At 40.2% G+C, this 72,089-nt stretch overlaps 1 protein-coding gene, 1 non-coding gene and 1 pseudogene across 2 annotated transcripts; all 3 read left to right on the forward strand.

Annotated features, from left to right (window-relative positions):
- The first annotated feature begins 13,144 nt into the window (after window positions 1-13,144).
- LOC140176089 (uncharacterized) lies at window positions 13,145-14,246 on the forward strand. Its single transcript, XM_072205955.1, has 3 exons — window positions 13,145-13,381; window positions 13,466-13,691; window positions 13,783-14,246. The coding sequence occupies exons 1-3, from the start codon at window positions 13,145-13,147 to the stop codon at window positions 14,244-14,246; spliced, it is 927 nt and encodes a 308-aa protein (XP_072062056.1).
- An 11,919-nt stretch (window positions 14,247-26,165) lies between these two features.
- Window positions 26,166-26,269, forward strand: LOC112725215 (small nucleolar RNA R71). The gene has a single exon (XR_003164337.1). It is a non-coding gene; the product is annotated as a small nucleolar RNA R71 (small nucleolar RNA).
- Window positions 26,270-39,942: 13,673 nt separating this feature from the next.
- LOC112720663 (uncharacterized) lies at window positions 39,943-41,759 on the forward strand (annotated as a pseudogene).
- The last annotated feature ends 30,330 nt before the right edge of the window (window positions 41,760-72,089 follow it).

Below are 72,089 nucleotides of genomic sequence, written 5' to 3' on the forward strand. Positions count from 1 at the left end.
TAACTTTTTTTTAAATGCACATGGTAATTTAATCACTTTGATTTCTCATGAGCATGCTTCCCAAAATTTCTTATTTTGAGTTATTTTTATCCTTTTCAATTTTTCTACCTCTTGTTTTTATCATCCATGTTCCCAATAGGTTTCCCGTATTTAAACTATTCATATTTTTCTATCTTAAGCTAACCAAGGATTCAACTTGGGATTTTATTTTGTTTTCCTGCTTAAGGTTAGTAGTGTGGCTAATAGAATAAAAAAGGGATTTAAAGGCTCAAGGGGCTAACAAGGGTGATGTGAAAAGGTAGGTTATTTTGGGATAAGTGAGCTAAAATCAAATAATGGCCTCAATCATTCTTTTGGTATGTATCTATATTCTATATTCTATATTCTATAATTGGACATATAGATTAAAACAAAGTAAAGAATACCAGAATATAAAAGAAGGGCGGAACACACAGGAATAAAAATTATGGTTTGAATGTAACCATACAATTAAGCTCAAAACTCACAGGCTATGTATTCTCTAGCTCAAAAATCATTTATCACTTATGTATGTCATGCAGGTTTAGTTAAAAATTCTCATTATTCTCAATGCAAAAATTATATTGAATGGCTTTAAAGTTCTAGTGTTTCTCTTTGATGAAGTGTTGTTAATTTAACTACATGATGTAATGCTATATATACAAGGTTTATGGATTTAAATCTGTTATGTTCAAGTTCCTAGCTTACTTCCTTTTTATATTTTCAATTTAAACTAAGCTATCTTATGATAAAAAGGGTAAACTATACTGAATAATCCACTAATAAGTTAGAATTGCAAACTAAACTAAATAACTAAGATATGAACTAAAGTGCAAGATGCAGAAATAGAGTAAAAATACATAAAAGTAGCAATGTATAAGTACTCAGAAAATAAAAATAAAAATAGAGAAAAATATAGAAAAATATCCAAAATAAAAGAAAAAGAGTCTGTAGTGGTTCACCAAAATAATACGCCAGAGATGGCGACCTCCCCACACTTAAAATGAAGCATCGTCCCTGATGCTCACTCAAGCAGGGTGTGAAGGGGTGTCATCAGTGGAAGGGATGGTAGCTGGTGTCTCTGTGGTGGCTGGCTGAATGTCCGGCTGCTGGAGAGGAGGGACTGTCTGAATGGGGATCTCAGGATCTACAGCCTGGATCTGCTGGGGTGCTGCCTGTTGGGTGTCTGCCTGCTCCGCCTCTCCCTGGGGATGGGTCTCTGCCTCGGGCGCATCCGCCTCCTCCTCAGATGCCTCAGAAGGTGTGTCAGGCTCGGAGGGGATGTCGCCGGATCGTATCATCAGCTTCAGGTGCTCGTAGCGTCGCTTGTTGCGACGCTCCATCTGGTCAAGTCGTCGAAACAAGCGGTGCACCAGATGATAGACAGGCTCTGTAGCAGGTGGAGGTGCAGTGGTGGTGGCGGGGTTAGATGGTGCAGCAGTGGAGGAAGAGGGACCGGAAGATGGTGTAGCCGTATCATCAGCAGTAGCAGTCAGGAATGGGGGTCTGTAGCCCAAGGCCAGGAAGTTCCTGCTGTGCGGGATAAGCTTCTTGCACTCTGCAGCAGGTGGCCTCTCATCAGCATCCTCCCATGGCACGTTAGCTCGACGGCCCAGCTGTGTGACCAGATAGGGAAAGGGGAGAGTGCCTCGGACGTAGACCCTGGCCATGTAGTGCCGGATAAAGCGTGGCAGGTATAGGTCCTTGCCCTCCATCACACACCAAAGGAGGGTGATCATAGCGGCTGGTATCTCAGTCTCGTGAGTACTCGACATAATGTAGTTGCTGAAGATCTGATGTCATAGCTGAGCCTCATCGTTCAGGTAAATCCGCTTGATCCCTTTGGGCATGGTGGTGTTCTGACCCATGATCCAAGGAACGGACGGGTCAAGGGAAATCCGGGCCTTGACTGCATCCCAGTCAAACTTCATGAAGCGCATATCCTCCTCAGCTTTCTAATAGCCATCTGTCTGATCAGTCTTAGGCAGAAGTTTCAGAACCTCTTCTATTGCCTCCTCAGTAACCAATATCTGCTTCCCTCTGAGGTTTACTGCATCTAGGGAAGTTTTGAAGTAGTTGCAGTAGAATTCCCTAACCCAAGATGCATTAACCTCAGTCAGAGGTCTCTCCAAAAAAAAACCAGTCTCGTTGTTTGATCTGATCAGAGGTGTATTGCTGGAGTTTTTCTGGGATCTTCAAAGTCCGCTCCAGGTATAGGTTTCTGGAGTTTGCAAACACCGGATACTTCAGCTCACAGTATCGGTTTGCAAACTTTACTGGGTCAGTGGCGGGAAGTAGCTGGTCGGCCTTCTCCTACGGGGTAAAGGCTTTCTCCCGTAAGGAGGCGTCGTGCATGAGGTCGATGATAGACACAGAGGCTTCGCCTCGTTTCCTTTTGCCAGTAGTGGCCTTGCCTTTGCCCCGTCTCTGGGAATCTGACATTCTGAAAAACAGAAAACCAGGATATAGTAAAAATAGGAAAGCAAATAGGCAAATAGTCAAAGAAAACATAAAGTGGCAAAGGAGCAATAGGATAATGAATATGAGTTAAGTAAAATGTGCATTTAGGATTGTATGTGAGTGAAAAGTCTGAAAAGAGAAATCACAATCCAAAATGTAATTGAATGCAAGTTAAATGGAAAAATTAACATCATGCCTGGGTTAGAATGTTAAAAGAAAGTGAAAGAAAAGCAAGAAAAGAAGTTTTGAAAAGGTTAGGTTGGTTAGAGTTAAAATCAGTGAGTTAGTGAAAATTGGGTTAAAGTAAGAGGCATAAGGAAAATAGTCCAAGTAACAAGTAATCACAGGTAGAAGCTATATGTAACTCATATTTAAACAAGTAAAACAGTTTGATGATGATTCAAATAGAGATAAAGAAGGCAAAAATAGGAATCAAACATCAAAATTGCAGTTTATGAACCAGGAGATCAAAGAAAATAAGAATGCATGCCTAAGCATTCATGAATTGGTTTGGTGAAATTATAGGAAAGCACAGTTGAAAATGCCAAAACCAAGACATAAATAGAAATATTTCACAGAAATTTGGGCAGCATTCCAGCTAAAATAGGACTTTCCCGGAAAATAAACAGCAAACAAGCAGTTCATATGAATCCAAATTAAAGCTTGAAATTACATATACGGAATATAAACATGAAAGTTCAATGTAAAGAGCAGCAAATGTAGGAAAGTACAGCATATGAACAAGATCACAGCAGCAATAGATTTGCAAATTTAATACAACAAAAACAAGAACAGTGCAAATAAACAGACCTAAATCCACTAACCACAACCTAGGCTACCTAACAACCTAAAATCCACTACAACATGCATATCTAACTATCCTAACATGAACAAAAACGGAAAAATAAGAATAAACTATGAACGGATAAAAGGGATTGCGTGTTGCGGAACCTGGAAGGCAAAAGAAGGAGGTTGGGGTACAGAGGTGGCTGGGGTGGTGGCGGTGACGTCCGGCGTGGCAGCTGGCGGCGGTGGGCACGGCGGTTGCTACTGTTAGGGGGGGTAGGGGCTTTGGGAAGGGTAATGAGGAAAGTAGGGGAGAGGGTTCGGGGTTGCGGGTGGTGGTGGGAGTGGCGGGTACGGATGGCGGCGGTGGGTGGTGGTTCGCGGAGGGCAGTGGCGAAGAGGGGGGAAAGGGAGGAAGAAAGAAGAAGAAAGAAGGGGAGGGAGGAAGTGGGGTAGGTGGCGGCGGCGTCTGGGTGGTGGCGCGGTGGTGGCTGGGTGGTGGTGGTTGAGGGTTGGGGAAGAAGAGAGGGAGAAGAGGAATTGGGGAGGGGGGCTGCGCGAATGTAGGGTTTCGCGTGACTGGGGGGTTATATTTTTGAATCCACGCGGCCGCGTGGGGCACGCGGTCGCGTGGTTGGGGTGAAAATGGGAGTGACGCGATCGCGTGGGGCGCGCGATCGCATGGAAGGGGTAAAAGAAGGAATGACGCGATCGCATGGGGCATGCGATCGCGTCGCTGGAAATTGTGCTAAACGCACAAATCCAGCGTCGTTCCAGCGCAACTCTCTGTCTCCTATTGGGAATTGTGCAATCCATCCGACGCGATTGCGTCGCTCACGCGGTCGCGTGGGATTGGTTGTGTGCATGTGATGCAATCGCATGGGGCATGCGATCGCGTGGGAAATTTTGTGCTAGACGCACAATGGCCGCACGATTCCAACCTAACTTTCTGGACGTTGGATGTTTACGCCGATCTCCAGGTCACGCGGCCGCGTGGATGACGCGGTCGCGTGGGAAGTGTAGTTCGCCATTCGACGCGATCGCATGGGGCATGCGGTCGCGTCGAGCACCCTTTTTTTTTTCATATGCAGAATGCGGAATGCAATATGCAGAATGTAGTGCTTAATGTGAATGCTGTGCATGATTCCAGGTTCAATAAAATAAAATAAAATTCAAAAACAAACAAAACTAAATAAAATTAAAATTGTAAAAGGAACGATCATACCACGGTGGGTTGTCTCCCACCTAGCACTTTTAGTTAAAGTCCTTAAGTTGGACATTTGAAGAGCTTCCTGTTATGGTGGCTTGTGTTTAAATTCATCTAGAAATCTCCACCAGTGCTTGGAATGCCAATAGCCTCCGGGGTCCCAAACTAGGCATGTAAAGCTTCTGAGCAGCTTCAAACAGATTTTCAGGCTTCCGGGGTGACGAATGTCAGAATAGATTCCAGGATCCCAAGCCTTGGATCTAAATTCGCCTCCGTCTTGATCTATATTTTTCCATTCGGGCGATTTAGAAAGTAGATTCTCACCATAGTGACCAAACGCTTTTCGAGATCCATTCAATTGAGCTTGATACCAATCCGTGCACTTCAAGTTGAAGCGTGGAACCTTATTGAACCTTGTACACCAGCTCTGAGCACGAGCCATTTCCCTCTTACTCTTAAAGCCGCATAGAGCTCTAAGTTGGCCATCTGTTTCAAGTAAACCATATTCAAGTGAATAAGTAAAGTTAAAGGTTAAGGATTGTACCCACTTGAAGCTTGTATTAGGCGGTAATGGCCTTGGGGTAGGTGATTCCAATGGTTCTGTGAGTTCTACTCCCTTGTGTTATTCTGTGAATTCCTCCATTTCCTTGTAAGGTTCTTCAAATGCATCTGAGTCCTGGTCAAAGTCTTCTATGTCTTCCTCATCACTCGAGTCATAGATGGGAGGCTGAGAGAAATCTACCTCTGCATCATCTTCGTATTCAATTGGGGAAGATTCTTCGATCTCAGAGAATTCACTTGCGGATGCAAGTTCATTACTAAGAGAGCTAGACTTGTGACTATCATCATCAAGGGAATTTGTGTCCTGGGTTATTCCGTCTAGTTCTTCATAAACGACTTGCCTTGGGAATTGTGCAATATCCTCCTTAGCATTAACTGTAACATCCTTGACGGAGTTCTCTTCAGTTCTGGATTCCCATGGAGGTTCTGCGTCTCCTAGATCTTCAACCAACTCTTCTTCTTGTACAATGACAGCTTCTTCTACTTGTTCGAGTACGAATTCATGCTCTGTCTTGTCCACTGGAGTTTCTAATATCTTCTTCATACTACGCTCTTCATTAGATTGTCCACATGGTGCTGTGGTTGGTCCTTGAATGTTCGCGCGTCTAGAAACTAATTGAATTACTGCTTGCTCTAGTTGTCGAATAGTTGCTTGAAGTTTATTTACTATTGCCTTAAAGCAAACCTCTGATTCTCGGGGTGATGGATTTGGATATGAAACATAGGGAAGTGGTGGTGCTTGGGAGTGATTGGATTGGAACTGGGGTGAAAAAGGATCATACAGTGGTGAATGGTAAAAAGAAGCTTGTGAGTGTGGTGGTTCGAGGTTATGTTGAGAGGTTGGTCTATGGGCACGGGGTGGGGCTTGTTGGTAGTTACAAGATTGTCCACCATATCTATCGGCCGGGTATGCATTGTAGAATGGTCGTTGTCCATGATATCTTGGAGGGTGTTGTTGTCTAAAGGGTTGATTAGATCCTCTTGGCTCCATCCATCCTTGATTGGTCTGACCTTGATGCATATTCTTGCTGTAACTTCTATTTCCTTCAACAAAGTTAGAATCAAACTCAAAGCGAGAGGGGTGAGAGTTCATAGTAGCAAATAAAATTCAAAAAGAAAAACAAAAATAAATAAAAAAGTAAAAGAAAAATATGTACAATAACCAATAATAAGGCACATGATAGACAGAATTGTTGTGGGTCTAGAATTTCTCTTGTAGAAATAAGAATTCCGTTGCAAGTATAGCCCAAACCAACAAACAACTCTCAAATCAAATTAAATTTTAGGTTGTCACATGTAACAAACCCCAATGAAAATTAACCGGAGTATTAAGACTCCGGGTCGTCTCACAAGGAATTGTAATGAAATGTTCATTTATTGGCTAAGAAAATGCAAGGGGGGGTTGATTTGGAATTTGACAAGAAAATATAAATGACAAGAAAGTAAAATAACAAGAACTTATAAAAGAAATGAAAGAACTCTTGGCTAGACATAGGTAATTGAGATCACCATCCTTGTCTACATACCAAATATTGATAATTATGAGAGGCCAAGCTCATTAAGTCTACTTCCAAAAGTCTTAAGTACGTAATATCTACTCCTAAACTTGAAGTACGTCAAATGGCTTTGATCACATCAACTCATAAGTCCCAACCTACCTACTAATTAGATTAGTAGTGGGTTGGCGTCAATGAGTATCAAATTGATCACCAAGGGTTCTCAAATCACCAATTCAATGAGACCCAATGACTCAAGGTCACTCAATTCCCTTAGCCTAGGCCAAGAGTCAAGAAAACTACTCAAAAACTAAAGGAAACATTTTATCAAACACTTAGTATGCAAGAAAAGTAAACATAACAAAATGCAAGAATTAAAGGAAACCCATAACTATCATCAACAAGAAATCAACAATAACAACTAAGATAAACATAAAAGAGCATGGAAACATAAAATTGCATTGAAAGAAAATGGAAGTCCAACAATTGTTCATTGACAAACTCCAATTTGACGGTTTGTTTTGTATTGATTTTTGGGGATTTTATCACCTTTTACCCATATTTATTCAAGAAATAGCATGGTTTTGTATATTCTCCTTTAATTGTGCTTGAATGTGAAAACATGCTTTTTAGGACTCAAAATAGCTAAATTTAATTCACCTTGATTCTATTAGATGCCTTGATATGTTTGTTAAGTGATTTAAAGTTTAGGAGGCAAAGATTGGATCAAGGGAATGAAGAAAGAAAGCATGAAAAGTTGGAGAACTCATGAAGAAATGGAAGAACCGGAAAGCTGTCAAGCCGACCTCTTCGCACTTAATCGGCCATAACTTGAGCTACAGAGGTCCAAATGATGCGGTTCCAGTTGGGTTGGAAAGCTAACATCCGGGGCTTCGAAACGATATAAGATTTGCCATAGTTGCTACACGTATGGTGGCGCGCACGCGCAAAGTACGCGCATGCGCCATTGCTGCCACCTAGTTCACTTAAAGCAAAACGTGGCCAACGAATTCTAAAGCCTTATGGGCCCAATCCAACTCATTTTTGATGCTATTTAACCCAAGGAGTGAAGAGGGAAACATGTGATAGTTACCATTAGTTTAGTTTGAGCTTAGTTTAGTAGTGAGAGTTAGTTTCTAGAGAGAGAAGCTCTCTCTTCTCTCTAGAATTAGGATTAGAATTAGGTTTAGTTCTTAGATCTAGGTTTTAATCTTTGCTTTCTTCTACTTCTACCTTTCAATTCCTTGTTGTTACATTCATTCTTCTTCTATTCTTTTGTTGTAATTTCCTTTATGTTGTTCTTATGTTTTGTTGTAGATCTACTTTCGCTCCTTCTATTTTCTTTCAATTCAATTAGAGGTAATTCATAATAATTGTGTTCCTTTTGATTGTTGTTGTTAATTCATTGCCATAATTGTTGTTAGATTCTATTTTTGTTATCAATTTACTTTGCTTTTCTTTTATGCCTTCCAAGTGTTTGATGAAATGCTTGGTTGGATTTTAGTATAGATTTTGTTCCTCTTGGCTATGGTAGAGTAATTAGTGACGCTTGAGTTATCTAATGTCTTTGTTGACTGATAATTAGAAGTTGCTAATTGATTTAGATACCACTAAAGCTAGTCTTTCCCTTGGGAGTTGGCTAGGACTTGTGGAATCAAGTTGATTCATCCACTTGACTTTCCTCCATTATTAGAGGTTAACTAAGTGGTAGCAATGGACAATTGTGGTCACAATCGAGGAGGATAACTAGGATAGGACTTCTAATTCTCACAACCTTGCCAAGTGCTTTTTAGTTGTTAGTTTATTTTCATTGTCATTTACATTTCATGTCTCTTATCCCAAAACCCCAAAATACAATCCATAACCAATAACAAGACACTTCATTGTAATTCCTAGGGAGAACGACCCGAGGTTTAAATACTTCGGTTTATAGAATTTAGGGGTTTGTTACTTGTGACAAATAAATTTTTGTATGAAAGGATTATTGTTGGTTTAGAAGCTATACTTTACAACGAGATTTCAATTGTGAATTCTAAACCGTCAAAAATCCAATCATCATTCATCAACATAAAAGAGAGCAAAATAAGAAACTAGCAAGAGAAACTACAAGATCAAAGACAATAGAACATTGAAACATAAAGAGAATTGAATTCAAAACAAGAATTAAAAGAGAAATTTGAGAGTGATTAACCTAACTCTACCCTAATTTCTATCCTAAATCTAGAGAGAGGAGAGAGCCTCTCTCTCTAGAATTCTAGCCTAAAACATGATAAAAACTATACTATGACTAAGTGTGTTAACTCCCCTTCAATCTTTGGCTTGAATAGCATCAGAAATGAGTTGGGTTGGGCCCAAAGTGCTTCAGAAATCGCTGGGGGCGATTTCATTAAAGTGGGCCACGGACAGCATCGGCGCACGTGCGCAAAGTGCGCGTGCGCGCCCCTGAAAGTGAAGCAACATATGGCAAAATTTATATCATTTCGAAGCCCCGGATGTTAGCTTTCCAACGCAACTGGAACCGCCTCATTTGGACCTCTGTAGCTCAAGTTATGGTCGATTGAGTGCGAAGAGGTCAGACTTGACAGCTTTACGGTTCCTTCATTTCTTCATGAGTTCTCCCACTTTGGATGCTTTTCTCCTCATTTCTTCCATCCGATACTTGCCTTATGGACCTGGAATCACTCATCAAACACATCAAGGCATCGAATGGAATTAAAGTGAATTAAAATCACCAATTTTTGGGCCTAAAAAGCATGTTTTTACATTTAAGCACAATTCAAGGGAGAATTACAAAACCATGCTATTTCATTGAATAAATGTGAGAGAAGGTGATAAAATCCCCCAAAATAAGCACAAAATAAACCACGCAATCGGGGTTTATCAGCACACGTTAGCAGTTCCCCGGCAACGGCGCCATTTTGAAAGAGCTGAAGATTGATGGTTTAGAGGTTATAGTAAACTCTCGTTGTAAGTATAGTTACTAAACCAAGCAATCAACCTTTCTTACAAACATTTTGGTTGTCACAAGTAACAAACCCCTTAAAATTGATAACCGAGTATTTAACCTCGGGTCGTCTTCTCAAGGAACTGCAAGGAAGTATGTTCTTATTTATTGGCTATGGAGATTGCAAATTGGGGTTTCAAGAATGAGGAACAAGTAATTTAATGGTGAGTAAATTAAATGACAATTAAAATGAATAAATAACTGTAAAGAAACTTTTGGCACGGTATGAGAAATTAGAAGTCCAAATTAGTTATCCTTATCAATAGTAATGAAAGCTGAATCTTAATTCCTCTTAGTTAACCTTTGCTAAAGCAAGGGAAGGTCAAGGGACAAATTGGTTTGATCTTCGAATCCTATTTATTTTCTAAGAAAAGATTGGGATTATTTAAGTTCAATTCAATTGGCAAGATAACAATTATCAATTATGCTGTTGAATTGGATAACTCCTGAGTTACTGATTTCTTAACCAAAACCAAAAGGGGAAAAGTAAATCTACTGGAATAAAGATGTCTTCAGAGTAAAAGCAATAATAGCATAAATGAGAGAAAGCAATATTAAACTGGAATACCTCAAATAACATTAATTCAAATAATTTGGAACATAGAAGAATTCATAAATCAAATTGCAAAAGTAAATAATCAACTAAAGTAAAGAAACATTAAACCTGGATCGAGAGTTACTCCTAAAATTAAGAGAAGTCCTAAATCCTAATCCTAAGAGAGAGAGAAAAGAACCTCTCTCCCAGCTAATCTAAATCATGGAAAGTGGAAATTGGCGAGCTCTTCTTTGAATGGATGTATTCCCTCACTTCATAACCCCTGGTCTATGCTTTCCGGGCTTGGATTTGGGCCAAAAAGGGCCTCAGAATTTGCTGGGAGCGTCTTCTACAATTTCTGGTGCGTAGCCTCTATCACGCGTCCGCGTGGGTCACGCGTTCGTGTCATTCGGAGCTTTTCCTTGCCACGCGGTTGCGTCAGTCATGCGGCCGCGTCGCTGCTGATTCGCGCTTGACATGCGATCGCGTTGTCCATGCGATCGCGTGGATACCAGTTTCTTCAAGGACTCTATTTTGCACTTCCCTTCCATTTTTGTATGTTTCCTTTCCATCCTTTAAGTCATTCCTGCCTTAGAAGATCTGAAACTACTCAACACACTAATCACGGCATCGAATGGAATTAAAGGTGATTAAAATAATTAATTTAAAGGCATAGGAAACATGTTTTTCACATACATCACATAATAAGGAAGAAAAAGTAAAACCATGCAATTAACATGAATAAGTGGGTAAAGAGTTGAATAAATCACTCAAACTAAGCACAAAATACATTATAAAATATGGGTTTATCAAATACCCCTGTTGTAATTAACTAATGCCAACTTTACCCTTTCTTGAAATCAGATTAGGGCTTCAGTGTGAGCAGCCCCTCACTCCATCTTCTCATTCGTGCTTCAAAGTGTGGGTTCCAGCCTCTGCGTCGCCATTGTTAGCACAGCTCTGTCATCGCCGCCGTCGTAACCACCGCAAGGTAAGTGAGTCGGAGTTGAAGTTCCTCTTCCTAGGCCTCGAGATCTCATGTCTTCATTTGCTCCTTCACATGATAACGTACGAGGAACCCAGTTGAGAGAGTCTCCACTGTTGCTGTTGAGTTCATCAGACTTCGTTGTTGTCATCACAGTTTATGTAACCTAGGTTAGTTGGGGTCAAATTTCATTACTGGTTTGGGTCGATTTTTTATGTCACGAGTTATGCTCCGTGGATTTCGTTCGTTGTTCAACTAGATGCATAGAAAGAATCTGAATTTTTCTCTCTTCATTTCAATTTGGTTCTTTGTTCTGATGTATAGATGCGTATATGTTTTCATGCCTTGTTTCTTTAATTTCGTTTGTGATGTGCTTCTTATGATTTGATTTTGGTCATGCTTGGTTATTTTGGTTTTCATTCTTATACATCTTTTGATTCTGAAATCTGGGATGCTCTGTTTGCCTAATTTATGTCTGTTTGATGTGAGAATATGTAAATTATTTTATGAAATCTATGATTGTTGTGGCTATAACTAGCGCACTCACTGCGTTCTCTGAAATCGTATTTAAGAGGTATTTGTTAGGTTAGTTGAAGTTTAAAGAGTAGTGGCACTCTGGCTTTTGGTAGACTTTGATTTGCATGAAACTAACTTAAAATTGAGAAGTAAACTTTAGTAGAAACAAGGAGTAGCTCCCTTCCAATGGCGTTACCACAAATGCCCTTATTGTGGTTCCTACAACACCAAAATTCTATGAGACTTCCACTGTGAGAATAATAAGTATCTGCGTCTCCTTAGCTTCTGTGTATTAAAACATTATATTGTACTTTATGTTTTGAAGTTTGCCTTCTATGGCATAGGCCAAAATAATAGTATACTGATGCAAAATAATAATGAGATGTACTGATTTAAAATCCAATCTTGCTCCGCAATTATCAAGAATCATCAATGCATGATTAGTTTGCAAATCAAGAAATGCTAGCCATAACTTTCCATTCATAGAGATTTGCCTTCTAGTGCTGGTGTTGCTTAAGTTCTATCTTGGTTCATAAGGTGTGAGGATTTTGCATTTAGGACCTGCAAGATGTCTTGGGTGGATATTGAGATTTGTTTAAAAGTGTGTGGGGTATAGTCAGGTTGGGTCAAAAGTCACCTTATTCTACCTATTGCCATCTTTAGTGGCTACCAAGAAAGCTAAGATGATATCAAATATACTGGCAAATTAAAGGAGTGAGGGATAAGCCTAAACTTCATAAACTATAATTTTGACATATTTGATAATTTCATACAGCACTACAGTAGCAGTTTTTTTCAGTACAGGATCAACTCGGTTTATTAATTATTATATCATACTCTCTTTATATACATACTCTATTATGACATAAATTTATGGTCACGTGTGACAAAAATTTGAATCCCTGTATGTATAATGTTTCTATTAGACACTCCAATTTTAATAATTTATATGTGAGTGGTGCCCTTACTTTAATTTGTCTCTTTTAATAATCAGCCAACCTTGTAGCAGGAACCGCATCTGATATGGTAATTGTGGATGCTCAATTAATTAATTCATTTTAAGTTTCCAATTAAATCCACTAGATTTTTTGAATTAAGGTTCCAAAGAAGAGCATCAGATTCTTAAGTATGATAAAGTTCAATATATATGATTAGACCTAGATAGTGTTAACTATCTTTTGGTTCCAGTTTCTTGATCTTGTTTTTGGTTCTAAGAAGATATAGCAGATTTTGCATCAAGTATTGTTAGATTTCTTTGAATGTTTATGTATTTTTTGATGTAATGATTTTGCTAGGAAGAAATAGAGCGGTCAGAAATTATTAAGCGATGTGTGTCTTTTTATGAAGAGATGCGATCTAACCATGAAGATTTGATGTTGTTCTTTGTACTTACGCTATTTGTTTATTTTAGGGATAGAACTAGTGGTCAACTATCGTTAGGCGGAAGAATGAATAGTAGAATTAGACGTGAGACTTTAGAGCATATTGTTGATGAGGGTGATAGAAATTGTATCTGGGAGTTGAGAATGAACACAAACACCTTTGCTAATTTGTGTGAGTTGCTCAAAGTTCAAGGATGACTTACAGAGAATGGTCATGTAAGCCTGCCGGAGCAGGTTGCGACTTTCTTAATTATCTTAGCGCATCACCAAAAAATTGTAGTCTGCAGGTTAGATTTTGTAGGTCCGGCGAGATAGTTAGTAAGTATTTTAATAAAGTTTTGAAGGCTGTAATACGGATTCAAAGCATTTTGTTAGCCAAGGCTACACCAGTTAAAGAGGATTGTCTTGACCCTACATGGAGAAGGTTTAAGGTAGAGCTTATTCGATGTTGTGTATGATTCATGTTTTTCTGAAGGATTCTATATTTGAGTATCATAACTTTCTATGGATGATAGGGTTGCTTGGGAGCATTAGATGGCACTTATATAGAGGTGACAGTCCCCGAGTCTGAGAAGACAATATACCGAACAAGAAAGGATAAAATCTGCACCAATGTCTTAAGAGTGTGTAACCGGGAGATGGGTTTTGTCTATGTACTCAGTGGATGGGAGGGATCGGCATCTGATTCACGGGTACTTCGAGATGCAATAACTCGTCGTAATAGTCTTAAGATACCCCACGGTAATGATGCCATCTTTGGAGTTAAGCCTATACAATTAGCTTGAGTTCATGATAGCCAACGTCTTACCTTGTTTGCATTACTTGTCTATAGGTAATTACTATTTAGTTGATGCTGCTTACACAAATAGTTCAGGGTTTCTCGCACCGTATAGAGGCACTCGATATCATGTAAGAGAGTGGGCCCAAGGAGTATGTGCACCGCGCAATTATCAAGAATATTTTAATAGGGTTCATTCTTCTGCAAGGAATATCATTAAGCGATGCTTTGGTTTGCTGAAGAAGAGGTGGTCCATCTTAAGAAGCCCTAGCTTTTACCCTCTAAAGACACAATCTCAGATAATTATTGCATGTGGTTTGCTACAAAATTTCATTCGAAAGAGTATGGAGATGGATCCAGAGGAGGAAGGTAGCATATTGGATGAATTTATACCTGACGGAGACGAAGAACAGGATGGAATGATTGATGTGGTTGTAAACACAAACAAGTGGACTCACTGGCGTGACAACATAGCAACTGAGATGTCTGAAGAGAGGCGTACAAGTCGTATGGAGTAGTGTTGCAAGAGTAGTGTAAAAAACACCGTAATCAATAGAGTATTTTTGTAATGGGTGCTGATGAGGCGAAAATTAGCCGATTAAGAAATTAATATAGAAATACGTTGCAAGTACAGTTCTTAACTAGCAAAAATCCGCTTATCAATTTAGAAGGATTGTCACAAATTTAGAATAAAAATACTGGGAGTAGGAATCCCAGGTTGTCTCCCAACGAGTTGACAAACGAGTGCTATTTTATTAGTCAGAAATTTTCTGAGAAATTTTTAAGAGTTGGAGAACTGAAAAGTAAATGATTGTAAATTAAAGCAATGTAAATTAAAAGAGATTTATGTAGTCAGAATAAAAAGCCTTGACCGGGGGAAGATTAATTGGAAGTTCTATCCTTGTTGGATTTTTCCAAGTATAGTATCAAGAGATTGTTGTTTTCACTTAGTTAACCTTACTAAATAAAGGAAAGTCAAGTGATTGAGCTAGCTCTTATTCACAAGTCCTAATCCTCTCCCTTGGGAAGGATTAGCGTTAGTAAATAGAGAATTAGCCAACAACTTTCAATTTAACTAATCACTTGAGCATTCCAACTCAAGGGTCTCTCTTTAATCAACCCCCAGTCAAGTTGGGAATCTACTCCATTGACATGAATATAACGTTCACAGAAATATAAGAAGGAGACATGATAAATTAAATAAAATAGGAACTGAAAATTAATTAAAGATAAAAATAATTCTTTATATTAATAAATCCCAAAATGCAACATCCTTATCTTAACAGGGTTCATAAGTAATCAAAAGAGTAAGGAATAGGAAAACAAACTAGAATAATAGCAACTTCAACAGAGGTAGTGACTCTTCTCAATATCCAAAGCAAAAGCATCAAAACTAGAAATCTATGAATGTAAAGGAAACCTAGAGGAAGTAGTAATTTCTCTCTAAGATTCAAAACTAAAACTAAAAACTATGCAAATGAGAATGTCTGTTGAGTCTCTGCTTGTCCCTTGGCTCTAGTCTGTGTTTCTGGGCCGAAAACTGGGTCCAAACTTGGCCCAATATTGCCCCCAGCGTTTTCTACAATTTCTGCAGCTAGCATATCACGTGTACACGTCAGTCACGCGTGCGCGTTGTTTGGCGATTTTCCTTGTCACGCGTACGCGTCAGGCACGCGCACGCGTCGCCGTGTGAACTCCAATTCACGCGCACGCATGAGCCATGCGTGCACATTGCTCCTCGCTAGTTATCTCCTTTATTTCTTGTGCTCCTTCCATTTTTGCAAGCTTCCTCTCCATCCTCTAAGCCATTTCTGTCCTATAAAGCCTGATAACACTTAACACACGGATCACGACATCGAATGGTATAAAAGAGAGGATTAAACATAGCAATTTTAAGGCCAAAGAAGCATGTTTTTAATCATAGAGTAAAATTGGGAAGGAATTGTAAAATCATGCAAATTGTATGAATAAGTGTGCAAAGGCTTGATAAAAAACCACTCAATTGAGTATAAGATAAACCATAAAATAGTGGTTTATCAATCTCCCCACACTTAAACATTAGCATGTCCTCATGCTAAGCTCAAGGAGACACAAGGATGAATAGGAGAAAGTAAGACTCATGAGATGCAACCTATGAATGCAACTATATGCTGAGATGATTCTGTCTACTTAGTTAAAAGTAAATAAATTCTTCAAGACAAACATAAGTCAGATTCCACTAATTCAAATCACACAATAAAAGACAAGTAAACTTGTAAGAAGATAGCTCATGAAAGCAGGGAACATAGAATGAAGCATTGAACCCTCACTGGTGGTGTATATCACTCTAGTCGCTCAAGTTTCTAGGGTTAATTCACTCTACTCTTCTCTAGTCATGCTTTCTAAACTTTGTTCTTCATCTAACCAATCAACAAAAATTTAGTACACCAATGCAAATATCATGAGGTCTTTTCAAGGTTGTAATGGGGCTAAGGTAAGGGTAAGGATATATGTATGGCCAAGTGAGCTGTAATATGAATCATTGATTAACCTAAGCTCTTACCTAACACACACACACACACACACACACACACACACACACTCTATGTAACTCTAAAATCATGCATAACCCATAATTCTCACTTTTGCATCACATACTCATATACCAAAATTTTCTTTAATTTCACCACATATGCATTGATCTTTTATTAAACTTAGCATTGGGGTAATTTTGTTCCCTTATTTATTTATTTACTTAATTATATGAATATTTTTGGTTTTTTTTTTGTTGAATCATAAAAGAAAACATAACATATCAATGCACATGAGTTTTTAATTTTTTTTCTGGTCTCCTATGAGTATGCATCCAAACTCCTAATATTTTGTCAATAGAATACTGTACACTTTCATCAACCCAAGTTCCCACAGTTTCCCACACTTAAATGATACACAATCTCTAACTTAAGCTAACCAAAAATTCACTTAGGGTAATTAATTATTTTTTCGCTTAAGACTAGTGATGTGGTAAAATATAGAACAAAAGGGGATTAAAAGGCTCAAAGTGGCAAACAAAGGCAATTGAAAGGGTAGGCTATTTGGGATAAGTGAGCTAAAATCAAATGATGGCCTCAATCATATACACGTATGTAAATATACTAAATAATGGACATATAGAATGGAACAAAATATAGATTACAATCACAGAGAAGAAAACACACAAGAATAAAATATTATGGTTAAATAATGTAACCAATGTAATTAAACTCAAATCTCACAGGTTGTGTGTTCTTAGCTATAATTCATGTTCTAAATTACAGTCTTCAAGCAAGTTTAACACAAATTTTTCAATTTAAATTAGTGAAATTCTATGAAAAGGGTCTTGAAAAGAAACTCATTACTCTAACCAAGCAAAACATACATGCAAACAACTATTATCATGCAATCTATCCTATCTAACAAAAGCAAAAGTCAAATGTTGATGTTAAGAGAGAAAAGTTACCTCTGGAAGTCAAGAACTGACCTCTCCACACTTAAGGTTTGGCACGGCCCTCTGTGCCATCAGTAAGGAGCAAGGGAGGGCTAGAAGCGTCGCCTCCAGTGTCTGGTTCGCCTTGGTTCTCTGTACTACTTGATGAAGGGAAGTCTGGGGTGTCCTTTGGTTCTGGAGGTGGGTGTGTAGCAACTATGAGGTCCTTCAGATAGTTGTATCTGCGCTTGTTACGGCACTCCATTTGCTCCATTCGCCGGTCTTGCCGGTCGAACCTCTTAATGATCTGAAGGAACATCTGATGGATGGATGGTGCTTGTGGTGTGGATGATGGTGGAGTAGAAGTAAGAGGAGTATCCAAAGATGGACCTGCAGGCCGGCTCGCAGAGAGAACTGGCGGCCTGATGTACCTCCCGTTCGGGACATACTGGTCTGCTCTGGGGATGATGACCTTCGTGTCTCCTGCCCGATATGACACACCTGCTGCAGAGACTAAATCTGAAACCAAGGCGGGAAAAGACAAGTTACCCACAATTTGTACATGTCTCATGGCATCCCAGATGTGTCGGGGCAGGTTGAGGGGTTGCTCTGTCAAGATGCACCAGATGTGGAAAGCCATGTCTACTGTGAAGGTCGACTCATGAGTGCTCGGAAAGACATAGTGGGACATAATCTGTGCCCACACGCGAGCCTCCAGGGTGAGTGACTGGGCTGAGATACTCTTAGGTTTTGAACGATGCTGCCCGTAGATCCACTTGCTGCCAGGTTGGGCTATAACTCCAAGTACGCTATCCCAGTTGGTAACAACTACTTCAAGTTGAGTGTAGTAGCTATCTCTCGCCTTTCCCTCAAGAGAAAATGGGAAGGCGGTTAGCAGAATAGAAGTCTCATCTGCACCATGACGCCTAACAGTTGAGCAGGCTATCTGAAAATCTCTAAGGTGCTTGATAGGTTCCTGAGCAGATAAGCCATGAAACTTAGGCATTAAGTTGATTAGCGCAGTCTTCAGTTCAAAATCTGCAGCCAGATTTGGGTGACGCGCTTGATACGGTTGCAGTGTGAAGTCTAGGACTCCTGCCTCCTGGAGAGTAATCCTTCTGGGCTCTGCCATATTACCTGCACGTAGATCAACCGAATTAGTAGAAAAGGAGCTTGTTTCTTCCTCAGATGGCGCTTCAGATTCGCCTTCAGAAGAGACTGGTAAATTGGTAGTAAACACTTCACCACCCTCAGAGGCTAACCGCCGTCGAGCTTGCCTAATACGTGAAATAGTTCTTTCAATTTCAGGATCAAATGCGGCTAAGCTCGAATCAGGCAGCGAACGCGTCATTCAATGAAAGAAACGTACAGCTCATGGTAATAAAATAAAATAAAATATGAAAAAATTAAAAATATGTACACCAACTAATAATTTAGCACACAATTGCAACTCTCTGGCAACGGCGCCAAAAATTGATGAGGCGGAAATTATCCGATTAAGAAATTAATATAAGAAATATGTTGCAAGTACAGTTCTTAACCAGCAAAAATCCGCTTATCAATTTAGAAGGGTTGTCACAAATTTAGAATAAAAATACTGGGAGTAGGAATCCCAGGTCGTCTCCCAACGAGTTGACAAAAGAATGCTATTTTATTAGTCAGGAATTTTCCGAGAAATTTTTAAGAGTTGGAGAATTGAAAAGTAAATGATTGTAAATTAAAGCAATATAAATTAAAAGAGATTTATGTATTCAGAATAAAAATCTTTGACCGGGGGAAGATTAATTGGAAGTTCTATCGTTGTTGGATTTTTCCAAGTATAGTATCAAGAGGTTGTTGTTTTCACTTAGTTAACCCTTACTAAATAAAGGAAAGTCAAGTGATTGAGCTAGCTCTTATTCACAAGTCCTAATCCTCTCCCTTGGGAAGGATTAGCGTTAGTAAATAGAGAATTAGCCAACAACTTCCAATTTAACTAATGACTTGAGCATTCCTACTCAAGGGTCTCCTTTTAATCAACCCCTAACTCAAGTTGGGAATCTACTCCATTGACATGAATATAACGTTCACAGAAATATAAGAAGGAGACATGATAAATTAAATAAAATAGGAACTAAAAATTAATTAAAGATAAAAATAATTCTTTGCATTAATAAATCCCAAAATGCAACATCCTTATCTAAACAGGGTTAATAAGTAATCAAAGAGTAAAGGAATAGGAAAACAAACTAGAATAATAGCAACTTCAACGGAGGTAGTGACTCTTCTCAATATCCAAAGCAAAAGCATCAAAACTAGAAATCTATGAATGTAAAGGAAACCTAGAGGAAGTAGTAATTTCTCTCTAAGATTCAAAACTAAAACTAAAAACTATGCGAATGAGAATGTCTGTTGAGTCTCTGCTTGTCCCATGGCTCTAGTCTGTGTGTCTGGGCCAAAAACTGGGTCCAAACATGGCCCAAAATTGCCATCAGCATATTTTGCAATTTCTGCAGATAGCGCCTATCACGTGTACACGTCAGTCACGCGTACGCATCGTTTGGCAATTTTCCTTGTCACGCATACGCGTCAGGCACGCGCACGCGTCGCCGTGCGAACTCCGATTCTTGCGCACGCGTGAGCCATGCGTGCGTGTCGCTCCTCGCTGGTTGTTGGTGCACGAAATTGTGATCATCAACAATGGTGCCAAAGGACTTGGAGCTCTTAAACATGAATCACACTTTGTCACAATTCCGCACAACTAACCAGCAAGTGCACTGGGTCGTCTAAGTAATACCTTACGTGAGTAAGGGTCGATCCCACGGAGACTGTCGGCTTGAAGCAAGCTATGGTCACCTTGTGAATCTCAGTCAGGTTAATTCAGATGGTGATGGAGAATTGATAATTAAAAGATAAATAAAACATAAAATAAAGATAGAGATACTTATGTAATTCTTCGGTTGGAATTTCAGATAAGCGTATGAAGATGCTTTGTTCCCCCTGAACCTCTGCTTTCTTATTGCCTTCTTCCAATCATTCATACTCCTTTCCATGGCAAGCTTTATGTTGGGTATCACTGTTGTCAATGGCTACTTCCCGTCCTCTCAGTGAAAACGTTCCAAATGCGCTGTCACCGCACGGCTAATCATCTGTCGGTTCTCGATCATGTCGGAATAGGATCCATTGATCCTTTTGCGTTTGTCACACGCCCCACAATTGCGAGTTTGAAGCTCGTCATAGTCATCCCTTTCCAGATCCTACTCAGAATACCACAGACAAGGTTTAGACGTTCCGGATCTCAGGAATGGCCGCCAATAATTCTAGCCTATACCACGAAGGTTCCAATCTTAGATTCGAAACCCAAGAGATACGCATTGAAGCCATTACTAGTAGAACAGAGGTGGTTGTCAGGAACATGTTCATAGGTGAGAATGATGATGAGTGTCACGGATCATCACATTCATCAAGTTGAAGAACGAATGAATATCTTGGAGAAGAAATAGACTTGAGTTGAATAGAAAAACAATAGTACTTTGTATTAATTCATGAAGAACAGCAGAGCTCCACACCTTAATCTATGGTGTGTAGAAACTCCACCGTTGAGAATACAAAAGTGATAGTGGTGTAAGCATGGCCGAATGGCCAGCCTCCAAGGTCTAGGGACTAAACATCCAAAGATGAGAATACAATAGTATAAGGTCCTATTTATAGAGAACTAGTAGCCTAGGGTTTACAGAAATCAGTAATTAATGCAGAAATCTTCTTCCGGACCCACTTGGTGTGTGCTTGGGCTGAGCATTGAAGCTTCCATGTGTAGAGACTTTTTTTGGAGTTAAACGCCAGCTTTTGTGCCAGTTTGGACGTTTAACTCCAGTTTTTGTGCCAGTTTTGGAGTTAAACGCCAGAATTCTTGAGCTGACTTGGAATGCCTGTTTGTGCCATCAAATCTCGGGCAAAATATGAACTATTAGATATTTCTGGAAAGCTCAGGATGTCTACTTTCGAACCCAATTGAGAGCGCGCCAATTGGGCTTCTGTAGCTCCAGAAAATCCACTTTGAGTGCAGAGAGGTCAGAATCCAACAGCAACTGCAGTCCTTTTTCAGCCTCTGAATCAGATTTTTGCTCAGGTCCCTCAATTTCAGCCAGAAAATACCTGAAATCACAGAAAAATACACAAACTCATAGTAAATTCCAGAAGAGTGATTTTTATTTAAAAACTAATAAAAATATAATAAAAAGCAATTAAAATATACTAAAAACATACTAAACACAATGCCAAAAAGTGTATAAATTATCCACTCATCACAACACCAAACTTAAATTATTGCTTGTTCCCATGCAACTGAAAATCAAATAGGATAATAAAGAAGAGAATATACAATGAATTCCAAAAACATCTATGAAGATCAGTATTAATTAGATGAGCGGGGCTTTTAGCTTTTTGCTTCTGAACAGTTTTGGCATCTCACTTTATCCTTTTAAGTTCAGAATGATTGGCATCTATAGGAACTCAGAATCCAGATAGTGTTATTGATTCTCCTAGTTAAGTATGTTGATTCTTGAACACAACTACTTTATGAGTCTTGGCCGTGACCCTAAGCACTTTGTTTTCCAGTATTACCACCGGATACATAAATGCCACAGACACATAACTGGGTGAACCTTTTTAGATTGTGACTCAGCTTTGCTAGAGTCCCAATTAGAGGTGTCCAGGGTTCTTAAGCACACTCTTCTTTTTGCTTTGGACCTCGACTTTAACCGCTCAGTCTCAAGTTTTCACTTGACACCTTCACGCCACAAGCACATGGTTAGGGACAGCTTGGTTTAGCCGCTTAGGCCAGGATTTTATTCCTGTGGGCCCTCCTATCCACTGATGCTCTAAGCCTTGGATCCTTTTTATCACCCTTGCCTTTTGGTTTAAATGGGTATTGGCTTTTTCTGCTTACCTTTCTCTTTTTTTCTTTTGCAAGCTTTTCACTGCTTTTTCTTGCTTCAAGAATCAGTTTTATGATTTTTCAGATCATCAGATAACATTTCTCCTTTTCCCATTATTTTTTCAAGAGCCAACAATTTTAACATTCATAAACAATCAAATTCAAAAATATGCACTGTTCAAGTATTCATTCAGAAAAACAATAGTATTGCCACCACATCAAAATAATTAAACTGTTTTAAAATTTGAAATTCATGCACTTCTTTTTCTTTTTCAATTAAAAATATTTTTCATTTAAGAAAGGTGATGGATTCATTTTTCATATCTTTAAGGCATAGACACTTAGACACTAATGATCATGTAATAAAGACACAAACATAGATAAACATAAGCATAAAAATTCGAAAAACAAATAATAAAGAACAAGGAAATTAAAGAACGGGTCCACCTTAGTGATGGCGGCTTGTTCTTCCTCTTGAAGATCTTATGGAGTGCTTGAGCTCCTCAATGTCTCTTCCTTGCCTTTGTTGCTCCTCTTTCATGGTTCTTTGGTCTTCTCTAATTTCATGGAGGAGGATGAAATGCTCTTGGTGCTCCACCCTTAGTTGTCCTATGTTGGAACTTAATTCTCCTAGGGAGGTGTTGATTTGCTCCCAATAGTTTTGTGGAGGAAAATGTATCCCTTGAGGCATCTCAGGGATTTCATGATGAGGAGTTTCCTCATGCTCTTGGTGAGGTTCTCTCACTTGTTCCATCCTTTTCTTAGTGATGGGTTTGTCCTCATCAATAAGGATGTCTTCCTCTATGTCAATTCCAGCTGAATTGTAGAGGTGACAAATGAGATGAGGGAAGGCTAACCTTGCCACAGTGGAGGACTTGTCCGCCACCTTGTAGAGTTCTTGGGATATAACCTCATGAACTTTTACTTCCTCTCTAATCATGATGCTATGAATCATGATAGCCCGGTCTATAGTAACTTCAGATCGGTTGCTAGTAGGAATGATTGAGCGTTGGATGAACTCCAACCATCCCCTAGCCACGGGCTTGAGGTCATGCCTTCTTAGTTGAACCGGCTTTCCTCTTGAATCACTCTTCCATTGAGTACCCTCTTCACAGATGTCCATGAGGACTTGGTCCAACCTTTGATCAAAGTTGACCCTTCTAGTGTATGGGTGTGCATCTCCTTGCATCATGGGCAAGTCGAATGCCAACCTTACATTTTCCGGACTAAAGTCTAAGTATTTCCCTCGGACCATTGTAAGCCAATTCTTAGGGTCCGGGTTCACACTTGATCATGGTTCTTGGTGATCCATGCATTGGCATAGAACTCTTGAACCATTAAGATTCTGACTTGTTGAATGGGGTTGGTGAGAACTTCCCAACCTCTTCTTCAGATCTCATGTCGGATCTCCGGATATTCGCCCTTTTTGAGCTTAAAAGGGACCTCGGGGATCACCTTCTTCTTGGCCACAACTTCATAGAAGTGGTCTTGATGCACCTTTGAGAGGAATCTCTCCATCTCCCATGACTCGGAGGTGGAAGCTTTTGCCTTTCCTTTCCTCTTTCTAGAGGTTTCTCCGGCCTTTGGTGCCATTAATGGTTATGGAAAAATAAAAAGCTTTAGCTTTTACCACACCAAACTTAGAAGGTTGCTCGTCCTCGAGCAAAAGAAGAAAGAAGAGAGTAGAAGAAGAAGAAATAGAGGAGATGGAGGGGGCTTTGTGTTTCGGCCAAGAGAGAGAAGTAGTGTTTAGGTTGTGTGAAAATGAAGGAGTGAAGATGGGTTTATATAGGAGTGGAGAGGGGGTATGGTTCGGCCATATTGGGTGGGTTTGGGTGGAAAAGTGGTTTGAATTTGAATGGTGAGGTAGGTGGGGTTTTATGAAGGATGGATGTGAGTGGTGAAGAGAATAGTGGGATTTGATAGGTGAAGGGTTTTTGGGGAAGAGGTATTGAGGTGATTGGTGAATAGGTGAAGAAGAAAGAGAGAAGTGGGGTAGGTGGGGATCCTGTGGGGTCCACAGATCCTGAGGTGTCAAGGATTTCTCATTCCTGCACCATGTGGCGTGTAAAACGTCCCTTGCTGCCAATCCTGGCGTTAAATGCCAGGCTGCTACCCATTTCTGGTGTTTAACGCCAGCTTCTTGCCCATTCCTGGTGTTAAACGCCAGTCTGGTGCCCATTTCTGGCGTTAAACGCCCATTCTGCTACCCTTACTGGCGTTTAAACGCCAGTAAGTTTCTCCTCCAGGGTGTTCTATTTTTCATTCTATTTTTCCTTCTGTTTTTACTTTTTCAATTGTTTTTGTGACTTCACATGATCATCAACCTACAGAAAATATAAAATAATAAAAGAAAATAGAAATTTAACATAGATAAGTAAAAATTGGGTTGCCTCCCAACAAGCGCTTCTTTAATGTCAATAGCTTGACAGTGGCTTTCATGGAGTCTCACAGATGTTCAGAGCAATGTTGGAACCTCCCAACACCAAACTTAGAGTTTGACTGTGGGGGCTCTGTTTGACTCTGTATTGAGAGAAGCTCTTCATGCTTCCTCTCTATGGTGACAGAGGGATATCCTTGAGCTTTAAACACAAGGGAGTCTTCATCCACTTGAATGATCAATTCTCCTCTGTCAACATCAATCACAGCTTTTACTGTGGCTAGGAAGGGTCTGCCAAGGATGATGGATTCATCCATACACTTCCCAGTCTCTAGGATTATGAAGTTAGCAGGGATGTAGTGGCCTTCAACCTTTACCAAGACATCCTCTACAAGTCCATAAGCCTGTTTCTTTGAATTGTATGCCATCTCCAGTGAGATTCTTGCACCTTGTACCTCAATGATCCCTAGCTTCTCTATTACAGAGAGAGGCATGAGGTTTATGCTTGACCCTAGGTCACACAAGCCTTCTCAAAGGTCATGGTGCCTATGGTACAAGGTATTAAGAACTTTCCAGGATCTTGTCTCTTCAGAGGTAATCTCTGCCTAGTCAAGTCATCCAGTTCTTTGATGAGCAATGGAGGTTCATCCTTCCAAGTCTCATTACCAAACAACTTGGCATTTATCTTCATGATTGCTCCAAGGTACTTAGCAACTTGCTCTTCAGTAACATCTTCATCCTCTTCAGAGGAAGAATACTCATCAGAGCTCATAAATGGCAAAAGTAAATTCACTGGAATCTCTATGGTCTCAGTGTGAGCCTCAGATTCCCATGGTTCCTCTTTAGGAAACTCCATGGAGGTCAGTGGACGTCCATTGAGGTCTTCCTCAGTGGAGATCACTGCCTCTTCCTCCTCTCCAGGTTCGGCCGTGTGGGTTGTGGTTATGGCCTTGCACTCTCATTTTGGATTTTCTTCTGTATTGTTTGGGAGAGTACTAGGAGGGAGTTCAGTAATTTTCTTACTCAGCTGCTTGTGCCTCCAAATTTCTAATGGAGGACCTTGTTTCAGTCATGAAACTTTGAGTGGTTTTGATTAGATCAGAGACAATGGTTGCTAAGTCAGAGTGGCTTTGCTCAGAATTCTCTGTCTGTTGCTGAGAAGATGATGGAAAAGGCTTGCTATTGCTACACCTGTTTCTTCCACCATTATTGTTGTTGAAACCTTGTTGAGGTCTCTGTTGATCCTTCCATGAGAGATTTGGATAATTTCTCCATGAAGGATTATAGGTGTTTCCATAGGATTCTCCCATGTAATTCACCTCTTCCATTGCTGGGTTCTCAGGATCATAAGCTTCTTTTCAGAGGAAGCTTCCTTAGTACTGCCTGTTGCTGCTTGTATTTTAGACAGACTCTGAGAAATCATATTGACTTGTAGGGTCAATATTTTATTCTGAGCCAATATGGCATTCAGAGTATCAATCTCAAGAACCCCTTTCTTCTGGGCTGTCCCATTATTCACAGGATTCCTTTCAGAAGTGTACATGAATTGGTTATTTGCAACCATTTCAATGAGTTCCTGAGCTTCTGCAGGTGTCTTCTTCAGATGAAGAGATCCTCCAGCAGAGCTATCCAATGACATCTTGGATAGTTCAGACAGACCATCATAGAAAATACCTATGATGCTCCATTCTGAAAGTATGTCAGAAGGACATCTTCTGATCAATTGCTTGTATCTTTCCCAAGCTTCATAGAGGGATTCACCTTCCTTCTGTCTGAAGGTTTGGACTTTCACTCTAAGCTTACTCAATTTTTGAGGTGGAAAGAACTTTGCCAAGAAGGCATTGACTAGCTTTTCCCAAGAGTTCAGGCTTTCTTTAGGTTGTGAATCCAACCATGTCCTAGCTCTGTCTCTTACAGCAAAAGGAAAAAGCATAAGTCTGTAGACTTCAGGGTCAACCCCATTGGTCTTAACAGTGTCACAGATTTGCAAGAATTCAACTAAGAACTGATGAGAATCTTCCAATGGAAGTCCATGAAACTTGCAATTCTGTTGCATTAGAGAAACTAATTGAGGCTTAAGCTCAAAGTTGTTTGCTCCAATGGCAGGGATTGAGATGCTTCTCCCACAGAAGTCGGGAGTGGGTGCAGTAAAGTCACCAAGCACCTTCCTTGCATTGTTGGCATTGTTGTTTTCGGCTGCCATGGCTTCTTCTTCTTTGAAAAGCTCTGTTAGGCCTTCTAAAAAGAATTGTGCTTTAGCTTCTCTTAGCTTTCTCTTCAAGGTCCTTTCAGGTTCAGGATCAGCTTGAACAAGTATGCCTTTATCTTTGCTCCTGCTCATATGAAAGAGAAGAGAACAAGAAAGTAGGGAATTCTCTATGTCACAGTATAGAGATTCCTTGAGGTATCAGAGGAAAAGAAGAATAGAAGGAGGAGGTAGATAGAAGAGAATTCGAACTTATTAAGAGGAATAGAGTTCGAATTGTACCTTGAGGAGGAGTGTTAGTCCCTTAAATAGAAGGATGTGAGAAGAGGGGAAGAATTTTCGAAAATAAATTAAAAAGCTTTTGAAATAATTAAAAAGAAATTTGAAAATTTGATTGAGATTTTCGAAAACTAAGATTGGGAAAGAAACAAAGTGATTTTTGAAAAAGATTTTGAAATTAGAAATTAAAAAGATATGATTGAAAAATAAATTTTGAAAAAGATGTGATTGAAAAGATATGATTGAAAAGATATGATTGAAAATCAAATAAAGAAAAAGAGAAATTTTAGAATTAAAGTTGATTACTTGACTAACAAGAAATTAAAAGATATGATTCTTAAAATTTAAAATTTGATCCTTTCTTAATAGGCAAGTAACAACTTGAAAATTTTGAAGTAAATCATTAATTTTAGCAAGGATTTTTGAAAATAGTAATAAATAAAAAAAATGGAAAGAAATTGATTTTGAAGAGATATGATTAAAAAGATATGATTTGAAAAAGATTTGATTTTGAAAAATTATGAAGGTTTGAAAAAAAATCTGAATTAAAAACAAAATCTTCCCTCTAGTGTCATTCTGGCGTTAAACGCCCAGAATGGCATCCATTCTGGCGTTTAACGCCCAAAATGCTACCTTTTTGGGCATTAAACGCCCAGCCAGGTACCCTGGCACCTGGCTGGCGTTTAAACGCCAGTTTTCCTTCTTCACTGGGCGTTTTGAACGCCCAGCTTTTTCTGTTTGATTCCTCTGCTGAATGTTCTGAATCTTCAATTCTCTGTATTATTGACTTGAAAAGACACAATTTTGAAAATATTTTTGAATTTTTAATGATGAGAAATAACAAAAAAAATGCAACTAAGATCAAATAAGCAATGCATGCAAGACACCAAACTTAGAAATTTTCATACTAGAGACTAACAAGTTGAAAATGCCTATTAAAAACAACAAAACACACAAAACAAGAGTATTTAAAGATCAGAACAAGTAAATCATCAAGAACAACTTGAAGATTAATGAAGAACATAATGCATGTATTCGAAAAATGCAAGAAGAATAAAAACATGCAATTGACACCAAACTTAAAAATTGATACTAGACTCAAACAAGAAACATAAAATATTTTTGATTTTTATGGTTTTATAAATTTTTTTTTGTGATTTTCGAAACTTATATGGAAAATAAAATAAAGAGAATCAAAACTTTTAAATAGAATTCCAGGAATCATGCAATGTTAGTCTAAAGCTTCAGTCTAAAAAGATTAGACATGTTTGGCCAAGCTTCAGCAGGACAATACATTCAGCAGCTAAATTGATGAGAATCAATCAGCTTTTGTGATGATAAAAACATCACCTTGAAACTCTAGAATTCATTCTTAAAAATTCCGAAAAGTAAAAAGAAAAGTACCTAATCTAAGCAACAAGATGAACCGTCAGTTGTCCAAACTCGAACAATCCCCGGCAACGGTGCCAAAAACTTGGCGCACGAAAATGTGATCATCAACAATGGCGCCAAAGGACTTGGAGCTCTTAAACATGAATCACACTTTGTCATAATTCCGCACAACTAACCAGCAAGTGCACTGGGTCGTCCAAGTAATACCTTACGTGAGTAAGGGTCGATCCCACGGAGACTGTCGGCTAAAAGCAAGCTATGGTCACCTTGTAAATCTCATTCAGGCTAATTCAGATGGTGATGGAGAATTGATAATTAAAAGATAAATAAAACATAAAATAAAGATAGAGATACTTATGTAATTCTTCGGTTGGAATTTCAGATAAGCGTATGAAGATGCTTTGTTCCCCCTAAACCTCTGCTTTCCTATTGCCTTCTTCCAATCATTCATACTCCTTTCCATGGAAAGCTTTATGTTGGGCATCACCGTTGTCAATGGCTACTTCCCGTCCTCTCAGTGAAAACGTTCCAAATGCGCTGTCACCGCACGGCTAATCATCTCTCGGTTCTCGATCATGTCGGAATAGGATCCATTGATCCTTTTGCGTCTGTCACACGCCCCACAATCGCGAGTTTGAAGCTCGTCACAGCCATCCCTTCCCAGATCCTACTCAGAATACCACAGACAAGGTTTGGATGTTCCGGATCTCAGGAATGGCTGCCAATAATTCTAGCCTATACCACGAAGGTTCCAATCTTAGATTAGAAACCCAAGAGATACGCATTGAAGCCATTGCTAGTAGAACAGAGGTGGTTGTCAGGCACATGTTCATAGGTGAAAATGATGATGAGTGTCACGGATCATCACATTCATCAAGTTGAAGAACGAATGAATATCTTGGAGAAGAAATAGACTTGAGTTGAATAAAAAAACAATAGTACTTTGTATTAATTCATGAAGAACAGCAGAGCTCCACACCTTAATCTATGGTGTGTAGAAACTCCACCGTTGAGAATACAAAAGTGATATTGGTGTAAGCATGGCCGAATGGCCAGCCTCCAAGGTCTAGGGACTAAACGTCCAAAGATGAGAATACAATAGTATAAGGTCATATTTATAGAGAACTAGTAGCCTAGGGTTTACAAAAATCAGTAATTAATGCAGAAATCTTCTTCTGGACCCACTTGGTGTGTGCTTGGGCTGAGCATTGAAGCTTCCATGTGTAGAGACTTTTCTTGGAGTTAAACGCCAGCTTTTGTGCCAGTTTGGGCGTTTAACTCCAGTTTTTGTGCCAGTTTTGGAGTTAAACGCCAGAATTCTTGAGCTGACTTGGAACGCCTGTTTGGGCCATCAAATCTCGGGCAAAGTATGAAGTATTATATATTGATGGAAAGCCCAAAATGTCTACTTTCCAACCCAATTAAGAGCGTGCCAATTGGGATTTTGTAGCTCCAGAAAATCCACTTTAAGTGCAAAGAGGTCAGAATCCAACAACATCTGCAGTCCTTTTTCAGCCTCTGAATCAGATTTTTGCTCAGGTCCCTTAATTTCAGCCAGAAAATACCTGAAATCATAGAAAAATACACAAACTCATAGTAAAGTCCAAAAGAGTGATTTTTATTTAAAAACTAATAAAAATATAATAAAAACTAATTAAAATATACTAAAAACATACTAAAAATAATGCCAAAAAGCGTATAAATTATCCGCTCATCAGTTGTCTCCTTTATTTGTTGTGCTCCTTCCATTTTTGCAAGCTTCCTCTCCATCCTCTAAGCCATTCCTGTCCTATAAAGTCTGATAACACTTAACACACGGATCGCGGCATCGAATGGTATAAAAGAGAGGATTAAACATAGCAATTTTAAAGCCAAAGAAGCATGTTTTTAATCATAGAGTAAAATTAGGAAGGAATTGTAAAATCATACAAATTGTATGAATAAGTGTGCAAAGGCTTGATAAAAAATCACTCAATTGAGCATAAGATAAACCATAAAATAGTGGTTTATCAATCTCCCCACACTTAAACATTAGCATGTCCTCATGCTAAGCTCAAGGAGACAAAAGGATGAATAGGAGAAAGTAAGACTCATGAGATGCAACCTATGAATGCAACTATATACTGAGATGATTCTGTCTACTTAGTTAAAAGTAAATAAATTCTTCAAGACAAACATAAGTCAGATTTCACTAATTCAAATCACACAATAAAAGACAAGTAAACTTGTAAGAAGATAGCTCATGAAAGCAGGGAACATAGAATGCAGCATTGAACCCTCACTGGTGGTGTATATCACTCTAGCCACTCAAGTGTCTAGGGTTAATTCACTCTACTCTTCTTTAGTCATGCTTTCTAAACTTTGTTCTTCATCTAACCAATCAACGAAAATTTAGTACACCAATGCAAATATCATGAGGTCTTTTCAAGGTTGTAATGGGGCTAAGGTAAGGGTAAGGATATATGTATGGCCAAGTGAGCTGTAATATGAATCATTGATTAACCTAAGCTCTTACCTAACACACACACACACACACACACACACACTCTATGTAACTCTAAAATCATGCCTAACCCATAATTCCCACTTTTGCATCACATACTCATATACCAAATTTTTCTTTAATTTCACCACATATGCATTGATCTTTTATTAAACTTAGCATTGGGGTAATTTTGTTCCCTTATTTATTTATTTACTTAATTATATGAATATTTTTGGTTTTTTTTTGTTGAATCATAAAAGCAAACATAACATATCAATGCACATGAATTTTTAATTTTTTTCTGGTCTCCTATGAGTATGCACCCAAACTCCTAATATTTTGTCAATAGAACACTGTACACTTTCATCAACCCAAGTTCCCACAGTTCCCCACACTTAAATGATACACAATCTCTAACTTAAGCTAACCAAAGATTCACTTAGGGTAATTAATTATTTTTCCGCTTAAGACTAGTGATGTGGTAAAATATAGAACAAAAGGGGATTAAAAGGCTCAAAGTGGCAAAGAAAGGCAATTGAAAGGGTAGGCTATTTGGGATAAGTGAGCTAAAATCAAATGATGGCCTCAATCATATGCACGTATGTAAATATACTAAATAATGGACATATAGAATGGAACAAAATATAGATTACAATCACAGAGAAGAAAACACACAAGAATAAAATATTATGGTTAAATAATGTAACCAATGTAATTAAACTCAAATCTCACAGGTTGTGTGTTCTTAGCTATAATTCATGTTCCAAATTACAGTCTTCAAACAAGTTTAACACAAATTTTTCAATTTAAATTAGTGAAATTCTATGAAAAGGGTCTTGAAAAGAAACTCATTACTCTAACCAAGCAAAACATACATGCAAATAACTATTATCATGCAATCTATCCTATCTAACAAAAGCAAAAGTCAAATGTTGGTGTTAAGAGAGAAAAGTTACCTCTGGAAGTCAAGAACTGACCTCTCCACACTTAAGGTTTGGCACGGCCCTCTGTGCCATCAGTAAGGAGCAAGGGAGGGCTGGAAGCGTCACCTCCAGTGTCTGGTTCGCCTTGGTTCTCTGTACTACTTGATGAAGGGGAGTCTGGGGTGTCCTTTGGTTCTGGAGGTCGGTGTGTACCAACTATGAGGTCCTTCAGATAGTTGTATCTGCGCTTGTTACAGCGCTCCATTTGCTCCATTCGCCGGTCTTGCCGGTCGAACCTCTCAATGATCTGAAGGAACATCTGATGGATGGATAGTGCTTGTGGTGTGGATGATGGTGGAGTAGAAGTAAGAGGAGTATCTAAAGATGGACCTGCAAGCCGGCTTGCAGAGGGAACTGACGGCCTGATGTACCTCCCGTTCGGGACATACTGGTCTGCTCTAGGGATGATGACCTTCGTGTCTCCTGCCCAATATGACACACCTGCTGCAGAGACTAAATCTGAAACCAAGGCGGGAAAAGACAAGTTACCCACAATCTGTACATGTCCCATGGCATCCCAGATGTGTCGGGATAGGTTGACGGGTTGCTCTGTCAAGATGCACCAGATGTGGAAAGCCATGTCTACTGTGAAGGTCGACTCATGAGTGCTCGGAAAGACATAGTGGGACATAATCTGTACCCACACGTGAGCCTCCAAGGTGTGTGACTGGGCTGAGATGCTCTTAGGTTTTGAATGATGCTGCCCGTAGATCCACTTGCTACCAGGTTGGGCTATAACTCCAAGTACGCTATCCCAGTTGGTAACAACTACTTCAGGTTGAGTGTAGTACCACTCCCTTGCCTTTCCCTCAAGAGAAAACGGGAAGGCAGTTAGCAGAATAGAAGTCTCATCTGCACCATGACGCCTAACAGTTAAGCAGGCTGGCTGAAAATCCCTGAGGTGCTTGATAGGTTCTTGAGCAGATAAGCCATGAAACTTAGGCATTAAGTTGATTAGTGCAGTCTTCAGTTCAAAATCTGCAGCCAGATTTGGGTGACGCACTTGATACGGTTGCAGTGTGAAGTCTAGGACTCCTGCCTCCTGGAGAGTAATCCTTCTGGGCTCCGCCATATTACCTGCATGTAGATCAACCGAATTAGTAGAAAAGGAGCTTGTTTCTTCCTCAGATGGCGCTTCAGATTCGCCTTCAGAAGAGACTGGTAAATTGGTAGTAACCACTTCACTACCCTCAGAGGCTAACCACCGTCGAGCTTGTCTAATACGTGAAATAGTTCTTTCAATTTCAGGATCAAATGCGGCTAAGCTCGGATCAGGCAGTGAACGCGTCATTCAATGAAAGAAACATACAGCTCATGGTAATAAAATAAAATAAAATATGCAAAAATTAAAAATATGTACACCAACTAATAATTTAGCACACAATTGCAACTCTCCGGCAACGGCGCCAAAAATTGATGAGGCAGAAATTATCCAATTAAGAAATTAATATAAGAAATATGTTGCAAGTACAGTTCTTAACCAGCAAAAATTCGCTTATCAATTTAGAAGGCTTGTCACAAATTTAGAATAAAAATACTGGGAGTAGGAATCCCAGGTCGTCTTCCAACGAGTTGACAAAAGAGTGCTATTTTATTAGTCAGAAATTTTCCGAGAAATTTTTAAGAGTAGGAGAATTGAAAAGTAAATGATTGTAAATTAAAGCAATGTAAATTAAAAGAGATTTATGTATTCAGAATAAAAAGCTTTGACCGGGGGAAGATTAATTGGAAGTTCTATCCTTGTTGGATTTTTCCAAGTATAGTATCAAGAGGTTGTTGTTTTCACTTAGTTAACCCTTACTAAATAAAGGAAAGTCAAGTGATTGAGCTAGCTCTTATTCACAAGTCCTAATCCTCTCCCTTGGGAAGGATTAGCGTTAGTAAATAGAGAATTAGCCAATAACTTCCAATTTAACTAATCACTTGAGCATTCCAACTCAAGGGTCTCCTTTTAATCAACCCCTAAGTCAAGTTGGGAATCTACTCCATTGACATGAATATAACGTTCACAGAAATATAAGAAGGAGACATGATAAATTAAATAAAATAGGAACTAAAAATTAATTAAAGATAAAAATAATTCTTTGCATTAATAAATCCCAAAATGCAACATCCTTATGTAAACAGGGTTAATAAGTAATCAAAAGAGTAAATGAATAGGAAAACAAACTAGAATAATAGCAACTTCAACGGAGGTAGTGACTCTTCTCAATATCCAAAGCAAAAGCATCAAAACTAGAAATCTATGAATGTAAAGGAAACCTAGAGGAAGTAGTAATTTCTCTCTAAGATTCAAAACTAAAACTAAAAACTAATGAGAATGTCTGTTGAGTCTCTGCTTGTCCCATGGCTCTAGTCTGTATGTCTGGGCCGAAAACTGGGTCCAAACATGGCCCAAAATCGCCATCAGCGTTTTCTGCGATTTCTGTAGATAGCGCATATCACGTGTACGCGTCAGTCACGCGTGCGCGTCAGTCATGCGTGCACGTCGTTTGGCGATTTTTCTTGTCATGCATACGCTTCAGGCACGCGCACGCGTCGCCGTGCAAACTCCGATTCATGCACATGCGTGAGCCATGCGTGCGTGTCACTCCTCGCTGTTTGTCTCCTTTATTTCTTGTGCTCCTTCCATTTTTGCAAGCTTCCTCTCCATCCTCTAAGCCATTCTTGTCCTATAAAGCCTGATAACACTTAACACATAGATCACGACATCGAATGGTATAAAAGAGAGGATTAAACATAGTAATTTTAAGGCCAAAGAAGCATGTTTTTAATCATAGAGTAAAATTGGGAAGGAATTGTAAAATCATGCAAATTGTATGAATAAGTGTGCAAAGGCTTGATAAATAACCACTCAATTGAGAACAAAATAAACCATAAAATAGTAGTTTATCAGCTGCATTTTAATTTGTATGACTTGTTGAGACGGGAAAGATTGTAATAGCACATCTTCATTTGTAATGGCAACTACCTATTTGTGATATTGTTTGCTGTTTTATTATTATTTGTAATGGTAACTAATTGTTTTATTATTTTTACTATTTGTGTTATTTTTCGCTGTTTCATTTGTAATGGCAATTACCTGTTTTATGTAAATTAATTGTAATTTAGATAATTTATGTACAGTTTTGATTATCTTAATTTTGGTAGGTAAAAATGGAGAATAAGCACATGTGGAGTGATGAAGAGACTAATGCTTTTGTTGGCTTCATGGAGGAGTTTGTGGTAGACGCTCAGAGGGCTGATTGCGGGCAGTTTAAACTCGGAACATTCGAAAAACTGGCTCTGAAGATGCTGGAGGCCTTCCCCAGTTGTACACTGACCGCGAAGCACTGCAAGAATAAGCACAAGCAGTTGAAGGAGAAGTATCAGTACGCCGCTGACATGCTTGGATGTAGTGGATTCGGCTGGAACCATGAGAAACAATGTGTCGAGGTTGATAGCAAAGATGTCCTTGATAAATGGTTAAAGGTGAGTGTGATTCATATTTTTATTGAGTCTGAGCCACTTTGCACCTCTTGAACAAGTCTAGTTGAATAATGCTTTAATAATTCAATCTATGATCAATAATCATGCTAGTATTCTTCTGGTATAGAAGTTAATTACTTTGACCCCTTTTCTTTATTATGTAAAAGTGACATCAACAATCATGGTTGAATGAGTCTACTTGCATGCTCTTATTATTGGAGTTTTAATTGAATTTGGAAAGGGTAAAAAAAGAAAAGAGAGAAACGGGTTCAGGTTCAAAAGTAGGGAATAGCAGATTTGATTACTCGTATTAAGTGTTATTGATTGGTGACTCTGGTGTTGGCAAGAACAGTCTCCTTCTCTTCTTGCTTTCTCACTAACAATGGAACATGCCCTATAATCTATACAAGCCTCATCCATTCATCTATTTCACGTCTTTTTCATAGAGGCAAAGTTTATTAACTAAACTTTCTTTCAATGTATGCTCTTTTATGTATTATTCCATCTGAATTTATGATCCATATTTTTCCCTTCTAGTATTATATATATATATTGATATTAAAAGTTGAATAATCTTCTCATGTATTATTAAATTATTCGGAATTTCATTATTGTAACTAGTTTTTCATCAGGAACTTCATAATAAATTTGTTAAATTCGGTTTATATTTTCACAGGCACATCCAACCAAGTTCTACAGTCCTGGCAAGCCATTTTCTCTATTTCATCGGCTGGAGGGTATATTTGGGAGGGATAGAGCCACGGGAGTAGCGACAGTTAGTGGCTTTGATGCGGAGGAACAGGTTAATGAAGAGACATAAGACACTGCAGTTGGATTTGATGAGTCTGAGATGTGTCCACATCCAGACAACAACGAAGGGCCATCAATGCAAGGACAAGCATCACATTCTAAAGCCGATGCGAGTGCAGGAAGCACAAGGCGATACGGGAGGAAGAGAAAACAACTTGACGTACTGGAGAGGATGGCCAACCATATTCAGCAATCTTCGGCTAACCAAAGAAAGAATGCCCAACTGATAGCTGATGCCATTGTCGGTGTGAACGAGAGGTGGAAGGTTGGCGAGAAGCTCACACAGCTTGGGTTCGGTGATGATGAGGTGGTGAGGGCGATTTTGAAGTTTGCTGAGAGTCCTAATGTGTATGCACACTTCTGGGGCTTGTCAGATTCACAGATGATTGGCCTTGTGCATTCCATTATATGAAGTTGACTGTTGGTTAAGGGTATTAAGTTTGGCTTAGGCTATTAAGTTTGACTTAGGGTATTAAGTTTTTTCACTATAGAGTTTTAGGATTTTGTGAGATAGTTATGTTTAAGATGGTATAACATACAAACTTATATTTGGTATGCATTTGGATAGATATTTTGGTAACGCCTTTATTTTGCTATGTTCAAAATAGGTGTAGGTTCTTTGTACAGTTTTATCGGCATTGTGGTATGGCCTTTATTTTCGTCGCTTGAGTAGGAATTGTTTACTAAGTATAATATTTATGGTCATGATCATGTTAATGACAATTATCTTAGTTTTTGGTCATCAACTGTTCCATTCTTATAATTTGTGGTTCTCAGTAATGCAGTTCTTCTTCTAGTATTTGCTTTTGTTATTTTTTTTAAACCACAACTATATCTACTTTATTTCACACTTACCACTATCAGCAACTTATGCATTTAACATTCATATCATGTGTCTCAATTATTACAGGATCACAACACCAAGAACAAGCCTTTTCAAATCATATTATGGAAGAAAAAAGCTTATTTCTCATTCACTCTTTAAATATTGGTTTAAGATGAGAATGTCATCATCTCTGTTATTCAAGAAGAAGTTGTGGTAAGATAAGATAAATAATAATTTATTTACATAGAATGGTAGAGTCTTGTTAACCTTATTAAATAAAAATTTATCCACTTTTAAAACATCAACAAATGCAGCACATGAGACAATATGTCACACTCGTTCTGAGTTGGTGTCTCTGTGGAAACTGTGCCACTCACTCTCACTCTCAACCACATTGCAAGAACCCCTTATTTTTTCTCATTGCACTTTTGGACCCATTTTTTCTTCTTTCTTCTTGTGTTCTAACTTCTAATGCCACTCATCGTCACACCATTCTGCCTTAGCTTCATATCTATTTCTTTTAATGTAACATAATGTGTATAATATGATTCCTCTTATATGGTATTTAATAACAAAAAGGAAATATAAAGTGAGAGCAGTAGTGAAGTAAAAAGGACTACAGTGACAAAGAGAAGAGGAGATGTGAACCTGTACTCATTTTATAATTAACAATAAAAAATACTGAAACATGTTCTCAAACTAGTTATTACAATTTCTCATTTGCCTATTTGAGTTTAAAGGTCATACTACAACTTACACAACAATAAAATGACCAAGACAACACAGACTACAAAAACAAAAAGTTGAATGAATGCTAATAATTTGAGATACACAACATCAGTATGAAGTTTTTCCACTCGTTCGCTCCTCAAATTAGAATTCAGTTGACAAGAGCGATCATCTCCAACGTCAGAATGTTGGATACTTGGACCTGCCCATCTAAACCATCCACATCGCCTTGCAGGACACGCATAATACTTTCTACCCGGGTTGGCCATGCTATTCGAAACTTGTAACGGTGCTCTTAAACCACACTCACAAAAATGTTCTCCTGTTACGTTGCCGCTACTGTACGAACCACTTGTAGATCTTCTACTTGTGGAAGCCATTGTTAACCAGGCTATACCTTTAACAGTAAGCAAAAATAATTTACCAGGTTAACAACAAATAGTAACACAATACAAGAATGAATCAACTAGTCGAAATAAAATGCACTAATGAATCTAATCAAAACAAATTTTCCAATTCAAGATATCTTCAAGGAAGAGATTCTTTGTCGTATTTAAAATCAAATGTTGGTGCCTCTAGCTTTTCCAATAAATTTTCACACTCCTAATATGTTAGACAGTAGTAAAAAAATACATTCCCAAATCAATATAGCACACCAGTGAGTACTAATTTTGCTAACAAAAACGAGTGACAACAGGAACATAATTATGATAAACAGTTCTCAAATCATCTTCTTTGATTTTCTATACAGTAATCATCATAAATAAATTTAAAAAAATAGCAATCACAGATTTACAAATCAGCAATTAACAAGCACAAGTAAGCTGAAAAAAATTATATGATACACAAACAATGGAATCAGCAATCAGCAATCACACATTCTGAAATCTTTAAAAAATATGACACAAAATTCATAAATCTACAAATGAGGGCAAATAAAAACTCGGATATAACAACTTCAGAAATCTTCAACATTTGAAGAAGCACGAATTAGCAATTTGAAGCAAATCAGGGCAAATCTCAAATCATCCAACGAGGGATTTAAACATTTTCATCAACATGAGGACAAATCAGAAGGTGAGCGTTTCACAAATTAGAAAATGGGGTAATCAAAAATCCCTCTTGAACTTCACAAAATTAACAAGCAAATAAGGTTAATTGAAAGAACATACCAGCTCCATTGACAGAGAAACAGTGGAGACTGGACGCACAACTCCGAGACGGTGGCGACGCACACCCACCGGCATGGATACAGAAACAGCGTCACAAATCGAGGGTGACAACTGGGGCCACGAAGATGAACCAAGGAGAACTGAAGAGGCGCCATCGTGGTTTCGACCCTTGGAGGTGCTACCGACGGTGGGTCAGGCTCCACAATTCATTCACGACAGAGGAGAGGAGAAAGGGTAGAGGAGACGAAAAAATGGGTTAGGGTTGGATGCTGATGAAAATGAAATTGTATTTGGGGGTTAGGGTTTATTATTAAAATTAAGGGCATTTTAGTAATTTTAAATATTTAGTCTCTATTTTTTATTTCAAACCAAATAGGATATTGAGACATAAATCAGTCTTGTACACTTTCACATCAAATACAATACTAATACTTATTTCTATCTCTGTCTCTTGGTCTCTGTCTCTCTGTCTCTGTCTCTTGGTCTCTGTCTCGCAAACAAACGCTACCTGAGAGTTGATACTCATACGTCCAAACAATTACGCAAGTGAAGTTATTTAACTAAAATTTTAGTTTAATTGCTGCTGAGTGCTAACAAAATTCTAAAATTAATTAAAAAAATGGGATAATTAGTTTGGCTATCACGAAAAGAAGATATTGGATTATTCCAATATTCAAGCAATGCATGCACAAAGATTGCAAATGTCATGGGGTACAACTAAGTTTATTTTTAGAAGTGCTATATAGCAATGTACAAAGCTATTAAAACATAACATATAGCAATGTACAAAGTCTAGATGTCGGTAATATACCCGAAAATTGTCAATTGTCCATTCTTAATGTAAAACTGAGTGTATGAGGAAAGAGATGTTGAAACAAAAGATTTGTAGGAGGATTTTCAAAACAATATTTTAAGATAAGAGCAGGCAAAATTTTGAAGTGTTCAAGAAGGCTACGTGCCACAGTGTACTGCAAACTGGGACAATGCAAAGCAAGGGGTAGTGTGTGGAAAGTGGAACCATAACCACATTACAGCACTTGCACTACACAAAAGAAAAGTATAAATGCGTCAATTCTGGAGGCTCCCTCCAGCTAGATGGTAGATATCCACTGACCAATGCTTCCAAGACAGAACCCCAGATCCAGATAATCATGCATTTATATTCATAGTCAATAATTGCAACTACATTTTCTTTTCTTTTCTTATATAACATATTAACATAAGCTTGCAAAACTGAGTAGAACCCACAAAATAAAAATGAGCATCCCCACTGCAACAACAACACTCTTGATCCTCTGCACCATCTTCACACCGCTACACCTCAAGGCCAATGCAGTAAAATGCCACCCGGATGACGAAGCAGGCCTATTGGGCTTCAAACCGGGCATCAAATCGGACCCATCTGGGATGCTCAGCAAATGGATACGCGGAACCAATTGTTGCACGTGACCGGGCCTTAACTGCCTATTTGAAAACAAACGGGTCACAAGCATTTCTCTTGGGGGTCAACCCGAGCAACCCAATAGCTTCTTATCGGGTACCATATCGTCCTCCCTCTCAAAGCTCCAATTTCTCGACGGTATCTATTTCACTAATCTCCGAAACATATCGGGTCCCTTTCCCGGGTTTCCTCCTCAATATGCCCAACCTCCAATACATCTACATCGAGAACAGCCAAATCTCGGGTCGCATACCCAATTCTTTTGGAAACTCCACTCGAAAATTTGGCGCCTTCAGCTTCCAAGGCAATCGCTTAACCGGAACATTGCTGAGTTCACTATCCCTGTTGACTTAGCTCACTCAGCTCAAACTCGGCGACAACCTCCTCACTGGTGTTATCCCAGACGGGATTCAAAACCTCAAGAGCCTCACATATCTGAGTTTGCAAGGCAACCAGCTCAGTGGTAACATTCTCGATTTTTTCACTTCGTTAAAGAACCTCAGGTTTCTAGAACTTTCTCGGAACAAATTTTTTGGCACGATTCCGGCGTCGATTGCCACGCTGGCACCAATACTGGGATACCTGGAACTGGGACAGAACTCGCTTTCCAGGAAAATCCCTGATTTTCTAGGGAAAATGAAGGCTCTCGACACACTCGATCTCTCCTCGAACCGATTCACTGGAAGCGTGCCTCAGAGCTTCAAGAACTTGATGAAGATCTTCAACCTGAACCTCTCCAACAACTTGCTGGTAGATCCGTTCCCCCAGATGAACGTGAAAGGAATTGAATCTCTGGATTTGTCGAACCACAATTTGCACCTGGGAATAATCCCCAAGTGGGTGACTTCGTCTCCGGTTATCTACTCGTTGAAGCTGGCCAAGTGTGGAATAAGGATGAAGCTGGATGATTGGAAACCTTCGGAGACTTACTTCTACGACTACATTGATCTCTTTGGAAATGATATCTCAGGGAGCGCCATTGGATTGCTGAATAGAACAGACTATTTGGTAGGGTTCTGGGCTTCAGGGAACAAGTTGAAGTTCGATATGGGAGGTTTGAGGATCGCGGAGAAGCTCAAGTACTTGGATTTGTCTAGAAATTCGGTGTTTGGGAAGATTGCGAAGGGTGTGGTTGGGCTTCAGAAGCTGAACGTCAGTTATAACCATCTTTGTGGTTAGATTCCAAAGATTCAGTTCCCGGCCAGTGCCTTTGCCGGAAATGATTGTTTGTGTGGTCCTTCTTTGCAGCCATGCATAGCCTAGCACTATCATAAGGCAAATACTTTGAGAGAGGCTGAGATTATGTGTACTGATTAGTGATTTGTGAGTCTATTAAATTTTAATTAGGAGAGATGAAATGATGGATTCCTAAATCTCGCTAGTATAGTATCTTCAGCCCAGATTTGTGCCAAAGATGCTTTAATAATTATCTTCAGCCCAGATTTGTGCAATACATGCTTTAATAATTGTTCAATTCAATGCCACTACTGCATTGATATTTTTTGTTCTTTTAGGTCAACTTGTCTTGGAGACTTGGAGTAATGGAGTTGGTTGTTATTCCAGTGCCAAAGTGTAGTGCCCACTTCCCGCTGGCACTGCCCACTAGTCTATTGACCGTGTAGATTACGCTCATTGAGAAACTTCCACCCTGTAACCGTCGAGGCTGAATTCTTAGCGATACAAACACACAACAATTGTATTAGATTATCCAAAGATAGTTGTTGTTTCTTTAATGAAAGAAAGATGACTAATGATTTCTCATTAACCATTTTAGTTTCGTGACAACTTGGGCAAAAGGCTTGTAAATGGGTTGATTCTTCCTGATACTCTCTCTCACTCATTATGCGTTTAGATGATTATATCTACATTTGACCATGGCCAGTGGCTCTATTAGTGCCTATGAGAGAGGTGCCTAATTAGTAATTAATAATATGAATATCTGAATTTCGTTCACACTTAGGTCAAGTCATTACAAATTGACATTTCTCTTTCAATACTAACATAATGTGCTTTATTGTATGATATTAATTTACAAACCATGGCTATAAATACTCTGTGATTCTTTACAATCTTATTCACGAAACAATTTAGAATGGCATATAGATACTTGTTTGCCTTCTTGTTGGCTTTATGCCTCTCATACCCTCCTCATTCTGTTCTTGTTGCACAGAATTTGCCATACAAAGCTATGAATCTAGGAAACTGGTTGCTTGCTGAGGGATGGATGAAACCTTCGCTCTTTGATGGAATTGTCAACAAAGATCTTGTTCATACCCTGGGTCGAGATGTCCGACCCGGGATGACTAGCGACAAAGCGACCACCTCTTTAGGTCAAACCATCCGACCTCTTCCCAAAGAGCTTGGACAAATCGACAGGAAAGCCCAAAGAGGGCCCAAAATCGAGGAACATGACCCAAATCTAAAGGCAGCCCAAGCCTACAGAGAGAAGGGTGGTTCCCTTGAAAATAAGCTGACCTCACCCAAAGATAAGATAAGATAAGATAAGATAACTAACTTATCTTATCTAAAAAGGTCACTGTTTCGAGGGTTACCTGAAACTGTAGGCCGATCTCGGATGAGATCTTCTGTACTGGTCGGAGATGACGTATCCGGCTGGCTGGTGGCGGCCGGAGCTGTGATGTCCGACTTGTTGGACTGGCTTCACTTCTGATCCTTGGTCACCGGAGGGTGGGGGTACCTACAAGAGACTCCGATGCTTAAGTCAGCACGGGTATTAAGCAGGTTTATTGTAGAATCAGAGTATGAGTTATACCTGGGTGCTCCAGTGTATTTATAGTAGTGTGGGCTGACCTTTCTGATAAGATAAGTTAGTTATTTTATCCTATCTTATCTTATCTTTGGGTGAGGTCAGCTTATCTTCAACGGAACCGCCCTTCTTTCTGTAGGCTTGGGCTACCTTTGGATTGGGCTGTGTTCCTTTGTTTGGGCCTTCTTGGGCCTTCCTGTCGATTTGGCCGACCGCTTTTGTAAAGAGGTCGGATAGTCTGACCTGAAGAGGTCGGTCGCTTTGTCTCCAATCATCCCAGGTCGGATAGCTCGACCCAGGGTATGAACAGTGCCCCTGCTTGAGCTCGGTCTTTTTGTCGAGGTCGAGTCTTTGACTTCGGTCCTTCTAGTGAAGCCGAACTCAAGCATTTTGTCGATTCCTTTCTTTGTAGAGCCTTTTTGAATGTGGAACGTTTTCCTTTAAAAGCGCGCGCTTTTATATCAGCGCTTTAGGAACGTGCGAGGGTTTAATGCCCTCATTAATTGACTTCAAATGCCCCATTTCCTTTGGTTTGAATTTTGCCATCAGAAACGGTTTCTCTTCTTCATTCTTCTTCGTAACTTCTCCCTTTACTCTCTCGCTTTCCGTTTCTTGCCTAGAGTTCATAGTTCTTTCCTGCGACGCCTGCTCTGCCACTGCTTTCGTGGAAGAAGGGTGATTCTGGATTTCTCTTTCCGTTCTTCGAATTTTTCCGTTTCGCGGGGTAGCTCTGTCGTTTCTGATCTTCAGCTTTCTTTCGAGGTTTTCTTCTATTTTTCAGGTTAGATTTTTCTTCCTCTGTCACTTTTATGTCTGATTTTGAGAAAGTTTGGATCTTTTCTGCTTTTTTCCGTGCCTGATTGTTGCGTGTTCTGGAATTTCTTCGCCGTTTGTGTGAGTTTTTTCGCCTTCCCTGCTGCTCGATGCTTTTTAGGGTTTTTTGCATGTTGCCGTCATTTCTGTTTGTGCTTCTGATGATGGTTTTGGAATGATGATTTTTTTTATTATGAAAAAAAGGTTTGTATCTTTGACGATTTCCGCTTGGCCTGTATGATGTTGGTGATGCTTTTTGCTGATATACTGTAGAAAGATAGTGGCTTGGATGACTTTTGTGTTTTTACTTCCTTTGTTTCATTTGAAACCTTTCTTTTTTTTGTTTGATGAATGCTGGGACGTAGGCTGTAGGAATTTCTTGAAACCTTGCTTTGTTTCTGCCTCCAAAAGATGCCCCAAGACTTTGGTTTGAGTCTTGGGGTTTTCCTTTTCTGCTTGTTCGCCTGTGTCATTTTAGTCGAGTTGTTTTGCCCCTTGTCCGAGATGTTTTTTAGTAATCCAATCTTCTTTTCTTATTTTTAGGATTAGTCAGCGTCATGTCTTCTTGCAATAACATTGTAGAGGTGTCTTCCAAAGTTCCCGAGGGGATGTCCGATTGGTTGGACTCCCTTGTCTTAATGTGTGTCTCTGTCGTGGATGCTAAATTTTGTGTAGAGCTGAGAAAACGTCATAGGATTTGTGGTAGCAGTGCTCGGGAGAAGGATTATGAGCTTGTATCTCCTGACTCTGATGAGAGGGCTTGTTTTCCTACTTTCGTCGAGGGGGAACGTCCCTTCTTCTACGCCTATGAATAATTCTTCAGCCAGTTGGACGTTACTTTTCCTTTTACTGCTTTCGAGACCGACTTGTTGTGGTCATGTAATATTGCTCCATCCCAACTTCATCCAAATTCCTGGGGTTTTATCAAAATATTTCAACTGCTTTGCCAAGAGTTAGGCGTAACACCTTCTGAAACTCTTTTCCTCTATCTTTTTGTCTCGGCCAAGCCCGGAGGTTCTTCCAAAAAGAAAGCTTCCTGGGTTTCTTTTAGATCGGTCCAGGGGCATAAAGTTTTTGCCATGTATGATGAGTCCTTTAAAGATTTTAAGAATTATTTCTTCTGAGTCCGTGCTATTGAGGGGGTCCGCCCCTTTTTTTCTTGATGAGAATGACGAGCCTGCTTTTCCTCTAGAGTGGCAAAAGAATGTGAGAGTGTCACGTTCTACATGGGAGATGCTTAATGAGGTTAAGCGGGCTTTTGTAGTTGTTCTTGAAGATTTGTGGGGGAAACCACCCCATCTGGATACAAAAAGATTCTTGAGTGATCCATCTTTGGTTCGAACTGCTTTGGGTACTGTCTGACTTGTTTTTATACTTGTTTCTGAGCTTTTCTTCTCCTATGTTGTAACTCGTCATTTATGGTTGATTCTGTATTTTCAGAGATGTCGAAAAATAATGATTCTATGAAGGCCTACAAGAAGGTGAAAAAGGCTGTTGCTGCTCAAAACATCTCAGCCAAGGCGGCCGGAGAGGGATCTTCTCAAGTTCCTGTGAAGCCGCCCGTGCCAAGTTCTCCTGGGCCAAGGAAGGTGATCCCCACTCTTCGAGTTCGCCTGACTGATCCTCCACAGACTTCTGCCATTGCTTCTGGTGCTCCTCCCAACAAGAAGCAGAAAACAATTGAGACCTTTAACCTTGACGCCCCTGATTTTAATGCAATCGAATTTGTAGATCAGCAAATTGGTCCCTAAGGTACCCTCCCCATGGATGATGTGTTAATCCTTCGCCATTTGGATTTTATGACCTGAAATAGTGTTAAAATGGCATATATGGGGGCTGCCCTGTACCGAACTGCCCAGAATCTTCCTCTCCATGCTACCAAGGAGTTTATGGAGGAGGCTAAACAGGAGTTCGACCGAATGAAGGGCCTGAAGGAAGAGCTTGAGGTAAAGGTAGCCGAGTTGGAGAAGGATCTGGAGAACGAAAAGGCGAGTTCCCTTGCTCTGGCAGCTTCTGTGCGGTTGGCCGAGGACACGACATTGAGGCATAAGGACAATTATGTGACATCTTATCGGGAGGTGGTGCGCCTGAGGGAGGAGTTGGAGAATGCGCGAGCTGATTACTCCGAGCTCCAAGGTCATCTTGTTGGCAGCATAACTGCTGCCTATGAGAGCTTGAGCGAGCAGGTTCGGATTAATGCTCCCGAGGCCGATCTTACTCTTTTCAGCCTGGATAATGTTGTGAGGGATGGTAAGATTGTCCCTGATGACCAGGATGATGATGATATTGAACCTCCCCCTGTGTCTTCTGCCAAAGTGTCAGCCTCTTCAGTTCCTCCAGTTGTGTCTGACCCGGATTGCCAGATTCTGAACCGAGATGATAGAACCGTGGATGCTGTCCCCATTCAGACTCGGCCTCCTTCTCCCCGTACTGATGCTGCCGGGGAGGCTCCCGATCTTTGCTGATTTCTCTTTGGATATTTGTGTAGTTGGCCCGGCTTGTGGGCTTTGAAACTCTTTATTTGTAGTTTGAATATTCTGCTGACTGTTGATATTCCTTTTGGTTGCTTGTTTAGCAACTTCTATCTTGAAAAAACAACAAGTAGCTTTTATGCTTTTGATCCTGACCCCAAAGCTTTATAATATTGTATTTCGTATCATGCTTGTTTGTTTTAGCATTTTTTGAACATGTCGGAGCCTTCGGCCTCTTTGAATTGGGCGGGATCCTTTGTGGTCGTGAAGGGGTGGTTCCAACTTGTTTCTTGGTTTTCTTGCTTCTTGTTTGTATCTCTATCGATCCATAGCTGATTTCTTTGCGTTGGTCCTCTTTCCAGTTACTTTTGCAGTCCTCTATCTTGGACCTTTGTTAGGTCTTTTTCAGAGACTACTTTATAACTCTTTTTGTAGGAGGTCAACTTCTTTATGTCGTCCTTTTCCAAGTTATTTTTGTAATCCTCTTTTTTGGACCTTTGTCAGGTCTCTTTCAGGGATTACTTTTATAACTTGTTTGTAGGGGACCGACTTCGTTAGGTCGATCTCTTCTAAGTTATTTTTGTAATTCTCTTTCTTGGACCTTTGTCAGGTCTGTTTCAGGGATTACTTTTATAACTTGTTTGTAGGGGACTGACTTCGTTAGGTCGATCTCTTAGTTATTTTTGTAATCCTCTTTCTTGGACCTTTGTCAGGTCTCTTTCAGGGATTACTTTTATAACTTGTTTGTAGGGGACCGACTTCGTTAGGTCGATCTCTTCTAAGTTATTTTTGTAATCCTCTTTCTTGGACCTTTGTCAGGTCTCTTTCAGGGATTACTTTTATAACTTGTTTGTAGGAGACCGACTTCGTTAGGTCGATCTCTTCTAAATTATTTTTGTAATCCTCTTTCTTGGACCTTTGTTAGGTCTCTTTCAGGGATTACTTTTATAACTTGTTTGTAGGAGACCGACTTCGTTAGGTCGATCTCTTCTAAGTTATAGCAATTCCTCTTTTATAGGGTTGGCCAGACCTCTTTCCAGGGATTTGCTGATAACTTGGATTGACTTGGTCCGACTTCTTAACGTCGGCCAGTCTTTAAGTTATTATTTAGCAATCCATAAGACCTCGTCAGCTTCTTTTTCGGATCACTTTCGATAACTTCTTACATTATTCTGTGTTCATCTTTGCCGATTTGTAGAAGGTGGTTTCTGTCTTTGTTTGGTCGACCTTTAGATGAATCGCGTTTTCATCTTTATTGGTCTTCCATCGTGATCGTGCAGTGAATTTGTTTTTCACTTTCTGCCGATCTGTTGCTTTATAATCGGGCGATGAATGCTTCATGTTAATGCGTCTTGAGAATTTGTAGAATATCTAAAATATATTTTATTCAAAAGGAAATGCAAATATATACATGCGGGAGTTTTTCATCCCTTTCAGTCAAATAATTTCTGGATCTCAACTTGGTGCCTCAATAAAAAACCTTTTCAGGAAAAAGAGTGCACCCTATGAAGAGATCTTCTAGCTATAGTACCTTCTTAGGTTGCATGCGTGCCATGATCTGGGAAGCTCTCGTCCATCAAGTTCGGACAGTCTGTAGTAGCCCTTTCCAAGTACTTCTGTAACTCGGTAGGGTCCTTTCCAGTTTGCTGCCAGCTTTCTTTCTCCAGGTCGAGTTGTTTCGATATCATTTCGGATTAGGATGAGATCATTCTCAGCAAAACTTCTTAGCACTACCCTTTGATTATATCTTGAAGCCATTCGGCGTTTTAGTGCTTCTTCCCTGATCCGAGCTCTTTCTTGGACTTCTGGAAGTAAGTCGAGCTCTTCTCTTTGAAGTTGAGAGTTGGCTTATTCATTGTAGTGGACCATTCTAGGGGACCCTTCCTCGATCTCTACTGGGATCATTGCCTCCATTCTGTACGCTAATCGAAATGGTGATTCGTTTGTGGTAGAACGTGGTGTTGTTCGATATGCCCATAGGACTTGTGGGAGTTCTTCGGCCCAAGCTCCCTTTGCTTCTTGCAGTCTCCGCTTCAGTCCAGCCAATATGACTTTGTTGGCAGCTTCGGCCTGTCCATTGGCTTGAGGATGTTCGACGGAGGTGAACTGGTGTTTTATGTTCAAGTCGGCAGCTAGATTTCTGAAACCTGCATCTGTGAATTGAGTGCCATTGTCTGTGGTGATGGAGTGTGGGACTCCGAACCTTGTGACAATATTTCTATATAAGAATTTCTGGCTTTTTTGAGCAGTGGCGTTGGCTAGGGGCTCTGCCTCGATCCACTTTGTAAAATAGTCTATCCCAACTATGAGGAATTTGACTTGTTCTGATCCCTGAGGAAAGGGTCCGAGAAGGTCGAGTCCCCATTTTGCGAATGGCCAAGGTGAAGTTACGCTGATGAGTTCTTCTGGCGGGGCAATGTGGAAGTTGGCATATTTCTGGCATGGGGGACATGTCTTTACAAATTCTGTAGCTTCTTTTTGTAGGGTTGGCCAGTAAAATCCCGCCCAGAATACCTTTTTGGTGAGAGCTTGGGCTCCGAGATGATTACCACAAATGCCGCAGTGTACTTCCTCTAAAACTTCCCTTGTGTTAGAGGTCGGCACACATTTTAACAACGGTATTGAGATCCCTCTCTTATATAGGGTGTTGTTTATGATAGTGTAATACTGAGCCTCCCGCTTTAACCTCTTTGCCTCCTTTTCATCTGTGGAGAGTATTTCTGCTTTGAGGTAGTTAATTATGGGGGTCATCCATCCTTGGTCCTGACTTGTTATGGCTAGGACTTTTTCCTCTTCCGAGATTGACGGGTTCTGTATCATTTCCTGGATGAGGCTTCTATTGTTGCCCCCTGATTTGGTGCTAGCTAGTTTCGAGAGTGCGTCAGCTCGGGCATTTTGTTCGCGGGGTATGTGACATATCTTATATTCCCCGAGTTGTTCGAGCTGTTCCTTGGTTTTATCCAAATACTTTTTCATGGTGGGGTCTTTGGCTTGGTAGCTCCCTATTATTTGTGGGGTGATTACTTGTGAATCGCTGAAGATGTTGAGTTTTTGAACTCCAACCTCCTTAGCCAGCTTCAAACCAGCTAGTAACTCCTCATATTCCGCCTGGTTGTTTGAGGTCGTGAACCCAAATTTGAGGGAAAGCTCAACTTGGGTTTCTTGGTTGCTTTCTATTATCACATCTGCACAGTTTTCGGTCTTATTCGAGGAACCGTCCACATAGAGATTCCATTCTGTGGGAGTTTCCAGGGTATCTGTGAATTCCGCGATGAAGTCGGTCAAGTACTGTGATTTGATGGCTGTCCGAGCTTCATATTAGAGGTCGAACTTAGACAACTCGACTGTCCATTGTAAAATTCTGTCTGCTAGATCTGTTTTCTGCAATATCCCTTTTATGGGCTGGTCGGTTCGAACCTTAATGGTGTGAGCCTGGAAGTACGGGCGAAGTCGTCGAGATGTCAGTATGAGATTGTAGGCAAAATTTTCTATTTTTTTGGTAGTTTAGCTCAGATCCCTGCAGCGCTTTACTAATGAAGTATACATGTTGTTGCCCTTTGTCGTCCTCCCGAACCAGTGCTGAGGCTACTGCCCGACTTCCTACCCCAAGGTACAATGTGAGTGGTTCTTCCTTTCGTGGTCCAGTTAGAATAGGTGGTTGTCTTAGGAAGTTTTTGAAATCTCGGAAGGCTTGCTCGTATTTCTTTGTCCATTCAAAATTTTTTCCTTTCCTTAAAGTGGCGTAGAAGGGGAGAGATCTTATCGCTGATCCCGCTAAGAATTTGGATAAGGCTGCCAATCTCCTGTTGAGTTGTTGTACCTCTCTGACACAAGTTGGGCTCTTCATGTTGAGTATGGCCTGACATTTGTCTGGATTCGCTTCAATTCCTCTTTGTGTGAGCATGTAACCTAAGAATTTGCCCGCTTCTACTGCAAAGGTGCATTTTGTGGAATTGAGTCGCATGTCGTGCCTCCTTATAGTGTCGAACACTTGAGCCAGGTCGGACAATAATGTCTCTTCGCTTTGTGTCTTTATCAACATGTCGTCCACATAGACTTCCATGATTTTTCCGATGTGATCTGAGAAGACTTTATTCATTAGCCTTTGATAAGTAGCTCCCGCATTCTTGAGACCGAAAGGCATCACAATGTAGCAGTAATTTGCTTTTGGCCTAAAAAATGAGGTCTTTTCTTGATCTGGTGGATACATGGGGATTTGGTTGTATCCCGAATAGGCGTCCATAACCGAGAGGTATCTATATCCGGAGGAAGCATATACCAGAGCGTCGATACTTGGGAGTGGGTAAGGATCTTTTGGGCAGGCTTTGTTGAGGTCAGTGTAGTCGGTGCACATTCGCCACTTCCCATTTGATTTTTTCACCAAGACGACGTTAGCTAGCCATAGTGGGTACTTGACTTCTCTTATGAATTCTGCCTCCAGTAGTGCTTGTACCTGTTCTTCCATAGCTTGGGATCGCTCTGGCCCAAGTTTTCTTCGTCTCTGCTGTACCGGCCGAGATCCTAGATAGACCGCCAATTTGTGACACATTAGCTTGGGGTCTATGCCTGGCATGTCTGCAGCTTTCCATGCAAAGAGATCGACATTATCTCGCAAGAATTGTACTAGTAATTCCGTTCTATCTCCTTTTAGGATCGTGCCAATATTAGTCGTTTTGTCTGAGGTGTCTCCGATCTGAACTTTCTCTATTTTACCTTCGGGCTGTGGACGGAGTTCTTCTCGTCTCTGGACTCCACCAAGCTCAATTGTATGGAACTCTTCTCCTCTGCCTCTGAGGTTTAGACTTTAATTATAACAGCGGCGTGCCATCTTTTGATCTGCTTTTATTGTGGCTATCCCCTCTGTAGTTGGGAATTTCATGCATAGATGTGGAGTTGAGACTATTGCACCAAGTTGATTTAGTGTTGTCTGACCTATTAGGGCATTGTAGGCTGAACTCACGTCGACCACAATGTAGTCTATCTTGAGTATTTCTGGATTGGTTCCCTTTTTCGAAGGTTGTATGTAGTGACACGTATCCCAGTGGTTGTACTGGGGTGTCTCCCAGTCCGAACAGGCTATTCGGGTATGCTCTAAGCTCCTTTTCTTCTAAGCCGAGTTTGTCGAAGGCTGTTTTGAATAAGATGTCGGCAGAACTCCCTTGGTCTATTAATGTGCGGTGGAGATTGGCGTTTGCTAGTATGATGGTGATGACCATGGGATCTTCGTGTCCTGAGATGATACCGGATGCGTCTTGCAGGGATGTCTGGTGCTTCCTCCTTTCATTCGACATGATATACTTCTTTGAGGTATCTTTTGCGGGATGATTTGGAGATTCCACCTCCTGCGAATCCTCCATGTATCATATGGACATGTTGGTACACGAAATTGTGATCATCAATAATGGCGCCAAAGACTTGGAGCTTTTAAACGTGAATCACACTTTGTCACAATTCCGCACAACTAACCAGCAAGTGCACTGGGTCGTCCAAGTAATACCTTACGTGAGTAAGGGTCGATCCCACGGAGACTGTCGGCTTGAAGCAAGCTATGGTCACCTTGTAAATCTCAGTCAGGCTAATTCAGATGGTGATGGAGAATTGATAATTAAAAGATAAATAAAACATAAAATAAAGATAGAGATACTTATGTAATTCTTCGGTTGGAATTTCAGATAAGCGTATGAAGATGCTTTGTTCCCCCTGAACCTCTGCTTTCCTATTGCCTTCTTCCAATCATTCATACTCCTTTCCATGGCAAGCTTTATGTTGGGCATCACCGTTGTCAATGGCTACTTCCCATCCTCTCAGTAAAAATGTTCCAAATGCGCTGTCACCGCACGGCTAATCATCTGTCGGTTCTCGATCATGTCGGAATAGGATCCATTGATCCTTTTGCATCTGTCACATGCCCCACAATCGCGAGTTTGAAGTTTGTCATAGTCATCCCTTCCCAGATCCTACTCAGAATACCACAGACAAGGTTTAGACGTTCCGGATCTCAGGAATGACCGCCAATAATTCTAGCCTATACCACGAAGGTTCCAATCTTAGATTAGAAACCCAAGAGATACGCATTCAATCCATTGCTAGTAGAACAGAGGTGGTTGTCAGGCACATGTTCATAGGTGAGAATGATGATGAGTGTCACGGATCATCACATTCATCAAGTTGAAGAACGAATGAATATATTGGAGAAGAAATACACTTGAGTTGAATAGAAAAACAATATTACTTTGTATTAATTCATGAAGAACAGCAGAGCTCCACACCTTAATCTATGGTGTGTAGAAACTCCACTGTTGAGAATACAAAAGTGATAGTGGTGTAAGCATGGTCGAATGGCCAGCCTCCAAGGTCTAGGGACTAAACGTCCAAAGATGAGAATACAATAGTATAAGGTCCTATTTATAGAGAACTAGTAGCCTAGGGTTTATAGAAATCAGTAATTAATGCAGAAATCTTCTTCCGAACCCACTTGGTGTGTGCTTGGGCTGAGCATTGAAGCTTCCATGTGTAGAGACTTTTCTTGGAGTTAAACGCCAGCTTTTGTGCTAGGTTTGGAGTTAAACGCCAGAATTTTTGAGCTGACTTGGAACGCCAGTTTGGGTCATCAAATCTCGAACAAAGTATAAACTATTATATATTGCTGGAAAGCTCAGGATGTCTACTTTCCAACGCAATTGAGAGCGCGCTAATTGAGTCTCTGTAGCTCTAGAAAATCTACTTTGAGTGCAGGGAGGTCAGAATCCAACAGCATCTGTAGTCCTTTTTCAGCCTCTGAATCAGATTTTTGCTCAGGTCCCTCAATTTTAGCCATAAAATACCTGAAATCACAGAAAAACACACAAACTCATAGTAAAGTCCAGAAGAGTGATTTTTATTTAAAAACTAATAAAAATACAATAAAAACTAATTAAAATATACTAAAAACATACTAAAAACAATGTCAAAAAGCGTATAAATTATCCGCTCATCACAACACCAAACTTAAATTGTTGCTTGTCCCCAAGCAACTGAAAATAAAATAGGATCAAAAGAGGAGAATATACAATGAATTCCAAAAACATCTATGAAGATCAGTATTAATTAGATGAGCGGGACTTTTAGCTTTTTGCTTCTGAACAGTTTTGGCATCTCACTTTATTCCTTGAAGTTCAGAATGATTGGCATCTATAGGAACTCAGAATCCAGATAGTGTTATTGATTCTCCTAGTTAAGTATGTTGATTCTTGAACATAGCTACTTTATGAGTCTTGGCCGTGGCCCTAAGCACTTTGTTTTTCCAGTATTACCACCGGATACATAAATGCCACAGACACATAACTGGGTGAACCTTTTCAGATTGTGACTCAGCTTTGCTAGAGTCCCCAATTAGAGGTGTCCAGGGTTCTTAAGCACACTCTTCTTTTTGCTTTGGACCTCGACTTTAACCGCTCGGTCTCAAGTTTTCACTTGACACCTTCACGCCACAAGCACATGGTTAGGGACAGCTTGGTTTAGCCGCTTAGGCTAGGATTTTATTCCTGTGGGCCCTCCTATCCACTGATGCTCAAAGCCTTGGATCCTTTTTATCACCCTTGCCTTTTGGTTTAAAGGGGTATTGGCTTTTTCTGCTTGCTTTTCTCTTTTTTCTTTTTTTTTTCCTTTTTTTTGCAAGCTTTTCACTGCTTTTTCTTGCTTCAAGAATCAGTTTTATGATTTTTCAGATCATCAGATAACATTTCTCCTTTTCCCATCATTCTTTTAAGAGCCAACAATTTTAACATTCATAAACAATCAAATTCATAAATATGCACTGTTCAAGCATTCATTTAGAAAAACAATAGTATTGCCACCACATCAAAATAATTAAACTGTTTTAAAATTTGAAATTCATGCACTTTTTTTTTCTTTTTCAATTAAAAACATTTTTCATTTAAGAAAGGTGATGGATTCATTTTCATAGCATCAAGGCATAGACACTAAGACACTAATGATCATGTAATAAAGACACAAACATAAATAAACATAAAGCACAATTTTCGAAAAACAGAAAATAAAGAACAAGGAAATTAAAGAACGGGTCCACCTTAGTGATGGCGGCTTGTTCTTCCTCTTGAAGATCTTATGGAGTGCTTGAGCTCCTCAATGTCTCTTCCTTGCCTTCGTTGCTCCTCTCTAATGGTTCTTTGGTCTTCTCTAATTTCATGGAGGAGGCTGGAATGCTCTTGGTGCTCTACCCTTAGTTGTCCCATGTTGGAACTTAATTTTCCTAGGGAGGTGTTGATTTGCTCCCAATAGTTTTGTGGAGGAAAATGCATCCCTTGAGGCATATCAGGGATTTCATGATGAGGAGTTTCCTCATGCTCTTGGTGAGGTTCTCTCACTTGCTCCATCCTTTTCTTTGTGATGGGTTTGTCCTCATCAATGAGGATGTTTTCCTCTATGTCAATTCTAGCTGAATTGCAGAGGTGACAAATGAGATGAGGGAAGGCTAACCTTGCCACAGTGGAGGACTTGTCCACCACCTTGTAGAGTTCTTGGGATATAACCTCATGAACTTCTACTTCCTCTCTAATCATGATGCTATGAATCATGATAGCCCGATCTATAGTAACTTCAGATCGGTTGCTAGTAAGAATGATTGAGCGTTGGATGAACTCCAACCATCTCCTAGCCACGGGCTTGAGGTCATGCCTTCTTAGTTGAACCAGCTTTCCTCTTGAATCACTCTTCCATTGAGCGCCCTCTTCACAGATGTCCATGAGGACTTGGTCCAACCTTTGATCAAAGTTGACCTTTCTAGCGTATGGGTGTGTATCTCCTTGCATCATGGGCAAGTTGAATGCCAACCTTACATTTTCCAGACTAAAGTCTAAGTATTTTCCTCGGACCATTGTAAGCCAATTCTTAGGGTCTAGGTTCACACTTTGATCATGGTTCTTGGTGATCCATGCATTGGCATAGAACTCTTGAACCATTAAGATTCCGACTTGTTGAATGGGGTTGGTGAGAACTTCCCAACCTCTTCTTCGGATCTCATGTCGGATCTCCGGATATTCGCCCTTTTTGAGCTTAAAAGGGACCTCGGGGATCACCTTCTTCTTGGCCACAACTTCATAGAAGTGGTCTTGATGCACCTTTGAGAGGAATCTTTCCATCTCCCATGACTCGGAGGTGGAAGCTTTTGCCTTTCCTTTCCTCTTTCTAGAGGTTTCTCCGGCCTTTGGTGCCATTAATGGTTATGGAAAAACAAAAAGCTTTAGCTTTTACCACACCAAACTTAGAAGGTTGCTCGTCCTCGAGCAAAAGAAGAAAGAAGAGAGTAGAAGAAGAAGAAATATAGGAGATGGAGGGGGCTTTGTGTTTCGGCCAAGGGGGAGAAGTAGTGTTTAGGTTGTGTGAAAATGAAGGAGTGAAGATGGGTTTATATAGGTGTAGAGAGGGGGGTATGGTTTGGCCATATAGGGTGGGTTTGGGTGGGAAAGTGGTTTGAATTTGAATGGTGAGGTAGGTGGGGTTTTATGAAGGATGGATGTGAGTGGTGAAGAGAATGGTGGGATTTGATAGGTGAGGGGTTTTTGGGGAAGAGGTATTGAGGTGAATGGTAAATGGGTGAAGAAGAGAGAGAGAGAGATAAGGTAGGAGGGGATCCTGTGGGGTCCACAGATCCTGAGGTGTCAAGCATTTCTCATCCCTGCACCATGTGGTGTGCAAAGCGCCCCTTGCTACCAATCCTGGCGTTAAACGCCAGGCTGCTGCCCATTTTTGGCGTTTAACGCCAGCTTCTTGCCCATTCCTGGCGTTAAACGCCAGTCTGGTGTCTATTTCTGGCGTTAAACGCCCAGAATGGTGCCAGCCTGGGCGTTTAACGCCCATTCTGCTACCCTTACTGGCGTTTAAATGCCAGTAAGTTTCTCCTCCAGGGTGTTCTATTTTTCATTCTGTTTTTTCTTCTGTTTTTGCTTTTTCAATTGTTTTTGTGACTTTACATGATCATCAACCTACAGAAAACATAAAATAACAAAAAAAATAGAAATTTAACATAGATAATTAAAGATTGGGTTGCCTCCCAACAAGCGCTTTTTTAATGTCAATAGCTTGACAGTGGGCTCTCATGGAGTCTCACAGATGTTCAGAGCAATGTTGGAACCTCCCAACACCAAACTTAGAGTTTGAATGCAGGGGTTCAACACTAAACTTAAAGTTTGGCTGTGGCCTCCCAACACCAAACTTAGAGTTTGACTGTGGGGGCTCTGTTTGACTCTGTATTGAGAGAAGCTCTTCATGCTTCCTCTCCATGGTGACAGAGGGATATCCTTGAGCTTTAAACACAAGGGAGTCTTTATTCACTTGAATGATCACTTCTCCTCTGTCAACATCAATCACAGCTTTTGCTGTGGCTAGGAAGGGTCTGCCAAGGATGATGGATTCATCCATACACTTCCCAGTCTCTAGGATTATGAAGTCAGCAGGGATGTAGTGGCCTTCAACCTTTACCAAGACATCCTCTACAAGTCCATAAGCTTGTTTCTTTGAATTGTCTGCCATCTCTAGTGAGATTCTTGTAGCTTGTACCTTAATGATCCCTAGCTTCTCCGTTACAGAGAGAGGCATGAGGTTTATGCTTGACCCTAGGTTACACAGAGCCTTCTCAAAGGTCATGGTGCCTATGGTACCAGGTATTGAGAACTTTCAAGGATCTTGTCTCTTCAGAGGTAATCTCTACCTAGTCAAGTCATCCAGTTCTTTGATGAGCAATGGAGGTTCATCCTCCCAAGTCTCATTACCAAACAACTTGGCATTTAGCTTCATGATTGCTCCAAGGTACTTAGCAACTTGCTCTTCAGTAACATCTTCATCCTCTTCAGAGGATAAATACTCATCAGAGCTCATGAATGGCAAAAGTAAATTCAATGGGATCTCTATGGTCTCAGTGTGAGCCTCAGATTCCCATGGTTCCTCTTTAGGGAACTCTATGGAGGTCAGTGGACGTCTGATGAGCGGATAATTTATACGCTTTTTGGCATTGTTTTTAGTATATTTTAATTAGTTTTTATTATATTTTTATTAGTTTTTAAATAAAAATCACTCTTCTGGACTTTACTATGAGTTTGTGTGTTTTTCTGTGATTTCAGGTATTTTCTGGCTGAAATTGAGGGACCTGAGCAAAAATCTTATTCAGAGGCTGAAAAAGGACTGCAGATGCTGTTGGATTCTGACCTCCCTGCACTCAAAGTGGATTTTCTGGAGCTACAGAAGCCTAACTGGCGCGCTTTTAATTGCGTTGGAAAGTAGACATCCTGGGCTTTCCAGCAATATATAATAGTTCATACGTTACCTGAGATTTGATGGCCTAAACTGGCATTCCAAGTCAGCTCAAGAATTCTGGCGTTTAACTCCAAAACTGGCACAAAAGCTGGAGTTAAACGCCCAAACTGGCACAAAAGATGGAGTTTAACTCCAAGAAAAGTCTCTACACATGGAAGCTTCAATGCTCAGCCCAAGCACACACCAAGTGGGCCCGGAAGAAGATTTCTGCATTAATTACTGATTTCTGTAAACTCTAGGCTATTAGTTCTCTATAAATAGGACCTTAGACTTTTAATCTTTGAGAAGTCTTAGGCTATCTTAGACACGTTTGGAGGCTGGCCATTCGGCCATGCCTAGACCTTGTTCTTATGTATTTTCAACGGTGGAGTTTCTACACACCATAGATTAAGGTGTGGAGCTCTGCTGTTCTTCATGAATTAATACAAAGTACTACTGTTTTTCTATTCAATTCACGCCTACTTCTTCTCCAAGATATTCATTCGTTCTACAACTTGATGAATGTGATGATCCGTGACACTCATCATCATTCTCACCTATGAACATGTGCCTGACAACCACCTCTGTTCTACTAGCAATGGCTTGAATGCGTATCTCTTGGGTTTCTAATCTAAGATTGGAACCTTCGTGGTATAGGCTAGAATTATTGGCGGCCATTCCTGAGATCCGAAACGTCTAAACCTTGTCTGTGGTATTCTGAGTAGGATCTGGGAAGGGATGACTGTGACGAGCTTCAAACTCGCGATTGTGGGGCGTGTGACAGACGCAAAAGGATCAATGGATCCTATTCCGACATGATCGAGAACCGATAGATGATTAGCCGTGCGGTGACAGCGCATTTGGAACGTTTTCACTGAGAGGACGGGAAGTAGCCATTGACAACGGTGATTCCCAACATAAAGCTTGCCATGGAAAGGAGTATGAATGATTGGAAGAAGGCAATAGGAAAGCAGATGTTCAGGAGGAACAAAGCATCTTCATACGTTTATCTAAAATTCCAACCGAAGAATTACATAAGTATCTCTATCTCTATTTTATGTTTTATTTATCTTTTAATTATCAATTCTCCATCACCATCTGAATTAGCCTGATTGAGATTTACAAGGTGACCATAGGTTGCTTCAAGCCGACAGTCTCCGTGGGATCGACCCTTACTCACGTAAGGTATTACTTGGACGACCCAGTGCACTTGCTAGTTAGTTGTGCGGAATTGTGACAAAGTGTGATTCACGTTTAAGAGCTCCAAGTCTTTGGTGCCATTGTTGATGATCACAATTTTGTGCACCAACGCCCATTGAGGTCTTCCTCCGTAGAGATCACTGCCTCTTCCTCCTCTCCAGGTTTGGCCATGTGAGACGTGTTTATGGCCTTGCACTCTCTCTTTGGATTCTCTTCTGTATTGCTTGGGAGAGTACTGGGAGGGAGCTCAGTAATTTTCTTACTCAGCTGACCCACTTGTGCCTCCAAATTTCTAATGGAGGACCTTGTTTCAGTCATGAAACCTTGAGTGGTTTTGATTAGATCAGAGACAATGGTTGCTAAGTCAGAGTTGCTTTGCTTAGAATTTTCTATCTGTTACTGCGAAGATGATGGAAAAGGCTTGCTATTGCTAAACCTGTTTGTTCCACCATTATTGTTGTTGAAACCTTGTTGAGGTCTCTGTTGAACCTTCCATGAGAGATTTGGATGATTTCTCCATGAAGGATTATACGTGTTTCCATAGGGTTCTCCCATGTAATTCGCCTCTTCCATTGCTGGGTTCTCAAGATCATAAGCTTCTTCTTCAGAGGAAGCTTCCTTAGTACTGCCTGTTGCTGCTTGCATTCCAGATAGACTCTGAGAAATCATATTGACTTGCTGAGTCAATATTTTATTCTGAGCCAATATGGCATTCAGAGTATCAATCTCAAGAACTCCTTTCTTCTGATTTGTCCCATTATTCACAGGATTCCTTTCAGAAGTGTACATGAATTGGTTATTTGCAACCAATTCAATGAGTTCTTGAGCTTCTGCAGGCGTCTTCTTCAGATGAAGAGATCCTCCAGCAGAGCTATCCAATGACATCTTGGATAGTTCAGACAGACCATCATAGAAAATACCTATGATGCTCCATTCTGAAAGCATGTCAGAAGGGAATCTTCTGATCAATTGCTTGTATCTTTTCCAAGCTTCATAGAGGGATTTACCTTCCTTCTGTCTGAAGGTTTGGACTTCCACTCTAAGCTTGCTCAATTTTTGAGGTGGAAAGAACTTTGCCAAGAAGGCATTAACTAGCTTTTCCCAAGAGTTCAGGCTTTCTTTAGGTTGTGAATCCAACCATGTCCTAGCTCTGTCTCTTACAGCAAAAGGAAAAAGCATAAGTCTGTAGACTTCAGGGTCAACCCCATTGGTCTTGACAGTGTCACAGATTTGCAAGAATTCAGCTAAGAACTGATGAGGATCTTCCAATGGAAGTCCATGAAACTTGCAATTCTGTTGCATTAGAGAAACTAATTGAGGCTTAAGCTCAAAGTTGTTTGCTCCAATGGCAGGGATTGAGATGCTTCTCCCATAGAAGTCGGGAGTAGGTGCAGTAAAGTCACCAAGCACCTTCCTTGCATTGTTGCCATTGTTATTTTCGGTTGCCATGGTTTCCTCTTCCTTGAAGAGCTCTGTTAGGCCTTCTAAAGAGAATTGTGCTTTAGCTTCTCTTAGCTTTCTCTTCAAGGTTCTTTCAGGTTCAAGATCAGCTTGAACAAGTATGCCTTTATCTTTGCTCCTGCTCATATGAAAGAGAAGAGAACAAGAAAGTAGGGAATCCTCTATGTCACAGTATAAAGATTCCTTGAGGTGTCAGAGGAAAAGAAGAATAGAAGGATGAGGTAGATAGAAGAGAATTCGAACTTATTAAGAGGAATAGAGTTCGAATTGTACCTTGAGGAGGAGTGTTAGTCCCTTAAATAGAGGGATGTGGAAGAGGGGAAGAATTTTCGAAAATAAATTAAAAAGCTTTTGAAATAATTAAAAAGAAATTTGAAAATTTGATTGAGATTTTCGAAAACTAAGATTGGGAAAAAAATAAAGTGATTTTTGAAAAAGATTTTGAAATTAGAAATTAAAAAGATATGATTGAAAAATAAATTTTGAAAAAGATGTGATTGAAAAGATATGATTGAAAATCAAATAAAAAAGTGAAAGTTTTAGAATTAAAGTTGATTACTTGACTAACAAGAAATTAAAAGATATGATTCTTAAAATTTAAAATTTGATCCTTTCTTAATAGGCAAGTAACAACTTGAAAATTTTGAAGTAAATCATTAATTTCAGCAAGGATTTTCGAAAATAGTAATAAATAAAAAAAATGGAAAGAAATTGATTTTGAAGAGATATTATTGAAAAGATATGATTTGAAAAAGATTTGATTTTGAAAAATTATGAAGATTTGAAAAAAAATATGAATTAAAAACAAAATCTTCCCTCTAGTGTCATCCTGGCGTTAAACGCCCAGAATGGTATCCATTCTGGCGTTTAACACCCAAAACTCTACCTTTTTGGGCGTTAAACGCCCAGCCAGGTACCCTGGCTGGTGTTTAAACGCCAGTTTTCCTTCTTCACTGGGCGTTTTGAATGCCCAGCTTTTTCTGTTTGATTCCTCTGCTGAATGTTCTGAATCTTCAATTCTCTGTATTATTGACTTGAAAAGACACAATTTTGAAAATATTTTTGAATTTTTTATGATGAGAAACAATAAAATTTTCAACTAAGATCAAATAAATAATGCATGCAAGACACCAAACTTAAATATTTTCATATAAGAGACACTAACAAATTGAGAATGCATATGAGAAACAACAAAACACACAAAACAAGAGAATTTAAAGATCAGAGCAATGAAATCATCAAGAACAACTTGAAGATTAATGAAGAACATAATGCATGTATTCAAAAAATGCAAGAAGAATAAAAACATGCAATTGACACCAAACTTAAAAATTGATACTAGACTCAAACAAGAAACATAAAATATTTTTTATTTTTATGGTTTTATAAATTTTTTTTTGTGATTTTCGAAACTTATATGGAAAAGAAAATAAAGAGAATCAAAACTTTTAATAAGAATTCCAGAAATCATGCAATGTTAGTCTAAAGCTTCAGTCTAAAAAGATTAAACATGTTTGGCCAAGCTTCAGCAGGACATTACATTCAGCAGCTAAATTGATGAGAATCAATCAGCTTTTGTGATGATAAGAACATTACCTTGAAACTCTAGAATTCATTCTTAAAAATTCTGAAAATTAAAAGAAAAGTACCTAATCTAAGCAACAAGATGAACCGTCAGTTGTCCAAACTCGAACAATCCCCGGCAACGGCGCCAAAAACTTGGTATACGAAATTGTGATCATCAACAATGGCGCCAAAGACTTGGAGCTCTTAAACGTGAATCACACTTTGTCACAATTCCGCACAACTAACCAGCAAGTGCACTGGGTCGTCCAAGTAATACCTTACGTGAGTAAGGGTCGATCCCACGGAGACTGTCGGCTTGAAGCAAGCTATGGTCACCTTGTAAATCTCAGTCAGGCTAATTCAGATGGTGATGGAGAATTGATAATTAAAAGATAAATAAAACATAAAATAAAGATAGAGATACTTATGTAATTCTTCGGTTGGAATTTCAGATAAGCGTATGAAGATGCTTTGTTCCCCCTGAACCTCTGCTTTCCTATTGCCTTCTTCCAATCATTCATACTCCTTTTCATGGCAAGCTTTATGTTGGGCATCACCGTTGTCAATGGCTACTTCCCGTCCTCTCAGTAAAAATGTTCCAAATGCGCTGTCACCGCACGGCTAATCATCTGTCGATTCTCGAACATGTCGGAATAGGATCCATTGATCCTTTTGCGTCTGTCACACGCCCCACAATCGCGAATTTGAAGCTCGTCACAATCATCCATTCCCAGATCCTACTCAGAATACCACAGAGAAGGTTTCGACGTTCTGGATCTCAGGAATGGCCGCCAATAATTCTAGCCTATATCACGAAGGTTCTAATCTTAGATTAGAAACCCAAGAGATACGCATTCAAGCCATTGCTAGTAGAACAGAGGTGGTTGTCAGGCACATGTTCATAGGTGAGAATGATGATGAGTGTCATGGATCATCACATTCATCAAGTTGAAGAACGAATGAATATCTTGGAGAAGAAATAGACTTGAGTTGAATAGAAAAACAATAGTACTTTATATTAATTCATAAAGAACAGCAGAGCTCCACACCTTAATCTATGGTGTGTAGAAACTCCACCGTTGAGAATACAAAAGTGATAGTGGTGTAAGCATGGCCGAATGGCCAGCCTCCAAGGTCTAGGGACTAAACGTCCAAAGATGAGAATACAATAGTATAAGGTCCTATTTATAGAGAACTAGTAGCCTAGAATTTACAGAAATCAGTAATTAATGCAGAAATCTTCTTTCGGACCCACTTGGTGTGTACTTGGGTTGAGCATTGAAGCTTCCATGTGTAGAGACTTTTCTTGGAGTTAAACGCCAGCTTTTGTGCCAGGTTTGGAGTTAAACGCCATAATTTTTGAGCTGACTTGGAATGCCTGTTTGGGCCATCAAATCTCGTGCAAAGTATGGACTATTATATATTGCTGGAATGCCCAGGATGTCTACTTTCCAAATCAATTGAGAGCGCACCAATCGGGTTTCTGTAGCTCCATAAAATCTACTTTGAGTGTAGGGAGGTCAGAATCCAACAGCATCTGCAGTCCTTTTTCAGCCTCTGAATCAGATTTTTGCTCAGGTCCCTCAATTTCAGCCAGAAAATACCTGAAATCACAGAAAAACATACAAACTCATAGTAAAGTCCAGAAGAGTAATTTTTATTTAAAAACTAATAAAAATATAATAAAAACTAATTAAAGTATACTAAAAACATACTAAAAACAATGCCAAAAAGCGTATAAATTATCCGCTCATCACATGTCTTTCTAGCGTACGAGGTGATCGCTCAGCTCATCCGACATCTTCATCTCTTTGTCTTTTTCTTTGCTCATCATCTCGGGTGGCCAGATACCGATTTAGTTTTCCTTCCCTTACTAATTTTTCTATGATGTTTTTTAAGTCGAAGCATTCGTTGGTGGAATGCCCTCGGACCCGATGATATTCACAGTATTCGTTCCGATTTCCTTCTCCTCTTTTGCCTTTGAGTGGTCGAGCTGGGGGTATCTTTTCTGTGTTACAGACTTCTTTGTAAATATCCACAAGGGACACCCGAAGAGGGGTGTAATTATGATACATTTTGATTTTTTCGCCCGTTCGATCTTCCTTCTTCTTGGATTCTTTATCTCGGTAGGTGAAACCAAATTTTGAGGCTTCTCCAAGTCGGGAATTTTCTTCCATGTTGATGTACTTCTCTGCCCGCTCTTGCACCTTGTCTAGAGATGTGGGGTATTTCTTTGATATAGATTGGCTGAAAGGTCCCTCTCGTAGGCCGTTGATGAGGCCCATGACGGCAGCCTCTGTTGGCAAGCTTTGTATGTCTAGGCATGTTTTGTTGAATCTTTCTATTCCGAGGGTTACCTGAAACTGGAGGTCGTTCTCGGATGAGATCTTTGGTATTGGTCGGAGATGACGTGTCCGGCTGGCTGGTGGTGGCCGGAGCTGTTGTGTCCGACTTGTTAGATTTGCTGCACTGCTGATCCTTGGCCACCGGAGGGTGGGGGGTACCTACAAGAAACTCCGATGCTTAAGTTATCACGGGTATTAGGCAGGTTTTTATGTAGAATCAGAGTATGAGTTATACCTGGGTGCTCCAGTGTATTTATAATGGTAAGATGTGACCTTTGGATAAGATAAGTTAGTTATCTTATCTTATCTTTATCTTTTGGGTTGAGGTCAGCGCATCTTCAACGGAACCGCCCTTCTCTGTAGGCCTGAACGACCTTTGGATTTGGGTTGTATTCCTTGAATTGGGCCCTTTTTGGGCTTTCCTGTCGATTTGGCTGAGTTCTTCGTAAAGAAGTCGGTCCGCTTGACCTAAGGAGGTCGGTCGCTTTATTACTGAACATCCCGGTTCGGACAGCTCGACCCAGGGTATGAACAGTGCCCCTGCTTGAGCTCGGTCTTCTTTTTGAGGTCGAGTTCTTGACTTCGGTCTTTCTTTAGTGAAGCCGATCTCAAGCATTTTGTCGATTCCTTTGTAGAAGCTTTTGAATGTAGAACGTTTTCCTCTAAAAGCGCGCGCTTTTATATCGGCGCTTTGGGAACGTGCGAGGGTTTAATGCCTTTTAATTTTAGCATTAATTGCCCCGTTTCCTTTTGGCTCTTTATTTTGATTTTGAAAACCCAGAAACGGTTTCTCTTCTTTTGCCCTTTTCGTAACTTCTTCGCATTTTTCCCTTCATTCTCTCGCTTTCAACTTTTCTTTGTGTTGCGGCATTTGTTTGATTTTTCTGAAGCCTCTGCCTGGAGTTCGTAGTTTCGCGTTTCAGCCCAGCGACGTTTTCTTTTGCTCGTGTCTTTTCTTTTTCTTCGAGGTAGTGATTCCAGATTTCTCCGTCCCTCTTCACCTTCCCTGAAGTCTGCTGCCTTTTCAGGTTGGTACTAACTTTCTTGCTTCTTTCATGGCTTCATCTTTAGTTTTTTGGTGAAGCTTTTGTTTTTGCATGTTTTGAAAGTTTGAACCTTTTCGTGATTTTGCATTTGTTTGTCGCTGTAAATGCGTTTTTCTTGGCTTTCTTTTGTGTGTTCCTCTGGCATTTCTGTCGAGACTTTATACGGTTTTTGTTTGTTGCTTCTGATTTTTTACTATCTGATAGAAACTCTGCATCCGTTCCTTGCTTTGCTTGATTTCTTTTTGTCTGATTTCTCAAAAGTTCGTACCTTTGATGATTTCCATTTGGCATGTTTTGATGTTTTGGGAATGCTTTTTGCTTGGTTGACTGTGATGACTTATGCTTCTGGAAATGCTTACTTGTTTGAAGTCTTTTTCTTGTTTGAAAGATGCTGGGGTGAGAGCTGTAGATTTTCCTGGAAACCTTGCTTTGTTACTGCCTCCAAAGGATGCCCCAAGATTTTGGTTTGAGTCTTGGGGTTTTTCTTTTCTGTGTGTTCACCTGCATCGTATTGAGTTGTTTTCTCCCTTGTCCGAGATGTTTTTAGTAATCCCATCTTCTTTTCTTACTTGTAGGATTAGTTGCCCTTATGTCTTCTCGCAATAACATTGTAGAGATGTCTTCCAGAGTTCCTGAGGGGATGTCCGATTGGTTGGACTCCCTTGTTTTGTTGTGTGTTTCTATTGTGGATGCTGAATTTTGCACAGAGCTGAGGAAGCGCCATAGGATTTATGATAACAGTGCCCTCGAGAGTGATTATGAGCTTGTTGCTCCTGATTCCGATGAGAGAGTTTGTTTTCCGACTTCTGTCGAGGGGAAGCGTCCCTCTTTCTATGCTTATGAATACTTCTTCAGCCAATTAAACGTTACTTTCCCTTTTACTGCTTTTGAAACTGACTTGTTGTGGTCCTGCAATATTGCTCCGTCCCAGCTTCATCCGAACTCCTGGGGTTTTATCAAAATATTTTAACTTCTGTGTCAGGAGTTGGACATAACACCTTCTGAAACTCTTTTCCTTTATCTTTTTGTCTCGGCCAAACCTGGAAGTTCCTCCAGAAAGAAAGCTTCCTGGGTTTCTTTCAGGTCGGCCCAGGGGCATAAAGTTTTTGCCATGTATGATGAGTCGTTTAAAGATTTTAAGAACTATTTCTTCCGAGTCCGTGCCATTGAGGGGGTTTGCCCCTTTTTTTTTGATGAAAATGATGAGCCTGCTTTTCCTCTGGAGTGGCAAAAGAATGTAAGAGTGCCACGTTACACATGGGAAATGCTTAGTGAGGTTGAGTGGGCCTTTGTAGTTGTTCTCGAAGATTTGTGGGGGAAGCCTCCCCATCTGGACACGAAGAGATTTTTGAGTGATCCATCTTTGGTTCGGGCTGCTTTGGGTACTGTCTGATTTGTTTTTATACTTGCTCCCAAGCTTTGTTTCTCCTGTGTTGTAACTTGTCTTTGATTTTTGTGTTTTTCAGAGATGTTGAAGAATAATGATTCTATGAGGGCCTATAAGAAGGCGAAGAAGGCGACCGCTGCATTAAACATCTTGGCCAAGGCGGCCGGAGAGGGATCTTCTCAGCCTCCAGTTAAACCTCCTATATCGAGTTCTCCCGGGCCGAGGAAAGCGATTCCTACTCCTCGGGTTCGTCTGGTTGACCCTCCACAATCTTCTATTGCAGCTTCTGGTGCCCCTCCTAGTAAGAGGCAAAAAACAACTGAGCCTTTTAACTTTGATGCTCCTGATTTTGATGCGGTTGAGTTTGTAGACTAACAAATCGGCCCTTATGGTGCTCTCTCTATGGACGACGTATCACTTCTTCATCACTTTGATTATATCACCCGGAGTGGTATCAAGTTGGCACATATGGCGGCGGCCCTATATCGAACTGCTCAAAGTCTTCCTCTCCATGCCACTAAAGCTTTTATGGAGGAGGCCAAACAGGAGTTTGATCGGATGAAGGGCTTGAAGGAGGAACTTGAAGTAAGGGTGGCCAAGTTAGAGAAAGACTTGGAGAATGAAAAGGCTAGTTCTACTTCTCTGGCTGGTTCTCTGAGACTGGCCGAGGACATGGCTATGCGACATAAGGACAGTTATTTGACGTCTTACCGGGAGATGTTGCGCCTGAGAGAAGAGTTGGAGAATGCCCGGGCTAATTATTCCGAGCTCCAAGGTCATCTTGTTGGCAGTGTAACTGCTGCCTATGAGAACCTGAAGGAACAAGTTCGGGTTATTGCTTCCGAGGCCGACCTGACCCTCTTTAGCTTGGACAATGTTGTCAGGGATGGCAAGGTTGTCCCTGATGAAGAGGATGAGGATGATGTCGATCCTCCCCCTGTAGCCTCTACCAAGGTGTCGACTTCTGCTGTTCCTGCCGAGGTTGGTCCTCCCGCTTATGATCCCGACTGCCAGATCTTGAACCGGGATGACGGTACTGTAGAAGCCGTTCCTCTCCAGACTCGGCCTCCGTCTCCTCGGCCTGATGCTGCTAAAAAATCTTCTGACCCTTAGCTTTAACTTTATTCTGGATATGTAGTTGGCCCGGCTTGTGGGCTTTTTTAAACTCTTTATGTTTTGTTAATTGCTGACACTTTCCCATTGCTTGCCTAGCAACTTTTGTTTTTTACGAAAAACAAATGGTAGCATGCTTTAGCTTTTTTGAGATAGGTTTTGGTGGCCTCCGAGGCTTTTATAACCTTACGCTTTTTGTGCTTGACTTGGTATCTCTTTTTCTGTGAATATTGGAACCTTGCGGCTTAACCTTTTTTGGATTGCTTTGTACTTTGTATCTTGAATCCTTTGTGGTTGTGACTAGGTAGGTCTAACTTGATTTTTGATTCGTTCTCGCTCCGGCTTGTATTTCTGACGATTCGTAACCGATTTCTTCAAGTTAGTCCTCCGAGTTGTTTTCGCAGTCCTTTTCTAAGTTATTTTTGTAATCCCTTTCCTGGATCTTTGTCGGATATCTTCTTGGGATTACTTTCGTAACTTTTTTTAGTAGTAGGAGTCCGACTTCATTATATCGGTCTCCTTTAAGTTATTTTTGTAATCCTCTTTCTTGGATCTTTGTCAGATCTCTTTTAGGGATTACTTTTATAACTTTTTAGTAGTAGGAGTCCGACTTCATTATATCGGTCTCCTTTAAGTTATTTTTGTAATCCTCTTTCTTGGATCTTTGTCAGATCTCTTTCAGGGATTACTTTTATAACTTTTTAGTAGTAGGAGTCCGACTTCATTATATCGGTCTCCTTTAAGTTATTTTTGTAATCCTTTTTCTTGGATCTTTGTCAGATCTCTTTCAGGGATTACTTTTATAACTTTTTAGTAGTAGGAGTCCGACTTCATTATATCGGTCTCCTTTAAGTTATTTTTGTAATCCTCTTTCTTGGATCTTTGTCAGATCTCTTTCAGGGATTACTTTTATAACTTTTTAGTAGTAGGAGTCTGACTTCATTATATCGGTGTCCTTTAAGTTATTTTTGTAATCCTCTTTCTTGGATCTTTGTTAGATCTCTTTCAGGGATTACTTTTATAACTTTTTAGTAGTAAGAGTCCGGCTTGGTTATATCGGTCTCCTTTAAGTTATTTTTGTAATCCTCTTTCTTGGATCTTTGTCAGATCTCTTTCAGGGATTACTTTTATAACTTTTTAGTAGTAGGAGTCCGACTTCATTATATCGGTCTCCTTTAAGTTATTTTTGTAATCCTCTTTCTTGGATCTTTGTCAGATCTCTTTCAGGGATTACTTTTATAACTTTTTAGTAGTAGGAGTCCGGCTTGGTTATATCGGTCTCCTTTAAGTTATTTGTAGTCCTCTTTCTTGGATCCTTGTCAGATCTCTTTCAGGGACTACTTTGATAACTTCTCATTTTGGGCTGACTTTGTCATGTCGAGCCCTTCTAAGTTAAAGTAATCCTCTTTAATAGGGTTGGCCAGACCTCTTTCCAGGGTTTACTTATAACTTGGGTTGACTTGGTCCGACTTCTCAACGTCGGCCAGTCTTTAAGTTATTATTTTAGCAATCCGTAAGACCTCGTCAGGTTCTTTTTTAGATCACTTTCGATAAATTCTTACATTATTCTGTGTTCATCTTTGCCGATTTGTAGAAAGTGGTTGTCATCTCTAGATCGTCCTTTGGGTGAATCGCGTTTTCACCTTTATCGGACGGTTGTCTTTATCGTGATCGTGCAGTGAAATTGTTTTTCACTTTCTGCCGATCTGTTGCTTTATAATCGGACGATGAATGCTTTATATTAATGCGTCTTGAAATCTTTGTAGAGTATCTAAAATATATTTTATTTAAAGGAAAAGTGCAAATATATACATATGGGATTGTCTGAGTCTCAACTTGGTGCCTCGTTAAAAAACCTTTTCAGGAAAAAGAGTGCATCCAAGGATGAGATCTTTTATCTTTTCTAACTGTAGTACCTTCTGAGGTTGCAGGCGTGCCATGACCTGGGAAGCTCTCGTCCATCGAGTTCAGACAGTCTGTAGTAGCCCTTTCCAAGTACTTCTACAACTCGGTAGGGTCCTTTCCAGTTTGCTGCCAGCTTTCCCTCTCCTGGTCGAGTTGTTCCGATATCATTTCGGATTAGGATGAGATCATTTCTATGAAACTTCTCGGCACTACCTTTTGATTATATCTGGAAGCCATTCGGCGTTTTAGAGCTTCTTCCCTGATCCGAGCTCTTTCTTGGATTTCGGGTAACAAGTCGGGCTCTTCTCTCTGAAGTTGGAAGTTTGTTTCCTCATTGTAGTGAACTATTCTGGGCGACCCTTCCTCAATCTCTATTGGAATCATCGCCTCTGTTCCGTATGCTAATCGGAAGGGGGATTCCTTCGTGGTGGAATGTGGCGTTGTTCGATATGCCCACAGGACCTGTGGGAGCTCTTCTGCCCAGGCTCCCTTTGCATCTTGTAATCTCTGTTTTAATCCGGCCAATATGACTTTGTTAGCAGCTTCGGCCTGCCCATTGGCTTGTGGATGTTCGACGGAGGTGTACTGGTGCTTTATATTCAAGTCAGCTACTAGTTTTCTGAAGCCTGCATCTGTGAATTGGGTGCCATTGTCTGTGGTTATTGAATATGGAACCCCAAACCTTGTGACAATATTTTGATATAAGAATTTCCGGCTTCTTTGAGTGGTGGCATTGGCTAGGGGCTCTACCTCGATCCACTTTGTAAAGTAATCTACTCCCACTATGAGGAATTTAATTTGTCCTGATCCCTGTGGGAAGGGGCCGAGAAGATCGAGTCCCCATTTCGCAAACGGCCAAGGCGAAGTCACGCTGATGAGCTCTTCTGGCGAGGCGATGTGAAAGTTGGCATGTTTTTGACATGGTGGACATGTCTTTACAAATTCTGTGGCTTCTTTCTGTAGAGTTGGCCAATAAAATCCCGGCCGGAGTACTTTTTTGGCGAGAGCTCGTGCTCCGAGATGATTGCCACAAATGCCGCCGTGTATTTCTTCTAGCACTTCCCTTGTGTTGGAGGTCGGCACGCATTTTAGTAAAGGTATTGAGATTCCTCTTTTGTACAGGATGTTGTTTATGATGGTGTAGTATTGTGCCTCCCTTTTTAACTTCTTTGCCTCCTTTTCTTCTGCGGGGAGTGTTCGGGAGTGTTCCTTCTTTGAGGTAGTTGATTATGGGGGTCATCCATCCTTGGTCCTGACTTGTTATGGCCAGGACTTTTTCCTCTTCCGAGATTGACGGGTTTTGCAACATTTCCTGGATGAGGCTTCTATTGTTGCCCCCTGGTTTGGTGCTGGCTAGTTTTGAGAGTGCATCAGCTCGGGCATTTTGTTCGCGGGGTATGTGGCAGATCTTATATTCCCCGATTTGTCCGAGTAGTTCCTTAGTTTTATCCAAATATTTTTTCATGGTGGGGTCTTTGGCTTGGTAGCTCCCTATTATTTGTGATGTGACCACTTGTGAATCGCTGTAAATGTTGAGTTTTTGAGCTCTGACCTCTTTAGCCAGCTTCAAACCAGCTAATAATGCTTCATATTCCGCTTGGTTATTGGAGACCGGGAACCTGAACTTGAGGGAGAGCTCAACTTGGGTTTCTTGGTTGCTTTCTATTATCGCGCCTGCGCCGCTTCCAGTTTTATTTGAGGAACCGTCCACGTAGAGATTCCATTCTGTGGGAGTTTCCAGGGTATCTGTGAATTCTGCGATGAAGTCGGCCAGATACTGTGATTTGATGGCCGTCTGAGCTTCATATTGGAGGTTGAATTCTGACAACTCGACTGCCCATTGTAGAATTCTGCCTGCTAAATCTGTTTTCTGCAATATTCCTTTTATGGGCTGGTTAGTTCTAACCTTAATGGTATGAGCCTGGAAGTACGGACGGAGTCGTCGAGATGTTAGGATGAGAGTATAGGCAAATTTTTCTATTTTCTGGTAGTTCAGCTCGGATCCCTGTAGTGCTTTGCTAATGAAGTAGACGGGTTGTTGCCCATTTTCGTCTTCTCTGACTAGTGCTGAGGCTATCGCCCGGCTTCCTACTGCGAGATATAATATGAGTGGTTCTCCTTCTCGTGGTCGAGATAGGATAGGTGGCCGTCCTAAGAACTCCTTGAAGTCTCGGAAAGCTTTCTCACATTCTGTCATCCATTCGAACTATTTTCCCTTTCTTAAAGTAGCATAGAAGGGGAGAGATCTTATCGCAGCTCCTGCTAAGAATCAGGATAGGGCGGCCAATCTCCCGTTGAGTTGTTGTACTTCTTTGACATAGGTTGGGCTTTTCATGTTGAGTATAGCTTGACATTTGTCTGGATTTGCTTCAATTCCCCTTTGTGTGAGCATGAAACCCAAGAATTTGCCTGCTTCAACTGCGAAGGTGCATTTTGCGGGGTTGAGTCGCATGTTATGCTTCCTTAT

The sequence above is a fragment of the Arachis hypogaea genome, chromosome 11 (assembly GCF_003086295.3).
Source record: "Arachis hypogaea cultivar Tifrunner chromosome 11, arahy.Tifrunner.gnm2.J5K5, whole genome shotgun sequence".
NCBI classification, from domain to species: Eukaryota; Viridiplantae; Streptophyta; class Magnoliopsida; order Fabales; family Fabaceae; genus Arachis; species Arachis hypogaea.

Excerpts from the sequence above, each read along its gene's own strand:
- LOC140176089 (XM_072205955.1), top strand. The coding sequence starts at position 13,145 with ATGACTTACAGAGAATGGTCATGTAAGCCTGCCGGAGCAGGTTGCGAC. Across the intron at positions 13,382-13,465 it reads CTACATGGAGAAGGTTTAAG|GGTTGCTTGGGAGCATTAGA; the intron begins GTAGAGCTTATT and ends TATGGATGATAG. Across the intron at positions 13,692-13,782 it reads TAGTCTTAAGATACCCCACG|GTAATTACTATTTAGTTGAT; the intron begins GTAATGATGCCA and ends ACTTGTCTATAG.